The sequence below is a fragment of the Rutidosis leptorrhynchoides genome, chromosome 9 (assembly GCF_046630445.1).
Source record: "Rutidosis leptorrhynchoides isolate AG116_Rl617_1_P2 chromosome 9, CSIRO_AGI_Rlap_v1, whole genome shotgun sequence".
Taxonomy (NCBI): domain Eukaryota; kingdom Viridiplantae; phylum Streptophyta; class Magnoliopsida; order Asterales; family Asteraceae; genus Rutidosis; species Rutidosis leptorrhynchoides.
Genome location: NC_092341.1, coordinates 206,740,936 through 206,813,024, shown reverse-complemented (window position 1 = coordinate 206,813,024; position 72,089 = coordinate 206,740,936). Strand labels below are relative to the sequence as shown.

Sequence of the window (72,089 nt, the reverse complement as noted above, 5' to 3'; positions counted from 1 at the left end):
TTTATAAGTCGGAATTATATTTTTAAACAGTTAAAAACGAAATAAATAAATATATACATATATATACGGTATACATAAATAATTGCAAAAAATAAAAATCATACTAATTAAATCATGTGATTATTTTTACAGTAAAGTAACAAACATATGATAATTATTCTGATCAAAATATTATATATATATATATATATATATATATATATATATATATATATATATATATATATTATTAATTTATATTTATTCTTGTTTACCGAAAAAGAGAAAAATACAAAACTAATTGAATACAACTTTATAATTTCTTGGGATCTGATCTAATATCATATTATTATTCTAAAATATTAACATAATTTATATATTTTTAAAATCTTTAGAATAATTATTAATCATTTATTTATAATTCGGTTTACATAAATAATATGTAAATTAGGTTTTATATTCTATAAATACTTAAAAAATAGTAAAAATAATTTTTACAGAATGTAGTAGACTTATAATACTTACTAAAGTTGAAACCCTAATTTATGTATCATTACATATATTTATTCCTAATTTATATTTGTACCGATTTCATTATATAAACATAAAACGAATTACAAATTATATAAAATACCAAAAATAGTAAAAATTACATAAAAATTATTTATAACTGTGATAGAACATATACAAATGATTATAAGTATTATTGGGGAATTATTTATGATTAATTTTGAATTATATATTAAATAAATGTAAAAATTATGTAAAATTTGTAATTAATAATATATTCAATATAAATTTGATCTATAAATTTTTATATAATCCTTATAATAGATAGAAATTATAAAAATTGAAAACCTAATTAATTGGTTTGAATTAGTATTTTATACGTATTTAAACTCGTATTAATGTAAAGAAAGAATAAATACAAGATAAATATAAAAATGTAATATAAATATTTTTATAAAACTTTTATATGTTTATTATGATTATTGGATACTGTGAAAAATATAAAATATGATTTTAAATTAGTCTACCTATTTTTAAGCATTTTAGGTATTAAACGATTCTTGAAAATAATATTTAATGCATAAAAATTAGTATTATTGTATGGAATATTTTTATAAAATTTTGTACAATATTAATTACTGATATATAGTTAATAAAATTTAGTTAGAATTATTAGATAATTATTTATATTATATATATATATATATATATATATATATATATATATATATATATATATATATATATATATATATATATATATATATATATATATAGATAGATAATTGAAATGTAATAATATTTTATAATATAAGGTCTATAGAAAACTTAATCAAATTTATTAAACTTATAAGTTGATATATATTAATTATTAAACACAAGTAATATTATGGTATAAGTATTAAGATATACATATAATATCAACCCTATAATAATAATAAATTATATATATATATATATATATATATATATATATATATATATATATATATATATATATATATTTATATATTAATATATTCTTATGTTATATAAATATAATATAAGTATTATATAAACGTGTCGTATTCCTATACGCACATAACGAGTGAAGGTTATGATCAAAAGATAACGTATGACTTATACGAACTCACCGCTACTTACGGTCATGTGGATGATGTCTAGGTTGCCATGATGGGAATAAGTTTTGGATTAAACGAAAAGTTGTGGACTTATAGTCCAACTGAAAGTTCCTGACCCCCGGTTACATCTGGTCATCCCCGACTTACTTGATAGCATTGAGGTTTGAGAAAAGTTGTACAACGTCTTAATGAAGGATTATAACCCGAACTATCTAAAACTGAAAACCTACTTTAAATGGAAACTTTCCAAAAGTAGAAACTCTTATCATGAACTGTCACTGTTAATATACTTATTATATTAATAAACATACTCTTTATCTATTAGACAATAACTGACCAAACGTTATATCTTTAGGTTGAGATCTCGGTCACTTACTTCCATTCATTTCATTTCTTTGTGCATTAACTTCAACTACTATTTAAATTGAACTTCATAGCCCTACTTTTTACTATTTCATAATTGTTTACAACTTGGGGAGAGACACGTGCTTGCTTTATAACTATTTTACGCTTAGACACAAGTACTCAACTGTTAACTATGCTATCATACTTTGATTCATGCTAGATCCCTACCGTAATATCGTTAATTGCTACGTATAAATGCAAACTTAATTATTGTGAGTATGCCTATTGAGAGTAACGTCTCTAACCATTCGACCGCTGGTCTTTGGTTACATAGTAATGATTCAACAGCACTGACTGTACAAGCTGTCATGGGGTAAATTTGTTTAGTCGCGATATTACAAACCACAGCAACACTTTTAGATTGATATTTCTATATCGATCAACTTTAAACAAAATCTTGTGGTCTAAAACTTTGATTATTATTTATAAACCTGTGAATTTCACTTAACCTTTTGGTTGACACTTTAAGCATGTTTTGTCTCAGGTGACGAGTAAGATGATTGAGCTAGCTGATTGCAACTATGTGATGATAGATTTGATGCTTACATGGAGTCCACATCGTATATTATATTTTATTTCATAAACATTTATTTTACATTTTAATAATGATGTAAACATTTATTAGTGCTTCCGCCGTTTTATTAATAAAGGTTTTATTTTAAAACATCTCATAGAGAGTCGTTCTCGTTTATACAACTGTGTTATGATATGAATGGTCACATTTACCCCTGGTCCATTTTAGGGGTGTGACAGATTGGTATCAGAGCTAGGTTGTTATAGAGAACTAGGATTTTATTTTATGTGTGCCTTATGTGTTAGTTAGGGTGCCTTAGCGATCTATAGGTCTATAACCTTTCTTGTCTTAGTTTTAGTGCTTTTCCTTTACATTTAATTTTGTGCCTTTACGTCTTCCTTAGAATCATTCTAATCCTCTTTCTTTCTTTTCGTTTAGGATGTCTAGCATGTACCCGATCATCATTACCGACACTGAAGAATCCGACTCCGAGGGATCTGTCTGTACGCCCAACTTCTCACCTACTACTCCACCTGCATCACCTACTTACACCCCTGCCACATCACCTGCTTCTCTGGCTTATACCCCAGCTACCCCACCTCCCTCACCCAAGGTCGAGTCTTCTTTAGAAGATGAGGCTTATGATGGTGACACTGAGAGTGACATTCCGGACTCGGATGATGAGATGATGGTAGAGGAGGTTATTGAGGAGGAGGAAGAACCTTTTGAAGATGAACCCGAAGATGAAGAGGGTAAATCCAAGGGTGATAGTGACTATGATGGCCTTGGGATTATTTGTGGTACCGAGGATGAATCTGACCCTGAAGAGATTGAGGAGGAACCTGAACCTCCTACTGCTAAGGCTCCTTCACCATAGATGAAGGAACCTGAGACATCCGCTGCTGATATTACTAGGTCTTTAAAGAAGCCCAAAGCTTCTGAGTTTTCTTACAGTGAGTACGACCATGCTATTACCCGGTGTGATATTATGAACCTGCAATGCTCACCGACGACATGAACGTGAACAATGGGTAAAGATGGATAAACATCAAGACTATCATAACAATGATGTAAAGAGGGTCTATGATATGTTCTCCCAAATGTTTGCTAAGCAAGAAAAGAGGATTGCGGAGCTCGAAAAGTCTATGATGTATGTCTTGGGCTACTTCAAATAGCAACACAAACCTCCCACTCAAAAAAAGGACTGATGATCTTTAGGATTTTGTTTCTTTTCATTATTTCTATTACATTCATGTAAAGGCTTTGCCTACCGTTCTTTTCATTTTAGTATAATAAGGATGTTTATATCCACTCGTTATTAATAAAAGTCAAGTGTTTTTTTTAATATCTTGTCTTATCTTACCTTATCTGTATGTGTGTGTTGTGTGATTATTATGAATTTTGATCGCAAAATTATAATTATTGCACCAGAACTCTTCAACTAATACTTTATTTATGTACTGAAGAAAATGGCCTGTGGTGCACAAACAAACAACAACAACACTACTCCCAACATCACTCTCTCTGCCGAGCAATTTCAGATGCTCTTGGCTTCCGCTCAAGGAAACCACGGCAATAGCAATCAAAACAACAATAGTCAACAGAATCTCCTCAAACCTTGTTCATACAAGGATTTCTTAAACTGCAAGCCTCCAAGCTATAAGGGAACTGAGGGACCGGTCAAACTAACTCGGTGGTTTAAAAAGCTTGAGTCTATTTTCAGGATGTTTAATTGTGCAGACGCCGACCGCGTCAAGTTTACTACAGGATCTTTATCTGGTGATGCACTGACTTGGTGGACCGCATATTCTCAAATTGTGGAACTTGATGCTGCAAACGCCATCCCATGGGCTGTCCTAAAAAGAATGATGACGAAAAAGTACTGCCTGAGAAATCAGGTCCAGAAAATGGAAAGTGAGTTCTGGGAACTCGAGATGAAGGGTACTGACATTGAGGCTTATACCAACTACTTCTTTAAGTTGGCTACATTGTGCTCCGATATGGTACCTACTGAATACAAGAAGATTGAACGATATGTTGAAGTTCTGCCTGATGAGATTCATGGTAATGTGATAGCTTCCAGTAAGGAGACCATCGATGGTATGTGTCACGACCCGAAAAATTTCGACTAAATTTGAACCAAACTCACGATACGATTTCATATTTTTGACACGATAAGAAAAGTCTGTTAGGTTGAGTCTCAAAAATTTTGAATTGTTTTCATATATGTCAGGACCCTTAGGATGAATATCGTATGAATGTGTGTGAAAGTAGGAAGATTGTAGAGAGAAAACTAGAATTCTATTCCACAACTTTCTTGAACACCTTTACAAAACTTTGGCTATGTGTGTGAATTGCTCACATCTAAGGTTGCCTTGTGGGATATATATAGCCCTCGTCTATATCCTACCATTACAAGGCTTAGCACACAATCTATGCAATTCCCGGGGTCCTAACAATCTCCCCCTTTGCATTGATTGTGTGCAAAAATTTAGCAACCTTACAAATTACATACAAAAAATCTAAAACTACAAGTCTAGTCTTCAATTCATGTATGTAGCCGTTGTTGACGAACTTGAATTTCTTGAATTCTTGGAGCTTCAACGGACTTCTTGATAATCTTCTTTGAATTTGTAAATTGTTGAAGATCTCGTACTTTCCCTTATATCTCCCCCTCAAAATGTGATTAACCCTTAAGTATATTTTGACCTGAGAGGGAAAGGGTATCAGAGCCTACGCAGAGATAATCGGCATTGAATCTTCATGCATAGCTCCCCCTTGACTAATGCGGAAACTTAATCAAGGTATCAGAGTCAGGAATCGTGGTAAGCATGTATTCACTCCCACTGGAAATAATAATCGATGCTCCCCCTGGAAGTAAGAACACTTTCTCCCCCTTGACAAGTTACGTCAGTCAAGGTATGATGTTTAGCATCTCTTTGAAGACCGGGTTCCATACTGAAGTATATGGAAACCGTAATGAAGTTAAATCATCATTATTTGAAATACCACTGGTAGGTATTATCAATTTCATCTATAGATTCTTCACTCCACTTTGTCGGGACACTTGGTTTAGCTTTTGAGAATAGTTCTGGTGGTAGTGAAGGGAATGAAGTTTTAGCCATGTTCACAGATCTTGGCTTAAACTTGATCAACTCTTGAAAAGAGTATTTGGTTTTTGTTGTTGTGGAAATGTGTGTGGTGCAATCTTTGATTGACACTTGTTTCAGAAACTGAATCTTTGAGGTTTTAGAAACTAGGTCAACTTTGGTGCGAGGGTTTTTCTCGGACCTATGGATGACTTCTTGGTTTTGTGTGGAAACCAACCATATTGATCACGATAACCCGTAATCTCTCCATTCTCCCCGCATGTGGTTTTCAGAAATGGACGATTCACGTTGGTTTCATAACTGGAATAAATCTTTTTGCTCGAGGAAAATGTTGTCTTGGGTTTAGAAACCGTAGGAGGAGTGGATTTCGTCTTCATGACCTTCTTCTCAACTGTTTGAGGAGAATCTGGAATCGTTGTCGCTGATTTATCCACTACTGATATCGGATCAGTATTAACTCCCAGTGACACCATATTGGGTTTCAAAATTGGTTTAACATCTAACTCCTTTTGTAACTTGGAAAAGCGTTCCTCAAAATCACGAGTTAATGTTTGATTTTGAATCCGAGCATGATCAAGATCATTACGAAGTTGAGTGATGATCTTTGAATCAAGCTCACGTTCCTTGGAAAGTATTATATATATATATATATATATATATATATATATATATATATATATATATATATATATATATATATATATATATATATAACAACCTGTGAATGAAGATCCTGAATAATGTGAGCGTTACTCTCATCTTTTTCTTTGTAAGTCTTTGCTTGACTCTCTAAGTCAGTTTAAAGAGTAGTCACTTGCTTTTGAATCTTTTCAGATTCTGATTTACTGTAAGCAATAAGAGATTCCAATTCTTTGATTTGAGCTTGCAGCTTGGAAATCTCTGAAGATGTCATTTGATCTTCTTGTTCTCTCATTTGTTGAACTTCTGTTTGAAGTTGTTGATGAAGTTTGTGTTGTATAAAGATACAATTGGAACGTTTGCTTCTGTTGTGGCATGAACAACCATATTCATAATGTTCAGTTACTTCAATAGAGGATGGTTCTGGGGGAGTAATTAATAAAGGAATCGACTCAAGTGGAGTAGCTTTTGTCGCTTCCACAAATCTGATAAAAGCACATTTTTCGGGAGTGTTGTAGTAACAAGAACATCTCTTGTCTCGATGATTAAATCGTTCAATGAAATCGGGTGTCATCATCACGAAACGTTGAATAATATCAAGTATTATCACCTTTTCTCCCCCTCAAAATATGATTCCGGTGAATCAAATTTTGTTTTTGAACGTTTCGTTGACTTTTGTTAAGTCCTCATTAGCCTAGATTCGGAAATGGACTGTTCTGGCAAGGAATCAGATTCTGTAAAGGACTAAAATTGTCAAATAAGTTCCCAGATTCGGTATAGGATCTGTCTTGCACAAGTCTGAAACTATCAGGGACTAAAAGTGACAATTTTGTCTTCTGATTACCAAACTTGGGCTCAAGTTGCTTCTTGGGCCAAAGGCAGATTCGGTAAGCCCACTTAGTAACCAAATGAGATTCGGTAGTCCAACTAGTAGCTTTGTGAAGCCCAATATCAAAGTAACTCTTTAAAGAATAATACAGAATCACTACCGAATATGGAAGCAATACCAAATGCAATAACTAAGCCGGATACCGAAGCTTATAAAAATCAACACCGAAGCGAATATCGAGGCTAATACCGAAACTGATGAATATGAACAATATCGAGTGTCCAACTGCTTCAATTTCAATACTGAATGTGTTCTTCACACATTAAGGTCTCCATCATCATCGAGTATGCATCTGTTACTTCAAATATTTTCAATTTACTCGAATTAGTTCTCAAAACTGATCCTAGAAGCAACCTTATGCAGCGATTAGTGATTTGTTGATGCAAATTGAAGATTAAACAATCTCAGATTCATTTAAATCACGAAGAACAGTGACTTCCTTCAATATACGAAGTTGAAACCGAAAATCGTGAATTAGATGTTTTCACATCTCCATCTCAACATGAAATATGTTGTAAAATCATCAACAAATACTTGACAAGTATCTCCTGGATCTGAAACAACTTATAGAACACGAATTTGAAAGATCCAAATCGGTTTGACTTTTTCTGTCCGTACCTTTGACTTCAAAAATCGAACTCGTTTTAGCAAATTAGGAGCTCAGATTTTAAACGTAGTTTCACGATGTGATTATGATCCGGAGGGTAAAACGTTATGAGTTTATGAAGAACGAAGTGCTCGATTTGATTCGTGATAAATTTGAAACTGTTAATCGAAACAAACTGATATCGAGTGTTTACTTGTAGTTAAGAATCACGAATTTGATTGCAAGATGTGTTGATGAAGATCAATTGATGAAGTTGAATTAGATTCGGTATGTGTGTATGTACAGCACTCAAAATAGAAGTGATAATCTGATGATGATCGGTTTTGAATCTGTTGTTGTGATATGAATTTATGTTGAAGAAGTTGATCGATGAATTTAGGATTTGGTATTGTGTAATTTGATCGATGTTCTGTAAGTATACAGGAGAGAGAGATAGAATGATAATGATGATGTATCTCTGTATTCGGTATAGTAGATGTGTAGGGTTAGGAGAAAAGATTCGGTATTTTTTATTTTTTTTATTTTTGTGAAAATGAAATATGATAAGTATTTTTATAAGATTCAGTAAATTTGGATTCGGTAATTTTTGAGTTGAAGATTCGAAGATTCGGATCGAAGATTGGATGAAGATATGAAGAAGAGTATGAAGATTCAATGAAGATTTGAAATTCGATATGAAGGTGGTTTGAAGATACACACGATATTCGTAAGGATCTTCTTAGATTCGGTAAAGGAACTAGCTCCGATACCAAATGTCAGGACCCTTAGGATGAATATCGTATGGATGTGTGTGAAAGTAGGAAGATTGTAGAGAGAAAACTAGAATTCTATTCCACAACTTCCTTGTGAAGATTGTAGAGAGAAAACTAGAATTCTATTCCACAACTTCCTTGAACACCTTTACAAAACTTTGGCTATGTGTGTGAATCTCACATCTAAGGTTGCCTTGTGGGATATATATAGCCCTCGTCTATATCCTACCATTACAAGGCTTAGCACACAATCTATGCAATTCCCGGGGTCCTAACAATATATGCAATTACCCCTCGACTGTTCTCGATGATTCACGGACGACTATTTGGAAATAGATAACATATATATTTAAATATGTATGTATGTATATATATATATATATATATATATATATATATATATATATATATATATATATATATATATATATATATATATATATATATATGAGTTGTATTCCCTTAAATCCAATAATTTGCTTGAAAGTCAACGGACCAATCAGAGCGTGACATGTGGCGCGACAATCACATGTGATTGAAAAAAAAATTTCAAATTTTTTTTTTAAAATTAAAAAAAAAATTTAATTTTTTTTTAAATTTAGTATTTCAAATCCAATCACATGTGATTGTAAAACCCAATCACATGTGATTGAAAAAAAAATTCAAATTTTTTTTTTAAAAAATTCAAATTTTTTTAAAAAAAAATTTAACCAGAAACAAACTTTAATTCGGTGATTTGATCAAGTTTGTTAGCATTTCATGATCATATCTTCAAAATTTCAGAATTTAATTCGTTGATTTGATCAAGTTTTGATAAAAAACTTGGTGTTTAATGATTTTAGCACAAATTTACTGAAATTTGTCATTTTACTAAAAATAAAAATTTCAATCACATGTGATTGGATTTGACATGCAGAATCACATGTGATTGGGTATTACAATCACATGTGATTAGGTATTACAATCACATGTGATTTACTGCATGTCAAATTCAATTACATGTGATTGAAAAAAAATTTCGTAAAAAAATTTTTCGAAAAAAAAATTCGAACAAAAATTTTTTTTTTTGAAAATTTTTATTTTTTTTTATTTTTTTCAATCACATGTGATTATCGCGTCACGTGTCGCACTCTGATTGGTCCTTTGAATCTCAACTTAAAAGTTGGTTTCATTTGAATATTCCTCATATATATATATATATATATATATATATATATATATATATATATATATATATATATATATATATATATATATATATATATATATATATATATATATATATATATATATATATATATATATATATATATATATATATATATATATATATTATAATTTGAAATATAATTTGAAATATTATACGATTTAATTATTAGAATTTATATTGTAAAATAAAATAAAATATGATATTATAATAATTATTATTTGAAATATATCATTATATATAATTGAAATATATTAAATATATATATGTAATTTCAAATTTATTTAGTAAACGACGGTGACACTCATTTATCATTCGATCGATATTAAATAAGTTAAAAATGAATTTATGTGATTTTAAAATAAACAGTGATCAGAAAATGAGTTATATGAATTATAAGCTTAATAAAAGTATATTTAGGAGTTACTTGTTAAATTTTAACACTTTTTATATTTTACCCGAGATCGAGCGCGGACCGTTGATTTAATTTTTATTTAATAAATTTTAATCAATTAATAACCATTTTTATAAAATAATTACTAAAATAAATAAAAATAGTTAATTTAAAAATTTGGAATTTTTAGGAACACTTTTATATTTTAACTGTTTAGCAATGGACACTTTTATATATATTTTAACTATTCGTGAATAAACTGTCGGTACTAACAAACAAATATCAGGAGGCTATCCTATTGCATTCTTTTTAATTATTCTTTGAACTCACTGTTTTGCTTTTTACTTTTGTTCTTTCACTAAAAATCATATAACATATAATATATATATTCATATGCATGTGTAATGAGAGTCATCACCACCACAAACAATTAACTCACAGGATTCTAAATATTGTTACTGTTTTTATTTTTGATGTCCCACCAATTATACTCTATATATGCATATTTATACAGTTATGCATATGAAGAAAAGCACCAAACCCACTTTTATTTTCAATATTAAGAATCACCATTTTTTTGTATTGTTTCCTGTTTTCGTGGCCGACACCGAACAACACCATCCATCCTCTTCTTCTACTTATACCATCTTCAACCATTTTCTTCAAGCATCCATACACTACCGCTTCTTGCTCGTTGTTACAACTCGTCGAGAACCACCATAATCCGTTATAAAACACAACCACCATTTAAGAGATGAAGTGATGCCACTGTTGTTCGATAACTCACATCACAAAATGTCCAGCTCTTCATTGGTATGTATCGATGTGAATCACCATCTATGTGAATCACCATCTATGTGAATCACCTTCACCCACTTCAAGCTTATCACCACCCAAGAACACCAAACAACCACCTCCTACGACAACCACCACCTCATTCTCTCTCCCTCTCTTCTTTTCAAACAACAAACTCCATTGAAGGCTACAACTACTACTAGAGTGTGCTTCTATTTTGGCCAAAGGAAACCGGCTATCACCATTTAATTGATATCTGCTACCACCATATGACTGCTGCAGTTTTCCACATACTATTTCTGTCAAACGCCATCATCGAAACACAACCCAATTCGACCACAACTGTAAGACCCTAATATTTATTGTACAAAAGTGTAAATAAGGTACATGAAGTGTGGGAAGCAGTGTGTAATTAAACTATGATCAGAGACGGTTCAGACCTTTGTGCGCGCCGCGCACACTTAATGGAGCGCGCCGCGCACTGTTCCTGTTGGCAGATTCTGTTTCTTTTAATTAAATATTTTGGAAGGGATTTTTGGTAAATTCACTTAGGGACGAGTTTAAGACCACTAGATCAGATCTTGGGGTGTCATTTACTCTACTTCCAACAACCTCATCCCTTCTACATCAATTTTAGAGAGAGAGAGAGATTTCTAGTGTGAGAAAGCTCAAGCAAAGAAAGAAGAAGCTAGTTTTGGGTCTTAGCTCGAGTTATAAAGTTGTTCATCTCATCACTAGCTACGTTTTAATTGTGGTGGTAAGTCCTAATCTTGATTTCCTTAGTTTAATTTGTTCAACGGTTAGGGTTTTGGGTTAGAGATAATGATAATGCTAAAAACGAACATATATTTCATAGCATTATTCCTCAAGAAAGACAAGCTTTTAGTTGCAATTGTTCTATTTACAAGTAATATTCGTTTAAAATAATAAAAGGTGAAGACAAAAGATAGATTCGACGAATTGAAGACGCAAACGACCAAAAAGCTCAAAAGTACAAAATACAATCAAAGAGGTTCCAATTATTGATAAGAAACGACTCGAAATTACAAGAGTACAAGATTCAAAACGCAAAGTACAAGATATTAAATTATTCGCAAAGACGTTCGAAAATTCAGAATCGGGACCAGAGTCAACTCTCAACGCTCGACGCAACGGACTAAAAATTACAAGTTAACTATGTATATAAATATAATATAATATATAATTAATTATATAAATTATATATATATTATATTTATATAATAATCCGTCAGCAAGAAAGGCTCCAAAATGGTGTGAGCTGTAAAATCGAACTCCGCGACTTGCGGAGTTCAAAGAGGGAAAAGGCCGCGACTCGCGGAGCTCACCTGGACTCAAATCCCTATAAAAGCAAACGCAGTTTGATCGCAAAAATATTCAAAAAATAAGGGATTTGAATATTTTTGAATTATGCCAATAGAGATAGATTGAATTTTTTTGTAATTATTAAAACCTTGGGTTACATTCAGTCGACATCCTGGTGTAATTATTAAACAGAGTATTAAAATCTTGTTACAGTTTAAGTCCCCAATTAGTTGGAATATTTGACTTCGGGTGACGAGGACACTCGCGCTTTATATTTATGACTGATGGACTGTTATGGACAAAAACCAGACGGACATATTAATTAATCCAGGACAAAGGACAATTAAACCATGGGCATAAAACTAAAATCAACACGTCAAACATCATGATTACGGAAGTTTAAATAAGCATAATTCTTTTATTTCATATTTAATTTCCTTTATTTTATATTTAATTGCACTTCTAATTATAGCACTTTTATTTATTGTTATTGTATTTAATTGCACTTTTAATTATCGTACTTTTTAATTATCGCAAGTTTATTTTATCGCACTTTTATTTATCGCAATTTCATTATCGTTATTTACTTTACGCTTTAAATTAAGTCTTTTATTTATTTTTAATATTTTACATTTGGTTTTAACTGCGACTAAAGTTTTTAAAATCGACAAATCGGTCATTAAATGGTAAAAACCCCCCTTTATAATAATAATATTACTTATATATATATTTGTATTTTTATAAATTTAAACTAATATAGCGTTAAGCTTTGTGAAAAAGATTCCCTGTGGAACGAACCGGACTTACTAAAAACTACACTACTGTACGATTAGGTACACTGCCTATAAGTGTTGTAGCAAGATTTAAGTATATCCATTCTATAAATAAATAAATATCTTGTGTAAAATTGTATTATATTTAATAGTATTTCCATGTAAAATATAAGCTATTTTATATACACCTCGCATAACATCAAGTATTTTTGGCGCCGCTCTCGGGGAACTTAAACGCCGAAAGCGCAACGCTAATATATATAAAAAAAACAAAAAGATTTTTATTTTTTTAGTTTACTTTTATAAAAATACGTTTTTATAAAAACACGTTTTATATATTCGAAAATATAAAAAGAAAACAAAAATATAAATATTTTTAAGAGTTTGTTAAATATTTAAGTTTTATAAAGTTTCTTTATTTTTATTTTATAAAAATATAAGTTTTATTTATTTTGTTTTTATTTTAAACATAAAATCAAAAAGAAAAAAAAACATTTATAAATCTAGTTTTAAGAGTTTTATTTATAAAATTATAAAATATTTCTATTTTTATTTTAGGTTTTAAAATATAAGTTTTATTAAATTTATATAAATATATTTTATTTAAAATAGAAAAATAAATAAATAAAATATAAATAAAACTGACCTGTTGAATTTTGACCTGCATCCCGTCTGAGCCTGAACCATCCACGACTCGCGGAGCTATTGAACCGGACCAACCGCGACTCGCGGAGCCGTCTGACACGGGTTACACAGAACCATAATTTCGCATTAATTACGTAATTATTATTATTATTATTAATTAAAAACTCTAATTAGGTTTTAATTTTTAATTAATTAAGTTTAGTTTATTTATTTAATTTGTATATTTAGTTTAATTAATTTAAATAAATTATAAAATTAACACTCTTAATAAATAAATAATATAAAAATAATATTTTTATAAAAATTGTACTTTTTACAACTTTTAGTATATTTTTATATTTTGTCCCCTTTTAATTGTTTTAACGTAATATTTGTGTTTTTCTCTAGTTTTTAGTTTTAAACATAGTTTTTGCCATAGTTATTTTTACTTCAAGATTTTTAGGCTTTGCCGTAAAATCCCTTAAGTGCCTTTTCTTTAGACTAAGATTTAAGTGCTTTAGAATTTTGCGACGCCCTTTTAAGTTTTAGTTTCTTTTTAAGTTATTTCCATTTGGGATATAGTTTTACTTGTAAGCTTTAATATTTTTAGACGCCTTTTACCTATGTATCAATTATCATTCCAATTAGTAATCTCAATTTGCGATTATAATTTTAAGTTAGTGATAGTAATAAGGTTGGGTTAGTCGAGTGTTTTTAAGTTCTATAAGTCATTTCTTTTTATTTCTTATTTTCTGACGCCTTTTATTTTTCAACCCTTTTCTTTTTCTTTTTCGATGCTCTCTTTTTCTTTCTTATTTCTCGCAATTCTAGTTTTAGGACATAGATTTTTATTCTACTTATCTAAATTTCTTAAAATTACGAAAATTTATTTTAAGTGGTTAAATTGATAGACATCAAAATTTTCTAGTTCGTAGTTATAGTTGGATTTGTACGTGGACCGGGTTATTGGAGCCAAACAGTCCTCATTTATATTGAGACCAAACGAATCCTGCCCCTCTGCTGCATCTTTTGGTTATTCGAAACGTGGGCAAAATCAGAAAAGTCTATTAATTGGATAACTTATATAATTTTTCTTTCCTTTTAAAAACTAATAGGATATTCAGTGAATGCACCGAGCAAGACGTTCACCACCTTTTGTACGTTCACCACCTGTAACTAGATCAAGACATTTAGCAAATATTACCGCCGTTGATTTTCCTTTAGAATCATCATCCAGTCGACCAAGTACTCCAATTCAAATTTTCGATAATCCATTTTTTGAACCCGACCTCACAATTGAGAATTCGGATAATATTCAGGGACAATTCATAGATCCTGAACCATTAAATTTTCCTCCGGAACCACCAATCATTCAAACAGAGATTGTGGAGGAACGGACCATTAAATCAGAATCCTCTAGTGATTCAGATTCAACAAATTCAATCATGGAAAATCTGGAACCTTTAAGTATGGAAGACCGAATGAGAGCTAAACGCACTGGCCAAGGTCACGCAATTACTCATCCATATATTAATGCGCCAGATTATGAAATCAAAGGACAAATTCTACATATGGTGACTAATCAATGCCAATTTAGTGGTGCGCCGAAGGAAGATCCAAATGAACATCTTCGTACCTTTAATAAGATCTGCACTCTATTTAAAATAAGAGAAGTTGAGGATGAACAGATATATCTCATGTTATTTCCCTGGACTTTAAAGGGAGAAGCCAAAGATTGGTTGGAATCGTTACCTGAAGGGGCGATTGATACATGGGACGTTTTAGTTGAAAAATTTCTTAGACAATTCTTTCCGGCATCTAAAGCCGTAAGACTTCAAGCAGAAATTGTTACGTTCACACAGAAACCGAATGAAACTCTATATGAGGCGTGGACAAGATTTGGAAAGTTATTAAGAGGATGTCCGCAACATGGTTTAGATACCTGTCAAATAGTACAAATATTCTACCAAGGATACGACATCACTACAAGGAAAGACATAGATATTGCAGCTGGTGGTTCCATTATGAAGAAAACCGAAACTGATGCTTACAAAATTATTGATAACACTGCTTCCCACTCACATGAGTGGCACCAAGAAAAAGATATCGTTAGATCATCTAAAGCAGCTAGAGCCGATTCTAGCCATGACTTAGATTCCATTTCCGTAAAGATAGATGCTGTCGAGAGACGAATGGAAAAGATGACTAAGGATATTCACTCAATACGAATTAGTTGTGAGCAGTGTGGAGGACCACATTTGACAAAAGATTGTCTCAGTATTGAATTAACAATGGAACAAAGAGAGAATATTTCATACATAAACCAAAGGCCTGAAAATAATTATCAGAATAATTATCAGCCGCCAAGACCGATTTACAATCAAAACCAGAACTATAACTGAAATATTCCATACAACAACCAACAAGGTCCTAGCAATCAACAAGTATCCAATAATACTTACAATCAGCAAAGACCTAATTTTCAAAACAAACCACCAAAAACCGATGATAAAAAGCCGAATTTAGAACATATGATGACGAAGCTAGTTGAAACTCAAACGCAGTTTTTCACATCTCAAAAACAAACCAATGAACAAAATGCTCAAGCATTTAGAAATCAACAAGCTTCTATTCAAAACTTGGAACAAGAAGTAAGTAACCTAGCAAGGTTAATAGGTGAAAGAAAACTGGGAAGTTTACCTAGTGATACAAATGCTAACCCCCGGAATGAAACAGCTAAAGCCATTACCACAAGAAGTGGTACAACACTTAAACCACCTGAAATACCTGTAACTTCTGACGAAGCTATTTCTACTCCACAAGAACCACAACCTGATCAAGATAAGGAAAAAGAACCGGTAGTTGAAAAGGTTAATGAAGATAACACAGCTAAGGATAAACCTTATGTTAAACCATACCAACCACCACTTCCTTACCCGAGTAAAATGAAGAAAGAGAAACTTGAAGCCGAGCAATCCAAATTCTTGTATATGTTTAAACAGATAAATGTAAATCTTCCTTTCATTGATGTGATTTCAGGAATGCCTAGATATGCTAAATTTCTGAAAGATCTAATCTCAAATAGAAACAAAATGGAAGAACTCTCGGCTGTTACTATGAATGCTAATTGTTCAGCAGTGCTGTTGAATAAGATACCAGAAAAATTATCTGATAAAGGAAGTTTCACAATTCCATGTTTTCTGGGTAGTCTTAGTTCAATAGAAGCATTGGCAGACTTAGGTGCTAGTATAAATTTAATACCGTATTTACTATACGCTAAACTAGACCTTGGAGAATTGAAACCAACAAGAATAAGCATACAACTAGCCGATCGATCAATAAAATATCCTAGAGGGATAATGGAGAACATGCTAGTTAAAGTTGATATTTTAGTATTTCCAGTAGATTTTGTTGTTCTGGACATGGAAGAAGATTCTCAAGTTCCTCTCATATTAGGAAGACCATTCTTAAACATGGCTAAAGCAATGATAGACGTGTTTGGTAAGAAACTGACCCTAAGTATAGAGGATGAGAGTGTTACCTTTTCAGTTGATAGAGCAATGCAACAACCACAATCTGCAGATGATACATGTTATTATATTCAAACTATAGATTCACATGCAGAATTGTTAGAAGAATTTTCAGAATTACAAGGAACAGGAGAATGTTCTTTAGGAGAAGGTAATGAACCAATTGATGAAGCTGAAATGTTAGCTACACTAATAGCTAATGGATATGAACCAACAACAGAAGAAATTCAAATGCTAAAAGAAGAAGACAGATATCGATATAAATCATCGATAGAAGAACCACCGACATTAGAATTAAAGCCACTTCCAAACCATTTGGAATACGCTTATTTACATGGTGAATCTGAATTACCTGTAATAATATCGTCTTCTCTTACTGAAAATGAGAAATCACAACTCATTTCTGTGTTGAAAGCTCATAAACCAGCCATTGCATGGAAGATTCATGATATTAAAGGAATAAGTCCTTCGTATTGCACACATAAAATCCTTATGGAAGAAGGTCATAAAACGTATGTGCAACGCCAACGAAGACTAAATCCTAATATGCAAGATGTAGTTAAAAAAGAAATTATTAAACTGCTAGATGCAGGTTTAATTTATCCAATCTCTCATAGTCCATGGGTAAGCCCAGTTCAATGCGTGCCTAAGAAGGGTGGCATGACTGTCATTACAAATGAAAAAAATGAGCTTATTCCTACTAGGACTGTAACAGGATGGCGTGTATGTATTGATTATAGAAAATTAAATGACGCCACCAGAAAAGATCACTTTCCCTTACCTTTTATTGATCAAATGTTGGAAAGATTAGCCGGAAACAGTTACTATTGTTTTCTTGATGGATTTTACGGATATTTTCAAATTCCAATAGCACCCAAAGATCAAGAGAAAACCACGTTCACGTGCCCTTATGGTACTTTTGCTTACAAACGCATGCCATTTGGACTTTGCAACGCCCCTGCAACCTTTCAAAGGTGCATGATGGCGATTTTTCACGACATGATAGAAGAATGCATGGAAGTTTTCATGGATGACTTTTCAGTCTTCGGTGATACATTTGAATCATGTCTAGTTAATCTGGAACGAATGCTTATTAGATGCGAACAATCAAATCTAGTACTTAATTGGGAGAAATGCCATTTCATGGTTAAAGAAGGCATCATTCTTGGACATAAAATTTCAAAAGAAGGAATTGAAGTGGATAGAGCTAAAGTAGATGTAATTGCTAAACTTCCACATCTCACCAATGTTAGAGGAGTTAGGAGTTTTCTAGGGCATGCAGGTTTTTACCGACGTTTTATAAAAGATTTTTCTAAAATTGTCACTCCTATGAATAAACTCCTAGAAAAGGATGCTCCATTCATCTTTTCAGATGAATGTATCAAATCTTTTAATATTCTTAAAGAGAAACTTACTAATGCGCAGATCATGATAACACCAAATTGGAATCTACCGTTTGAACTAATGTGCGATGCAAGTGATTTTGCAATGTGAGCCGTTTTAGGACGAAGGATTTAAAAACGATTTCAACCTATATATTATGCTAGTAAGACGTTACAAGGAGCACAAACGAACTATACAACTACTGAAAAAGAACTCCTTGCTATTGTCTTTGCCTTTGACAAATTTCGTTCATATCTCGTTCTAGCAAAAACGGTGGTCTATACCGACCATTCTGCTCTTAGATACCTATTTTTGAAACAAGATGCCAAACCAAGATTAATCCGTTGGATCTTACTCTTACAAGAGTTCGATATTGAAATCCGAGATAAAAGAGGAGCAGAAAATCTCGCCGCTAATCATCTTTCTCTTCTTGAATATCCCGAATTAGAAGTTCTAAATGAATCGGAAATACAAGACAACTTTCCTGATGAATATCTATTGAAGATAGATTATAATGAAATTCCATGGTTTGCAGACTATGCAAACTACTTAGTATGTGGATTCCTTGAAAAAGGATTATCGTACCAAAAACGAAAGAAATTCTTCAGTGATATAAAACACTATTTCTGGGAAGATCCACATTTGTTTAAAAGTTGTCCCGATGGAATAATACGCCGATGCGTATTTGGAGATGAAGCTAGTAAAATTTTAAACCATTGTCACACAGGACCAACAGGAGGGCACTATGGGCCTCAACTAACAGTAAGAAAAGTTTATGATGCTGGATTCTATTGGCCTACAATTTACAAAGACGCACACCTTCTTTGCAAATCCTGTGATGCATGTCAAAGAGCCGGAAAAATAAGTCAACGTGATGAAATGCCACAAAATATCATTCAAGCATGTGAAGTATTTGACATTTGGGGTATTGACTTTATGGGTCCATTTCCAAAATCTCATAATAATCTCTATATTCTCGTAGCCATTGATTATGTATCTAAATGGGCGGAAGCACAAGCTCTCCCAACTAACGATGCACGAGTTGTAGTCAACTTTTTAAACCGTCTTTTTGCAAGGTTTGGAACACCGAAAGCTTTAATAAGTGATCGGAGTACTCATTTCTGTAATAATCAACTTGAGAAAGTTCTCAAAAGATATGGAGTAACTCATAAAATCTCCACCGCATATCATCCACAAACAAGTGGACAAGTTGAAAATACCAACCGAGCTTTAAAACGTATTCTAGAAAAAAACTGTAGGATCAAATCCGAAGGAATGGTCCATTAAATTGGAGGATGCACTCTGGGCTTTTAGAACAGCCTACAAAACTCCAATTGGAACCACACCTTTTAGACTTGTTTATGGAAAAGCATGTCATCTTCCAGTAAAAATTGAACACAAAGCATTTTGGTCTTTGAAGACATGTAATCTTGATTTACATGAAGCTGGACGTCTACGATTAAGTCAATTAAACGAATTAGAAGAATTAAGACATGAAGCATACAAAAATTCGTTAATCTATAAGGAAAGAACGAAGAAATGGCATGATAAAAGAATCAGAAGTTCAAAAGAATTTAAAGAAGGAGACAAAGTTCTTCTTTTCAATTCACGATTCAAGCTATTTCCTGGAAAATTGAAATCAAGATGGTCTGGACCATTCATAGTCAAAAGAATTTTCCCATATGGAACAGTAGAGTTAATAAATTCAAATGGGATTGAATTTAAGGTTAATGGTCACAGAGTTAAACACTACATAGATAGTCCGATGAAAGTTGACAACGAAGTTAATCACAATTTCGATACCACAGCTAACTAAGTGTGGGGAGAATCAAGTCTTTAAAGGATAATATGTATTTCTGTTAGAGTTAGATTTTTGGTTTTCGTGTAGTTCTCGAAAATGGAACCCGAATGGTCTTTCCCTAGCAGACCCTAAAGAACTAGTCTTCTCCCCCCATTCTGAATTTTTATTTTTTTAGGTTTTTACGAAATGAAGACTGCCTGTGAACTAAACCATGGTCTAATGCTACACGCTTTGATCACTAAACGTAATAATGACACACTTCCGAGTGAAATAGTATCAGTAATCAGAGAAAGATTGGACGGAGTAAGAAAAGAATCCAGATGCGAAGATAATAAGTTACAATTTGGTAAAGGAAAATCAAAATCCGCAGCGAAAAGAAGAGCACGACACCTAGAAAGATGTCACAAATGCGAAAAATGATCACATGGAGGTAAATGTTCAAATAATCAAACCTATTCAAACACCGAATTTGTTACTTTATGCAGAGACGGGCCGTTCATATGTTTAGAAGAAAAAACACTGAATGCTCGAGGTTACGCCTATGTAGCTATGGAAAACCAATTAAACCGACTATCTTATAAATGGGATAGATCATATCACTAAGAATACTATCTCACAGGTAAGTCTGTACAGTTTTTATTTTTATTTTTATTTTTAACCTTTTGATAATAAACGCTAATTTGTTCGCTATAAAGTATTAAATTGGTATTCGATAAAATTAGGTTTGGCGACCGAAATTATTGATATCATACAAAAATTTATTACATCACTGCGAAATTTAACGTTTATTCTTAAGGTATAAATATCTTTAATTAATCAACCCAAAATATTTCAAAAATTCACCATGAGTTAAATTAGGTCATGGAACCGAAATTACTTTACCGAAAAGAGGGGCGCATATTTTTGATAATATTTGATAGATTAAAGTAGGATAAAAGCCAAAAAGATTTTTAATTTTATTTTTACCATGTTTTTAAAATTAATATATAAATCTTAAATTAATATTGTGAACTTTGTGAGATCAATATATTTAAGTTTGTCAATATTTGAAAAATTTTAATATTTTTAATATAAGTTTGTATGTATAACAAAAAAATTAAATATAAGTTTGGTGTGAATTTATAATATGAATTTTTAATTAAGTTTGGTGTGAATTTTTAATTTTATGCATTTTAAATTTAAGTTTGGTGTGAATTTAAAAACCAAAAATTTACTTTATTTCGCTAAGTTAAAAATATGATTTTTAAAATTCGTCGTAAGTTGAAGACTAGGTCTTTAAACCGAAATTGCTTTACCCGAGGGAGAGACGAGAACTTTTATTATCATTATCTTTACTCTTATTAAACTAAAGTATGCCAAAAACATTAAAAAAACCCAAAAATCTTTACTTTTATAACCGCGCTTTGAATTGACAAATTTTAAAATTTTGTCGAGGGACGAACTAGGACATCGATCTGAAACACCCTCGCTCCTAAAGGAAAAACATATTTTTAAAATTTAATTAATTATAAGTTTTATAAAGTATAAGGTTTTATATAAAAAAAAAAAAAAAACCAAACGCCGCGAGTTGCGGAGTTTGTAAGGTCCAAATGCCGCGACTCGCGGAGGAACAAAAACCCAGAAAAAAAAATAAAACGCAAAGAAACAGATCAGTCCACCTACAACCACACTCCAAACTGCGAAAATACACCCGAAAATACCGAAAAACACACACCAAATTCGTAATTTTTGACCGTTTTTCATCAAATCTTTTACTAAAATCATGTTGAGAAGGATGCTATCAAGGAATTACTCAAGAAAAACGGTAAATTTCTACACCTAAACATCATTTAATCCGAAAATTGGCGTTCTTGAGCAATTTTTTCCCCAATTCGATTTTGATACTTTTTAGTGTAATTATGCTTAAATTGCTTATGTATTATGCTTGTATAACCTAGATTGATGTTATTTAACATGATTAGAAGCCTTAAACTTCAAATTTTGAGTAATCTAGGGTTTGTGTTCTTGAGCAATTTGGGGCTTTTTGATATAAACAGGTTATGGCTGATTTTTGTCATGAATTGTTGCTAAATTAAGTAGTGTAACATGTTTAGGTAGTTAAATGATCCAAACTTTGAGCCTAAACATGATTTTGAGAATTAAAGTGGACTTTTTCAAGTCTAAAATTCATGAACTTGATTTTTAAGAGATAATGCCATTTGAAACTTGTTTAATTGCTAGTAATGATTATTTTGACATGTTATTTAAGTTGAATGCTTATGAACTTGGCAAACATTTTCGTATATGCTTATTTGAAAAAGTGTAGATTTGATAAAAATATGAAAATGAGCATAAGTTTGATATAAATTGAACATGTCATTGTAATTATTTTGATTGATGATTTTGCTGACACTAATGCATATTTGGATGCACAAAAATTGTGTTTGATGTGTTTTGCAGACTGAAATGGGTGAATCTTCATCCCAAGCTCGCAATCTCCTCCTGAGAATGCGGAACAACAGGATGTTGATAGCTATTATACAAGATATACCTCATCCAGTCATGACATTTTCAGATATGCACTTGGAAGATTTGCACCCGAACTTGAGATTTGACAGACGTTGGATAGATTATCCAAAATAACAAAGGGGTTTGCATACTCTTCATTCTAAAGCTGTTGAAGTACCTAGGGTAATAGAATGGGCACCGTTAGAAGCTGTAGAATTAGCCGGGCCAATTAGAGAATTACTTACACAGAGGTATGGTAATTCTACTTTTAACGATTGGGTACGTTTATTCAACATGCGTAGACCTGTATATAAAGTATGGTGTGAAGAATTATTGTGTAGTATAGAAATAAATGATCGGGTAGTTAGTTTAACCGATTGATCTTTTATTAGATTTTTGTTAGGAGGTTCGATGCACCACATGTCTCTACTAGACATGGCTCAGGCCTTACGTATATATACGCCTGAGGAGTTAGCATCTGATGATTGTAGAGGGTTGATATTGAACGGTAGTAAAATTGATGAAAATTTTGATACGCATGGTGTATGGAATCAAATGACTAGCCATCACCGATTTAAAGGGGAAAATTACTCTTATTTGGATATAGATAGAGCAGAGTTAAGAGTAATTCATAGGTTTTTAGCTAATTCGATTACACAAAGAGGTAAGAATAAGGAAAAGGTAAATGAACAGGATTTGTTTTACCACATGTGTATTCGAGACCCACAAAGCGCTGTAAGTATACCTTATTGTGTGGGTTATTATTTATCAGCTATGGTTAGGGGGATGAGACCGCATAGCATAATAGGAGGTGGTATATTTATTACTTTGATTGCTGAATATCTCGGTGTGGATATAAGTCAGGGGGGATTATTAGTCGAAGAACCAGAACCCCACGATACAATAGGTTTAAATGTATACCATGGTGCGAAGGTTTTGAAGAGGCGAAATAACGTCGCAGTACAATACCATGGTAGACATCCACAGGTTGAGAGAAACCAACAGCCAGGTAATGTGGGAGGAGGAAATGAAATAACATAAATGCAAAGGTTTATAGCTTCACAAGAGTATGAAAATGCTAGACATCGAGCATTTGAAGATTGGCAAGTTCATCAAAACCAAATCATAGTTCATTGCCAACATGTAGGTAGAAACTATATTCCTACTCCATCGCCCGTATTTCCTCCCTGGTCTATAGAGATCCAACCACCGTATCCTACGTATAACTCAGCCGAAGCATTTTATAACACATATGGTTATGCATGGAACCCCTACTGGTATCAGTATCATCCCTAGTCTACTTAGTTTTATTTATTTTATAATTTGTAATGTTGATACATTTAATACTTATGTTGGAATTGTATTAGTTTTTATAATTTACTAATTTTTATTTTTAGATTTTAATAATGTTTGAATGTGGGGTAATATACCAAACTTCAAAAATATGTATATATGTTTGCAGTTTATCTTATGTACACAACAGGGTAAAACAACGCATTTTCAAAGACTGGCATTAAGTTCAGCAAAAGCAACTAATTTTGACGACAAGATGCAAAATAAATGTGATATAACAACAAGATGGAATGAACAAATGATATGCACCATTTATCATTCAGAAAACAAACACAACTATGTTTGGAAACTTTGGTAATATTTAATCATTTCTACGCTAATCACCGTCAATAATTTAAATTGTTACCGATTTCTTGCAAATGAGGGCATTGCAAGATCTTAAGTGTGGAAATGGGTTAAATTCTTTCGGATTTTTAAAATTTTTACTTTATACACTTGGTTACCATTAAAAATACTAGTAAAGCAGTAGTTGTATTAAAATCTAGTGCTCTCTGATAATAAAGAACAGCCCTAGTCTTATATACTGACTACCCAATTCTAGTAAAATTTTTCAAAATTTTCAATTAAATGAACTCAAAATCATGTTTATACATATTTATGAATGATAAAACTAGGTTTTAACACCGAAATTATTGTTACCTCGGAAAGGACATAAATTGAGAAACAAACTAAAATGTTAGAATTCATTTAAAATGGAATAGAGGACAATAAAAAGGAAAATAAAAGCCAAGTGTGGGAAAATTTACCAAGTTATTTTAAACATATGTCACATATTTCTGTAACAAATAATTGAAGATACTTTTGCTTTGGACTAAACTAAACTATTTTACCCGATGAAAGAAAAGAAGAGATGGATCTACACGATGAATCAATTCCATCGTTAAAAGGAAGTAAAGTCTTCCGAAAAATACACGCGCTTCTTGATTTAGGTTAAGAAGTTGTCGTCCAGACCAGCTGTAGGTTGACAAAAAATCTAGAAAAGTCATCTCTAAAATCAGCAGGAAATCCACGGACCTCAGCATAAAACAGGGTCGCCAAGTGGTCAGATTTATCCTAGCCATGAGAAGGATTTATCTTGTACAATGGGGGGAACACCGTGCAAATTAGCTTGATAAGATTAATGAATCAGATCCCCAGAAAGGATAATCTCCTTAAAGATTAAAAATCAGCTTTTAAGACTGATATTACTCAATCCTTGAGATTGACCTTAAAGATTGAGAATTCAAACTCATGGAATTCAATGATATCTAAACTCGAGCTTGAACGAGAAAATATTTTGATCAAAAATTACAAACCGATTTGTTTTCTGAAAACCCATTTTCAATGCGTTCATTACCATTGAACGTAAAATCCTAGGAATTCATCTGGAATTCATTAGGTCACCTGAACCAAATCGGGTGTCAACCGTAAGAACGGTGGTTGCATAGCATGGTCAAAGACAGGACCTTGTGCCAGACCAAAAAATTATAAGGGTGAGCTTTACTATTGCTCCTACAAAGGATAGTAATTGCGTCCGACACGTTATAGACCATAATTAAAAGCATGTCAGGGGACATTACCTTAACAGTTGCTTGTTCAATGCTTTCCTTTACAACCGGACGGTAGTTTATCGAAAGGTAATATACGGAGCAAGTATACTGGACGTGTTGCTTTCCTAATACAAGGTTAGCAAGTGGGTGACACAAAACCGCAAGTTTTGAGCTAAAATTTTCAAATCTGAAACCCACCAAACCCACAAAAATATTTCACAAACACCGGTGAAGGGTTATTCCGGAAAACTTATCTAGGGTAAAAGCTAGATTAAAATTTTTAAAAGATCAAATGTTTTCATAAAGATCCAATTTCCTTAAAGGATCTAAATTTTATAGTCATGTGAGACTGTAAACCATATCGTTACTACCATTGTTTATACCGCCGTATAGAAATCACTGATGTACAAAGTGTGAAGAATAAAGAAGTGATTCTAGTATTTCAAGACTATATTGCTTGAGGACAAGCAACGCTCAAGTGTGGGAATATTTGATAATGCTAAAAACGAACATATATTTCATAGCATTATTCCTCAAGAAAGACAAGCTTTTAGTTGCAATTGTTCTATTTACAAGTAATATTCGTTTAAAATAATAAAAGGTGAAGACAAAAGACAGATTCCACGAATTGAAGACGCAAACGACCAAAAAGCTCAAAAGTACAAAATACAATCAAAGAGGTTCAAATTATTGATAAGAAACGTCTCGAAATTACAAGAGTACAAGATTCAAAATACAAAGTACAAGATATTAAATTATTCGCAAAGACGTTCGCAAATCCGGAACCGGGACCAGAGTGAACTCTCAACGCTCGACGCAACGGACTAAAAATTACAAGTTAACTATGTATATAAATATAATATAATATATAATTAATTATATAAATTATATATATATTATATTTATATAATAATCCATCGGCAAGAAAGGCTCCAAAATGGTGTGAGCTGTAAAATCGAACTCCGCGACTTGCGGAGTTCAAAGAGGGAAAAGGCCGCGACTCGCGGAGCTCACCTGGACTCAAATCCCTATAAAAGCAAACGCAGTTTGATCGCAAAAATATCCAAAAAAAATCAATCTCTCTCTATATATGTATACGTAAATATATATAATTTATATTTTAATTTTAATTTTAATTTTAAATTCTAATAATAAGGGTATGTTAGCGAATGTTGTAAGGGTGTAAGTCGAAATTCTGTCCGTGTAACGCTACACTATTTTTAATCATTGTAAGTTATGTTCAACCTTTTTAATTTAATGTCTCATAGCTAAGTTATTATTATGCTTATTTAAAACGAAGTAATCATGATGTTGGGCTAATTACTAAAATTAGGTAATTGGGCTTTGTACCATCATTGGGGTTTGAACAAAAGAACGACACTTGTGGAAATTAGACTATGGGCTATTAATGGGCTTTATATTTGTTTAACTAAATGATAGTTTGTTAATTTTAATATAAAGATTTACAATTGAACGTCCCTATAAATAACCATATACACTCAATCGGACACGATGGGCGGGATATTTATATGTACGAATAATCGTTCATTTAACCGGACACAGGAATGGATTAATAGCCACTAGAATTATTAAAACAGGGGTGAAATTATGTACAAGAACACTTGGTATAATTGATAACAAAGTATTAAAACCTTGGGTTACATTCAGTCGACATCCTGGTGTAATTATTAAACAAAGTATTAAAATCTTGTTACAGTTTAAGTCCCCAATTAGTTGGAATATTTGACTTCGGGTGACGAGGACACTCGCGCTTTATATTTATGACTGATGGACTGTTATGGACAAAAACCAGACGGACATATTAATTAATCCAGGACAAAGGACAATTAAACCATGGGCATAAAGCTAAAATCAACACGTCAAACATCATGATTACGGAAGTTTAAATAAGCATAATTCTTTTATTTCATATTTAATTTCCTTTATTTTATATTTAATTGCACTTCTAATTATAGCACTTTTATTTATTGTTATTGTATTTAATTGCACTTTTAATTATCGTACTTTTTAATTATCGCAAGTTTATTTTATCGCACTTTTATTTATCGCAATTTCATTATCGTTATTTACTTTACGCTTTAAATTAATCTTTTATTTATTTTTAATATTTTACATTTGGTTTTAACTGCGACTAAAGTTTTTAAAATCGACAAACCGGTCATTAAACGGTAAAAACCCCTCTTTATAATAATAATATTACTTATATATATATTTGTATTTTTTATAAATTTAAACTAATATAGCGTTAAGCTTTGTGAAAAAGATTCCCTGTGGAACGAACCGGACTTACTAAAAACTACACTACTTTACGATTAGGTACACTGCCTATAAGTGTTGTAGCAAGGTTTAAGTATATCCATTCTATAAATAAATAAATATCTTGTGTAAAATTGTATCATATTTAATAGTATTTTCTTGTAAAATATAAGCTATTTTATATACACCTCGCATAACATCAGATAAGCATAAAACCCACTTGTTGGTAAATTGGGATTTTTGGGTAAGATTGAGTCATGAGGACTCAAGGATGACTAACCTAGGGTTTTAAAGTAATAAATGGTGTTAATGAGTCTTAATTGGTTATCTAATCACTAGCTCACACGTGTTGTCAAGTGAAAAGTGTTTTTGGGGTTCATGGTGGACTTGAAATAGGTCAAATGGGTAAGTTTGACCTAGCGGGATAAATTGAGTATGAAAACACCGTAGATATGTATTGATGGGAGTCTTAGAACCTCAACCACTAACTTTTAGTGATTAATTGTGAGATTGGACCTTGATTGAGTGATTCTAGTGCAATGGGGTCATAAATGCACTAGTGAGTTTAGTGGGTGAATTAATTGGGCATTTAATTGCATTAGGTGACTCGCATTGAAGGTTACAAGTATTGTTGGAAATCTCACCAAGACGATAAGGTGAGTGGAATAATTATACGTGTATGTATATAATGTATTTATTTGTGGGGCGGGGGTAGGGCCGGATATGTGTTGTCTAAACCGCCCAAGAGTTAGTGTTATATGCGTTGTACACTAACGATTGTTTTGAATTTATATGTGTTGTCCACATCACCCAAGAGTTAGTGATATATGTCGTTGTACACTAACGGTTACTATGAATGGATATGTGTTGTCCAAACTACTCGGGGGTTAGTGATATATTTCGTTGTACGCTAACGGTAGTTTTGAACACCGATGGGAAATTCGAGTACCATTTCCTTGTACTATTGGTTAACCATGGTTACGTGTTGTAGTGTAGCATATTATATTGTTCGAGTTATATATGCCATTGTTGTGCTAGCTTGTGGTCTTGAAGATTTTAGCGTTATACTTGCGATGGTATGCTATATAAATTGCTAGCGTGTATGAGGTATTTGTGTAAGAGTTTGCAAGTAGGTATATTATATATGTATATGTATAATTATTACATTCATTAAGCGTTAGCTTACCCTCTCGTTGTTTACCTTTTTATAGGCTCCGGCGTGGACAAGGAAAAGGGTATTTGTTCGGACTAGTGATCCCATTTGTGTTGGTAGGAGACGCTTTTTGGGACGTTTAGCTTTTAAAGTTTGACCAAAATTTGGGTAGTTTAACCCCCAAACACCATGCTCAAAGTGTAGTTTGGAATTTAAACTAATGTGGTCGAAACTTATATTTTGTACTAAACTCGTAATTTGGCATATGTGGGCCCGGTTTCGTAAAACTTTTTTTATTATTGAAACGTGTTAGTTTTACTTATATTGATGCGTTGTGAAAAGCGTTTAGTCTAAAAATGTTTGGAAGTGGGAGATCTTTTCACGTGTAAATGGCAGCTTGATCAGAAACTGTCCGGGCACTTGTGCGCGCCGCACACAGGAAGGTCTGCGCGCCGCGCACCCTCCTGTTTATAAAAAAAAAATTCTTGGTCTTTTTTCGGTTGAATATTGGGTTGGGTTGTTATAAGTGGTATCAGAGCATGGTCTAAGGAATTTAGGTGACTTGAGATAGGCGCCTAGACTTAGACTTTTGTGTTGTTGAGTTATATGCGGGACTTGTAGGACTACGGGTCGGTATGGGTTTTGATTAGTACCTTAGTGCATAGGTGGACTAACTATGCTATGTTATGACGTTACTAATGTGACGACCCGGAAATTTCTGACCAAATTTAAACTTAATCTTTATATGAATTCGACACGATAAGCAAAGTCTGTAATACTGAGTCTTAAAAATTTTGAACTGTTTACATAGAATCCTTTAACCTTTGACTATTTCCGACGATTCACGAACAAATGTTGTAAATAAATATGTATATTGGAATATATATTAAAATGTATAAACACTAAATATTCAATGTATTATTATATAATATATTAATTATTACATGATTAATAATATATATATATATATATATATATATATATATATATATATATATATATATATATATATATATATATATATATATATATATATATATATATATATATATATATTAAATGTAATATCAAGATAAAAGTAGTTGTTATACTAATAATATTATTATAACTTACATTATTATCTTATAAATAATATTATGATTAGTATTATTAATATAATCACTAAAAATCAGAAGTATTATTAATACTTGTACATTTGTTATTTGTTAGTATTAATTATATAAATTATAGATTTACAAATACTGATATATAATACGAATCTGTTACATAAATGATTCTGTAGACAATTCCAAAAAAAAAAAAAAATGTTGTTACACATCTATATCAATCATATTCTTCTTCTTTCATCCTTCTGTGCTTAATTGATTTTTTGTCAGACTTTATAACCCCACAAATCAAGTTAATTGTCCTTCTAATTATTCTATAATCATCTATAAAGCAACTTCAAGCATCGAATATAATTCACTGAGCTGTCTTGTTGAAAACTATAACCACAATTCACCATCATTACCATATTCAAACAAATGACTCACTGTATTGGTTCCCTGCTCAATTTATAATTTCATGTATATACATAAACACTTAGATATAGATACATATGCATTGAGACTATAATAAACGAATACCCAACTTACTCTTCTCATTCCAAGCGACCAACCTTCAACCTCCTTTAGCTCCGGTCACCACCATCTTCATTGATTTTCTTCATGACACCATTGTTCTATCATCTTGAATAACCAGGTAACTCAACACCGAAACACCCACTTGATTGTTTGGTTTTTCTGTTCTCTGAATCATCCAAACACGAAAATCACACATTAGACCAACACCACTCTATAACCCATTTAATTACCATCAATGATAGTCATTACCATCATCAAACCGTCAATATCATCTTGAAGATCATTACCATAGCCACCTTGAATCACCATCCCTACTGTCGTGACCCATAATCACCATGTTCGATATCACCACCTTCGTTATTTTCGCTACCATGATCGTGTCTACTACTGATATTACGGTTTTCTTATAGCGATAGACCACCAAACTCTCAACCCACCATGATAAACCATCGTGAACCACCATTCTCTCATTTATTTTTAAATTCTTCTTCGTGATTTCTTCTGCTATCTCTTGAATCTTTTTTGCTCGACAAGTAAAATAAGAGTGAGGCTTCACTGCTGATTATTCAGTTCATGTATCAATACTATCTTTATATCTATCTTCCTCTGTCAACAAAAACCGAACACCCATACTTTTCTCTGCCTTGCTTTCTGTTCGAACAGACTACCACTTGCGAATCTTTTTCCTTTATAGCCAATCCATTTTATAAATATATAAACCCTACTTGATTAGGTATAATATTACATCATGATGGAATTAGTTGGCAGACCATAGGAATAATTAAAGGGACGTCCAATATATTATTGTTACTAGATGAAATAGGATAATAATAAATGATGATTCGTAAAAGTGAATTGAATGGGATGTGATGTAAGGATGAGGTATAAGATAATGAAGAACCGAACACAACTTGATGACCTGCTGTCGAACTCGTTTCCTCCTGTTTACGTTCTGATTTGGGTCATACATCACACAGTTTGGAGTTTGTCAACTTGAATATTTTGAAGAGCCAATATATTAAAGTATTGCTTGTGGGACGAATTTAAAAGAGTATTAGTCGACAACCTTTACACAAATAAACCTCTTGATAATCTTTAAATATTTCATGCTTTTGGTAAATGGGACCGACATATATAGACTTGTGGGACGTTGGATAATCTTTGTGGAGCATATAATAATTAGGATTATAAGGTGGCAGACAAGAGTGATTTTTTTTTTAAATATGAGATAAAAAATATAGGAATTCGATGCAGTTATGTTATCCTAAAAAGCCAACGAATTCAATTACTTTTGAGCCGTGGGTGTTTGTTTATGCTGTTGGGACGAGTGAGGTTGAGGACAATCACGATGATAAATTAGATTAAGAGTATGATAATGATGAGATTTTGGCGTAATGATGATGATAGTGTGTTTTAAGTTAAGAAGATAAACAAAACGGGTCGATACATGATATATGATTAACTACGAAATAATTCATGAAAGAAAACAATAATGGTTCATTGGTTTAGAAGGTTGCTTGTGAAGTGAGAGATCTCGGGTTCAAACCCGAACTTGGGCATTTTAAGAGCTATTTCTGTGAGGTAGTTATTTGTTTACTTACTTATTATTATTATTATTATTATTATCTTATTACTATTATTATTATTATTATTATTATTATTATTATTATTATTATTATTATTATTATTATTATTATTATTATTATTATTATTATTATTATTATTATTATTATTATTATTATTATTATTATTATTATCATAGAAAGATACAACTTCTTACTTACTATTTATTAATATTATTTTATCAAATAACTACTAGTTATATAAAACTATACTTAACACATAAAACATAACTATATTTTTATTTAAAATACATAAAATGAATATATTTTTGAAACATATAAGTATTAATATAAAATTTACATCATTGATAAATATATATGCATATAAATTTGTCCGATTACAAAATAGGTATTAATATATATAACTAATATAGGTTCGTGAATCCGAGGCCAACTCTGCATTGTTCAATATAGTCATATGTATTTTTACTACAAAATACAGTATGGTGAGTTTCATTTACTCCCTTTTTAAATGCTTTTGCAATATATATTTTTGGGACTGAGAATACATGCGCTGCTTTTATAAATGTTTTACGAAATAGACACAAGTAATTGAAACTACATTATATGGGTGAATGATCGAAGCCGAATATGCCCCTTTTGCTTGGTAACCTAAGAATTAGTAAACCGATCTACTAATTGACGCGAATCCTAAAGATAGATCTATTGGGCCTAACGAACCCCATTCAAAGTACCGAATGCTTTAGTACTTCGATGTTGTTTTTATATCATGTCCGAAGGATTTCCCGGAATGATAGGGGATATTCTTATATGCATCTTGTTAATGTCAGTTACCAGGTGTTCAATCCATATGAATGATATTTTTGTCTCTATGCATGGGACGTATATGTATGAGAAATGAAAATCTTGTGGTCTATTAAAATGATGGAAATGATTATTTATGTTAAACTAATGAACTCACCAACCTTTTGGTTGACACTTTAAAGCATGTTTATTCTCAGGTACGAAAGAAATCTTCCGCTATGCATTTGCTCATTTTAGAGATATTACTTGGAGTCATTCATGACATATTTCAAAAGATGTTGCATTCGAGTCGTTGAGTTCATCAAGATTATTATTAAGTCGTTGATAGTTAGATATATTATGAAATATGATGCATGCCTGTCAACTTTAGATGTAATGAAAGTTTGTCTTTTAAAAATGAATGCAATGTTTGTAAAATGTATCATATAGAGGTCAAGCACCTCGCGATGTAATCAACTATTGTGAATCATTGTAATCGATATGGACTTCATCCAGATGGATTAGGACGGGTCTCTACAGTTGGTATCAGAGCGGTGGTCTTAGCGAACCAGGTCTTGCATTAGTATGTCTAACTGATAGTTGTTTAAATGAATTAGTGAGTCTGTGTAGTGACCCGAACTTTTCCATGTTTATATATATTAATTGAGATTGATGTTTACATGATTAAATGTTTCCAACATGTTAAGCAATCAAACTTGTTAAGACTTGATTAATTGAAATAGGTTTCATATAGACAATTGACCACCCAAGTTGACCGGTGATTCACGAACGTTAAAACTTGTAAAAAAACTATATGATGACATATATATGGTTATATATATAGTTAACATGATATTATGATAAGTAAACATATCATTAATTATATTAACAATGAACTACATATGTAAAAACAAGACTACTAACTTAATGATTTTGAAACGAGACATATATGTAACGTTTATCGTTGTAACGACATTTAATGTATATATATCATATTAAGAGATATTCGTACATCATAATATCATGATAATATAATAATTTAAAATCTCTTTTGATATTATAAACATTAGGTTAACAACATTTAACAAGATCGTTAACCTAAAGGTTTCAAAACAACACTTACATGTAACGACTAACGATGACTTAACGACTCAGTTAAAATGTATATACATGTAGTGTTTTAATATGTATTTATACACTTTTGAAAAACTTCAATACACTTATCAAAATACTTCTACTTAACAAAAATGCTTACAATTACATTCTCGTTCAGTTTCATCAACAATTCTACTCGTATGCACCCGTATTCGTACTCGTACAATACACAGCTTTTAGATGTATGTACTATTGGTATATACACTCCAATGATCAGCTCTTAGCAGCCCATGTGAGTCACCTAACACATGTGGGAACCATCATTTGGCAACTAGCATGAAATATCTCATAAGATTACAAAAATATGAGTAATCATTCATGACTTATTTACATGAAAACAAAATTACATATCCTTTATATCCAATCCATACACCAACGACCAAAAACACCTACAAACACTTTCATTCTTCAATTTTCTTCATCTAATTGAACTCTCTCAAGTTCTATCTTCAAGTTCTAAGTGTTCTTCATAAATTCCAAAAGTTCTAGTTTCATAAAATCAAGAATACTTTCAAGTTTGCTAGCTCACTTCCAATCTTGTAAGGTGATCATCCAACCTTAAGAAATCTTTGTTTCTTACAGTAGGTTATCATTCTAATACAAGGTAATAATCATATTCAAACTTTGGTTCAATTTCTATAACTATAACAATCTTATTTCAAGTGATGATCTTACTTGAACTTGTTTTCGTGTCATGATTTTGCTTCAAGAACATTGAGCCATCCAAGGATCCATTGAAGCTAGATCCATTTCTCTCTTTTCCAGTAGGTTCATCCAAGGAACTTAAGGTAGTAATGATGTTCATAACATCATTCGATTCATACATATAAAGCTATCTTATTCGAAGGTTTAAACTTGTAATCACTAGAACATAGTTTAGTTAATTCTAAACTTGTTCGCAAACAAAAGATAATCCTTCTAAATTGACTTTTAAAATCAACTAAACACATGTTATATATCTATATGATATGCTAACTTAATGATTTAAAACCTGGAAACACGAAAAACACCGTAAAACCGGATTTACGCCGTCGTAGTAACACCGCGGGCTGTTTTGGGTTAGTTAATTAAAAACTATGATAAACTTTGATTTAAAAGTTGTTATTCTGAGAAAATGATTTTTATTATGAACATGAAACTATATCCAAAATTTATAGTTAAACTCAAAGTGGAAGTATGTTTTCTAAAATGGTCATCTAGACGTCGTTCTTTCGACTGAAATGACTACCTTTACAAAAACGACTTGTAACTTATTTTTCCGACTAGAAACCTATACTTTTTTTGTTTATATTCATAAAATAGAGTTCAATATGAAACTATAGCAATTTGATTCACTCAAAACGGATTTAAAATGAAGAAGTTATGGGTAAAACAAGATTGGATAATTTTTCTCATTTTAGCTACGTGAAAATTGGTAACAAATCTATTCCAACCATAACTTAATCAACTTGTATTATATATTATGTAATCTTGAGATACCATAGACACGTATACAATGTTTCGACCTATCATGTCGACACATCTATATATATTTCGGAACAACCATAGACACTCTATATGTGAATGTTGGAGTTAGCTATACAGGGTTGAGGTTGATTCCAAAATATATATAGTTTGAGTTGTGATCAATACTGAGATACGTATACACTGGGTCGTGGATTGATTCAAGATAATATTTATCGATTTATTTCTGTACATCTAACTGTGGACAACTAGTTGTAGGTTACTAACGAGGACAGCTGACTTAATAAACTTAAAACATCAAAATATATTAAAAGTGTTGTAAATATATTTTGAACATACTTTGATATATATGTATATATTGTTATAGGTTTGTGAATCAACCAGTGGCCAAGTCTTACTTCCCGACGAAGTAAAAATCTGTGAAAGTGAGTTATAGTCCCACTTTTAAAAATCTAATATTTTTGGGATGAGAATACATGCAGGTTTTATAAATGATTTACAAAATAGACACAAGTACGTGAAACTACATTCTATGGTTGAATTATCGAAATCGAATATGCCCCTTTTTATTAAGTCTGGTAATCTAAGAATTAGGGAACAGACACCCTAATTGACGCGAATCCTAAAGATAGATCTATTGGGCCTAACAAACCCCATCCAAAGTACCGGATGTTTTAGTACTTCGAAATTTATATCATATCCGAAGGGTGTCCCGGAATGATGGGGATATTCTTATATATGCATCTTGTTATTGTCGGTTACCAGGTGTTCACCATATGAATGATTTTTATCTCTATGTATGGGATGTGTATTGAAATATGAAATCTTGTGGTCTATTATTATGATTTGATATATATAGGCTAAACCTATAACTCACCAACATTTTTGTTGACGTTTTAAGCATGTTTATTCTCAGGTGATTATTAAGAGCTTCCGCTGTCGCATACTTAAATAAGGACGAGATTTGGAGTCCATGCTTGTATGATATTGTGTAAAAACTGCATTCAAGAAACTTATTTTGTTGTAACATATTTGTATTGTAAACCATTATGTAATGGTCGTGTGTAGACATGATATTTTAGATTATCATTATTTGATAATCTACGTAAAGCTTTTTAAACCTTTATTGATGAAATAAAGGTTATGGTTTGTTTTAAAATGAATGCAGTCTTTGAAAAACGTCTCATATAGAGGTCAAAACCTCGCAACGAAATCAATTAATATGGAACGTTTTTAATCAATAAGAACGGGACATTTCAGTTGGTATCCGAGCGTTGGTCTTAGAGAACCAGAAAATTTGCATTAGTGTGTCTTATCGAGTTTGTTAGGATGCATTAGTGAGTCTGGACTTCGACCGTGTTTTCTTTAAAAATGATTGCTTAACATTTTTGTTGGAAACTATATATTTTTAACATATGAATATTATGTGATATATTAATCTCTTAACGTGTTTGATATTATGTGATAGATGTCTACCTCTAGAACAAGTCCCATTGACTCACCTAATAATAATGAAGAGTCAAATGTAAATTGGAATGATTTGTGGACTGATTCACAAGTTCCCGAAGAGGAACCGGAAGAAGAGTCGGAACCGGAAGAAGAATCGGAACCGGAAGAAGAATCGGAACCGGATGAAGAAATAGAACCGGTGGGGGAAATAATAAAACGGTTAAGTAAAAGAAAATCCTCAACCAACCGACCAAAGTTAATTATGGTCAATGGTGTTTCCGCCAAGGAAGCAAAATATTGGGAGGATTACCAATTCTCCGATGAATCGGATTCCGACGAGAATTCCGATGATGTTATAGAAATTACCCCAACTGAATTTAAAAAGGCAAAAGAAAATAATAAGGGAAAGGGCATAAAAATAGAGAAATCTAATTCCAACCCCGATGAACTTTATATGTATCATCAACCCCCGAAGTCCTTAAGTTGTAACAATGACCCGGGAACCTCTAAACCACCAGGTTTTTCTAAACCAATGTGGACAACGACGGCTCGTATTAGGGGAACATCATATATCCCTAGAAACTTGGCAAAACGAACCAAAACCGAAGAAGAAGAAACTAGCGAATCGGAATAAGATAGTTGTATTCGTGTGGTGTAATATATGTAATATAGTGTTCTTATGCTTTATGATATATGTAAAAATTGCTTGTATTAATAAGTATTTTTTTATGAATCTAACTCTTGTCTATTTTACAGTTTAAAAACACAAAATGGATAGACAACCCAATATTTTAAGAGACCTACCCGGAGACATGATTGATGAAATCTTGTCTAGAGTCGGCCAGAATTCTTCGGCACAACTATTTAAGGCGAGATCAGTTTGTAAGACATTCGAAGAACGTTCCAAGAATGTCTTGGTTTATAAGAGACTTTCGTTTGAAAGATGGGGGATATCACATTGGGAAACCCATAAGTTACGATGTGTTTACTTTGACGCATATATTGCGGGGAACCCAAATGCTATTTTACGCAACGGGTTAAGAAATTATTTTGACTCAATATATCCGAATATTGGACTTCGTGATTTAGAAAAAGCGGCTAACATGCAACATAAAGAAGCATGTTATGCTTACGGATTAGTAATGTTCGCTTCTCACCAAAGTGAGAACAAGAACATCGGGCTACAACTATTAAACAAAACGTTTCCACAAGTGACGGAGTCGGTAATTGGAGTAAGAAATGAGGTTTTTAGATTATTACGGGACTGTTGGACATTACGTAACCCTCGTCCCTTTGATGACGTTACAACACGCTGTCTTATCAACGGCCATAACGGTTATGTTGCACAAGACCAAGGATGGGAAGTAGTCCTAGTAAAACCAGAATGCATGACTTGTTTCTGGACGTATGAATTACGTGTCTTTATTGCCTTTGCTGAACGACTTGTGTACTAGCTAGAATTGTCTTCACAACTATCTTGTATCAAAGTTATTGTGTGCTATATTTCATGCTTTATGTAAAATAAGCGGTATTGTAAGTTTGTAAAATATTGTATAACAGTTTGAACGCGAAATATTATTATAATCAGTTTTTCATATAGAATTGTAGTAGTTGAATTGTATATTAGCTACTAAGTATGAACTTAACGGGTAGGTACTACCCGAATTTAAACTTATAAAACGCTAATATGAAGAAAAAGCTTTTATAAATGAGTTCATATTATGCTACGAAATACTATTAACTACTCTTAATATTCTGTATGATTAACTTGTTCTATTTAACTATTTTGAAGGAAATGGCACCGACTACTCGACACACCGTGAATATGAATGAAGAGGAATTCCGTACTTTTCTAGCTTCAAACATAGCCGCAGTACAGGCTGCGCTACATACCAACAATAACCTTGGATCTAGCAGTACAGGAAATCGTGTAGGATGCACCTACAAAGAATTCACTGCCTGCAAACCTTTGGAATTTGATGGAACCGAAGGACCGATCGGATTGAAACGGTGGACCGAGAAGGTTGAATCGGTGTTTGCCATAAGTAAGTGTACTGAAGAGGACAAAGTGAAGTACGCTACGCATACCTTCACAGGTTCTGCGTTAACATGGTGGAATACCTATCTAGAGCAAGTGGGACAAGATGATGCGTACTCACTACCGTGGTCAGCATTCAAGCACTTGATGAACGAGAAGTACCGTCCCAGAACCGAGGTCAATAAGCTCAAGACAGAACTTAGAGGGTTACGAACCCAAGGATTTGATATTACCACGTACGAAAGACGATTCACAGAATTGTGCCTATTGTGTCCGGGAGCATTCGAAGATGAGGAAGAGAAGATCGACGCGTTTGTGAAAGGATTACCGGAAAGAATCCAAGAAGATATAAGTTCACACGAGCCCGCCTCCATACAACAGGCATGTAGAATGGCTCACAAACTAGTGAACCAGATTGAAGAAAGAATTAAAGAACAGACTGCTGAAGAGGCCAATGTGAAGCAAGTCAAAAGAAAGTGGGAGGAAAACGGTGATAAGAATCACCAATACAACAACAACAGCAATTACAACAATAATCGCAACAATTATCCCAACAATCGCAACATCAATCGCAACTACAACAAACGGCCCAACAACAACAACAACAACAACAACAACAACAACAACAGTAACTACAACAATCATCCCAACAACAATAATAACCGCAACAACAACAACAATCAGAAGCAACTATGCCAAAGGTGTGAAAAGAATCACTCGGGGTTCTGCACCAAATTTTGCAACAAGTGTAAAAGAAATGGTCATAGCGCGGCGAAGTGTGAGGTCTACGGACCAGGGGTTAATAGAACGAAAGGAACAAATGGTGTCGGAACGAGTAATGGCGGAGCAAGTAGTGTCGGAGCAAGTTATGCCAATGTAGTTTGTTATAAATGTGGAAAACCAGGCCACATTATTAGAAATTGCCCGAACCAGGAGAACACGAATGGACAAGGCCGTGGAAGAGTTTTCAATATTAATGCGGTAGAGGCACAGGAAGACCCGGAGCTTGTTACGGGTACGTTTCTTATTGACAATAAATCTGCTTACGTTTTATTTGATTCGGGTGCGGATAGAAGCTATATGAGTAGAGATTTTTGTGCTAAATTAAGTTGTCCATTGACGCCTTTGGATAGTAAATTTTTACTCGAATTAGCAAATGGTAAATTAATTTCAGCAGATAATATATGTCGGAATCGAGAAATTAAACTGGTTAGCGAAACATTTAAGATTGATTTGATACCAGTAGAGTTAGGGAGTTTTGATGTGATAATCGGTATGGACTGGTTGAAAGAAGTGAAAGCGGAGATCGTTTGTTACAAAAATGCAATTCGCATTATACGAGAAAAAGGAAAACCCTTAATGGTGTACGGAGAAAAGGGCAACACGAAGCTACATCTTATTAGTAATTTGAAGGCACAAAAACTAATAAGAAAAGGTTGCTATGCTGTTCTAGCACACGTCGAGAAAGTACAAACTGAAGAAAAGAGCATCAATGATGTTCCCATTGCAAAAGAATTTCCCGATGTATTTCCGAAAGAATTACCGGGATTACCCCCACATCGATCCGTTGAATTTCAAATAGATCTTGTACCAGGAGCTGCACCAATAGCTCGTGCTCCTTACAGACTCGCACCCAGCGAGATGAAAGAACTGCAAAGCCAATTACAAGAACTTTTAGAGCGTGGTTTCATTCGACCAAGCACATCACCGTGGGGAGCTCCTGTTTTGTTTGTCAAGAAGAAAGATGGTACATTCAGGTTGTGTATCGACTACCGAGAGTTGAACAAACTTACCATCAAGAACCGCTACCCACTACCGAGAATCGACGACTTATTTGATCAACTACAAGGCTCGTCTGTTTATTCAAAGATTGACTTACGTTCCGGGTATCATCAAATGCGCGTGAAAGAAGATGATATTCCAAAGACTGCTTTCAGAACACGTTACGGTCATTACGAGTTTATGGTCATGCCGTTTGGTTTAACTAATGCACCAGCTGTGTTCATGGACCTTATGAACCGAGTGTGTGGACCATACCTTGACAAGTTTGTCATTGTTTTCATTGATGACATACTTATTTACTCAAAGAATGACCAAGAACACGGTGAACATTTGAGAAAGGTGTTAGAAGTATTGAGGAAGGAAGAATTGTACGCTAAGTTTTCAAAGTGTGCATTTTGGTTGGAAGAAGTTCAATTCCTCGGTCACATAGTGAACAAAGAAGGTATTAAGGTGGATCCGGCAAAGATAGAAACTGTTGAAAAGTGGGAAACCCCGAAAACTCCGAAACACATACGCCAGTTTTTAGGACTAGCTGGTTACTACAGAAGGTTCATCCAAGACTTTTCCAGAATAGCAAAACCCTTGACTGCATTAACGCATAAAGGGAAGAAATTTGAATGGAATGATGAACAAGAGAAAGCATTTCAGTTATTGAAGAAAAAGCTAACTACGGCACCTATATTGTCATTGCCTGAAGGGAATGATGATTTTGTGATTTATTGTGACGCATCAAAGCAAGGTCTCGGTTGTGTATTAATGCAACGAACGAAGGTGATTGCTTATGCGTCTAGACAATTGAAGATTCACGAACAAAATTATACGACGCATGATTTGGAATTAGGCGCGGTTGTGTTTGCATTAAAGACTTGGAGGCACTACTTATATGGGGTCAAAAGTATTATATATACCGACCACAAAAGTCTTCAACACATATTTAATCAGAAACAACTGAATATGAGGCAGCGTAGGTGGATTGAATTATTGAATGATTACGATTTTGAGATTCGTTACCACCCGGGGAAGGCAAATGTGGTAGCCGATGCCTTGAGCAGGAAGGATAGAGAACCCATTCGAGTAAAATCTATGAATATAATGATTCATAATAACATTACTACTCAAATAAAGGAGGCGCAACAAGGAGTTTTAAAAGAGGGAAATTTAAAGGATGAAATACCCAAAGGATCGGAGAAGCATCTTAATATTCGGGAAGACGGAACCCGGTATAGGGCTGAAAGGATTTGGGTACCAAAATTTGGAGATATGAGAGAAATGGTACTTAGAGAAGCTCATAAAACCAGATACTCAATACATCCTGGAACGGGGAAGATGTACAAGGATCTCAAGAAACATTTTTGGTGGCCGGGTATGAAAGCCGATGTTGCTAAATACGTAGGAGAATGTTTGACGTGTTCTAAGGTCAAAGCTGAGCATCAGAAACCATCAGGTCTACTTCAACAACCCGAAATCCCGGAATGGAAATGGGAAAACATTACCATGGATTTCATCACTAAATTGCCAAGGACTGCAAGTGGTTTTGATACTATTTGGGTAATAGTTGATCGTCTCACCAAATCAGCACACTTCCTACCAATAAGAGAAGATGACAAGATGGAGAAGTTAGCACGACTGTATTTGAAGGAAGTCGTCTCCAGACATGGAATACCAATCTCTATTATCTCTGATAGGGATGGCAGATTTATTTCAAGATTCTGGCAGACATTACAGCAAGCATTAGGAACTCGTCTAGACATGAGTACTGCCTATCATCCACAAACTGATGGGCAGAGCGAAAGGACGATACAAACGCTTGAAGACATGCTACGAGCATGTGTTATTGATTTCGAAAACAGTTGGGATCGACATCTACCGTTAGCAGAATTTTCCTACAACAACAGCTACCATTCAAGCATTGAGATGGCGCCGTTTGAAGCACTTTATGGTAGAAAGTGCAGGTCTCCGATTTGTTGGAGTGAGGTGGGGGATAGACAGATTACGGGTCCGGAGATTATACAAGAAACTACCGAGAAGATCATCCAAATTCAACAACGGTTGAAAACCGCCCAAAGTCGACAAAAGAGCTACGCTGACATTAAAAGAAAAGATATAGAATTTGAAATTGGAGAGATGGTCATGCTTAAAGTTTCACCTTGGAAAGGCGTTGTTCGATTTGGTAAACGAGGGAAATTAAATCCAAGGTATATTGGACCATTCAAGATTATTGATCGTGTCGGACCAGTAGCTTACCGACTTGAGTTACCTCAACAACTCGCGGCTGTACATAACACTTTCCACGTCTCGAATTTGAAGAAATGTTTTGCTAAAGAAGATCTCACTATTCCGTTAGATGAAATCCAAATCAACGAAAAACTCCAATTCATCGAAGAACCCGTCGAAATAATGGATCGTGAGGTTAAAAGACTTAAGCAAAACAAGATACCAATTGTTAAGGTTCGATGGAATGCTCGTAGAGGACCCGAGTTCACCTGGGAGCGTGAAGATCAGATGAAGAAGAAATACCCGCATCTATTTCCAGAAGATTCGTCAACACCTTCAACAGCTTAAAATTTCGGGACGAAATTTATTTAACGGGTAGGTACTGTAGTGACCCGAACTTTTCCATGTTTATATATATTAATTGAGATTGATGTTTACATGATTAAATGTTTCCAACATGTTAAGCAATCAAACTTGTTAAGACTTGATTAATTGAAATAGGTTTCATATAGACAATTGACCACCCAAGTTGACCGGTGATTCACGAACGTTAAAACTTGTAAAAAAACTATATGATGACATATATATGGTTATATATATAGTTAACATGATATTATGATAAGTAAACATATCATTAATTATATTAACAATGAACTACATATGTAAAAACAAGACTACTAACTTAATGATTTTGAAACGAGACATATATGTAACGTTTATCGTTGTAACGACATTTAATGTATATATATCATATTAAGAGATATTCGTACATCATAATATCATGATAATATAATAATTTAAAATCTCTTTTGATATTATAAACATTAGGTTAACAACATTTAACAAGATCGTTAACCTAAAGGTTTCAAAACAACACTTACATGTAACGACTAACGATGACTTAACGACTCAGTTAAAATGTATATACATGTAGTGTTTTAATATGTATTTATACACTTTTGAAAAACTTCAATACACTTATCAAAATACTTCTACTTAACAAAAATGCTTACAATTACATTCTCGTTCAGTTTCATCAACAATTCTACTCGTATGCACCCGTATTCGTACTCGTACAATACACAGCTTTTAGATGTATGTACTATTGGTATATACACTCCAATGATCAGCTCTTAGCAGCCCATGTGAGTCACCTAACACATGTGGGAACCATCATTTGGCAACTAGCATGAAATATCTCATAAGATTACAAAAATATGAGTAATCATTCATGACTTATTTACATGAAAACAAAATTACATATCCTTTATATCCAATCCATACACCAACGACCAAAAACACCTACAAACACTTTCATTCTTCAATTTTCTTCATCTAATTGAACTCTCTCAAGTTCTATCTTCAAGTTCTAAGTGTTCTTCATAAATTCCAAAAGTTCTAGTTTCATAAAATCAAGAATACTTTCAAGTTTGCTAGCTCACTTCCAATCTTGTAAGGTGATCATCCAACCTTAAGAAATCTTTGTTTCTTACAGTAGGTTATCATTCTAATACAAGGTAATAATCATATTCAAACTTTGGTTCAATTTCTATAACTATAACAATCTTATTTCAAGTGATGATCTTACTTGAACTTGTTTTCGTGTCATGATTTTGCTTCAAGAACATTGAGCCATCCAAGGATCCATTGAAGCTAGATCCATTTCTCTCTTTTCCAGTAGGTTCATCCAAGGAACTTAAGGTAGTAATGATGTTCATAACATCATTCGATTCATACATATAAAGCTATCTTATTCGAAGGTTTAAACTTGTAATCACTAGAACATAGTTTAGTTAATTCTAAACTTGTTCGCAAACAAAAGATAATCCTTCTAAATTGACTTTTAAAATCAACTAAACACATGTTATATATCTATATGATATGCTAACTTAATGATTTAAAACCTGGAAACACGAAAAACACCGTAAAACCGGATTTACGCCGTCGTAGTAACACCGCGGGCTGTTTTGGGTTAGTTAATTAAAAACTATGATAAACTTTGATTTAAAAGTTGTTATTCTGAGAAAATGATTTTTATTATGAACATGAAACTATATCCAAAATTTATAGTTAAACTCAAAGTGGAAGTATGTTTTCTAAAATGGTCATCTAGACGTCGTTCTTTCGACTGAAATGACTACCTTTACAAAAATGACTTGTAACTTATTTTTCCGACTAGAAACCTATACTTTTTTTGTTTATATTCATAAAATAGAGTTCAATATGAAACTATAGCAATTTGATTCACTCAAAACGGATTTAAAATGAAGAAGTTATGGGTAAAACAAGATTGGATAATTTTTCTCATTTTAGCTACGTGAAAATTGGTAACAAATCTATTCCAACCATAACTTAATCAACTTGTATTATATATTATGTAATCTTGAGATACCATAGACACGTATACAATGTTTCGACCTATCATGTCGACACATCTATATATATTTCGGAACAACCATAGACACTCTATATGTGAATGTTGGAGTTAGCTATACAGGGTTGAGGTTGATTCCAAAATATATATAGTTTGAGTTGTGATCAATACTGAGATACGTATACACTGGGTCGTGGATTGATTCAAGATAATATTTATCGATTTATTTCTGTACATCTAACTGTGGACAACTAGTTGTAGGTTACTAACGAGGACAGCTGACTTAATAAACTTAAAACATCAAAATATATTAAAAGTGTTGTAAATATATTTTGAACATACTTTGATATATATGTATATATTGTTATAGGTTTGTGAATCAACCAGTGGCCAAGTCTTACTTCCCGACGAAGTAAAAATCTGTGAAAGTGAGTTATAGTCCCACTTTTAAAAATCTAATATTTTTGGGATGAGAATACATGCAGGTTTTATAAATGATTTACAAAATAGACACAAGTACGTGAAACTACATTCTATGGTTGAATTATCGAAATCGAATATGCCCCTTTTTATTAAGTCTGGTAATCTAAGAATTAGGGAACAGACACCCTAATTGACGCGAATCCTAAAGATAGATCTATTGGGCCTAACAAACCCCATCCAAAGTACCGGATGTTTTAGTACTTCGAAATTTATATCATATCCGAAGGGTGTCCCGGAATGATGGGGATATTCTTATATATGCATCTTGTTATTGTCGGTTACCAGGTGTTCACCATATGAATGATTTTTATCTCTATGTATGGGATGTGTATTGAAATATGAAATCTTGTGGTCTATTATTTTGATTTGATATATATAGGCTAAACCTATAACTCACCAACATTTTTGTTGACGTTTTAAGCATGTTTATTCTCAGGTGATTATTAAGAGCTTCCGCTGTCGCATACTTAAATAAGGACGAGATTTGGAGTCCATGCTTGTATGATATTGTGTAAAAACTGCATTCAAGAAACTTATTTTGTTGTAACATATTTGTATTGTAAACCATTATGTAATGGTCGTGTGTAGACATGATATTTTAGATTATCATTATTTGATAATCTACGTAAAGCTTTTTAAACCTTTATTGATGAAATAAAGGTTATGGTTTGTTTTAAAATGAATGCAGTCTTTGAAAAACGTCTCATATAGAGGTCAAAACCTCGCAACGAAATCAATTAATATGGAACGTTTTTAATCAATAAGAACGGGACATTTCAGTCTGGATATCGACCGTGTCGGAAATCATCTTCTTATCATCCTTAGAAAATTACCTGCTCATTATTCTTAGTCTAGACATATCATATTGCAATGATTGCATGAATAGTGTATAGACAAAATTCATATCTTAGTGCATCTGCTGATTCATATCTTAGCGTATATGTTACTGTAGACTTTATCTGACACGTTTCCTTAATTTTCTCCATAATTCACGGGATCTTTGGAAGTATGTATAGATATTCTATATATAATTAGAATATCATTCGATATTCGAAAATCATTTCATATCAAAACCCTTTAACTGATCGTGAGAGATGGATCCTACACCTAGCTTGGATTCCATTAGTTCCGGAAGCGATTTCGAGATGTATATTGAAGCAGACTCCGAAGTCAATGAACCGGAAGTGCCTCAACCATTTAGTTATTTTTCTTTCTGAAGGAGATGGGGGTGGGTCCGAGACTTACTCACTCGATGGAGAAATGAAGAAGGCGAGCCCTACTGCGAACCAAACTTACCTCCTAACATCGGAAAAAACGATGTACTCACCGGTGAACCTATGCGCAACACTGTATTCACCCTTCTTGCTAAAGTTTTCCACCTCGAAGGTTTCATTACTGCAATCTCAGAAAATATTCAACCTCTACTTCTGAATACCAATCGAAGGGGAATATTAGAAGAAGTTAGGGAACTTCGAATTGATAATCAAGATCTATCAAATCAGATGACTGGATGGATAGATATGATAGAGGGTAGGATAGAAAACCTGACAAGAATGGTGCGTGAGCTACAAGCTATACTTACTACACCAACATCATCACCAACCTCAGCACCAACAACACTTGTAACACCGACAGCAATAGTACCACCATCAACAGTACCAGCAGCATAACCAGTACCAACAACAACAACATCATCACACGTCTCAACCTCGAAATCTATACCTCAAGCATAATCATCGTCCTACGAATCATTCTACATAAAATATCTTCGTCCTTCATGGCGATTATGTAATCTCTAATGTTTTAGATATTATGTACTCTAGTTCTAGCCGTAAATCTGATGAGTTTAATATCACATTGACTCATTAAATCCATGATTACATCTGAAGAAAATATATATGTCAGTATATTTTCATAAAGATTGTAATTAAAAATTCTTTCGTACAAACTGTTAATGGTAAAAATATTTTAACGGGTAGGTAATACCCGAGGAATATTTAAGATTTCACATTAATAAGTTACACTGCACATTCTTCGAATCTGATTCAACGGTCATTTACTATCCTACTTACATCCACAGATATATGAATCTGTTCACCACAGAATAACCTGTAACACCCTGTTTCCTCTGTATATGATTTATAGGTGTATTGGGTATGTACGATAGGCATATGAAGGGTTCGGGACATTTTCTAGTTTTAAGTCTTGTGTGAGGAGAAAATTACTCAGATCGCGCTTTATGTCGCGATGCAACAAAGGAGGCCGCGGTGCGGCAATGGACTGAAATTGAGATCAGAAGTAGGACAAAGAATGATCCCAGACCTAGTTATAGGTCGCGGCGCGAAGAATTAGGCCGCGGCGCGGCATTCTGGGTAAATTGGTGCCGGGTTTTTGTAATATTAAATGAAGTTCAAGGGCAATTTGGTCATTTCACGATTGAGCCAGATTTGAGGCTTTAACCTCATCCACTCATTCATTTTCTTTATTTTCTTTTTCCTTTTCTTTCCTATTTTCCTCTCAAAACTTAAAATCCTCAAGTGATTCAAGTGGGATTTTGGAAAGGAAGAAGCGGGTTTTGATCTTTGGCGTAGTTGACAAGTTTGTTCTCCTCGTTCTTAGCTACATGGTGATACTAGTGGTAAGCTCTAACTCCGAATTTAATTCTTGTGTTCATCATTCAATTTTGGGGCTTTGATTGTATGATTCATAGATGGAACCCATTTAGTTGTTAATTGGAGATTAACACCAAGATTCGGGTTTGTAAGTGTTAGAGGCGGATTTTGGGTTGGTTAATGATTTAACCATGTTTAAGACTTGAGGATGGTGTATAATCACTAGTATTAGCGATTATTGATGTTTTGGAGACTTTTAGGGTTCTTGTGGTTGACTAATTTTGACTAGAGTCGAAATTAGGGTTTGTTGAGGATTATAACCCGAATGTCAATTCAATGAGGGTTGTAAACTTAAAATGGATTAAGTTGAAGTATAAAACCGAGTTAAACATGTTTTGGTGTCAAAACTTGTAAATGGTGAGATTTTGACCTTATGGGTCAAAATTAGGGTTTATGGGCAATTTTAAGAACGATAAGTGTTTAACACTTGTGTTCAGGTTTAATTGGCGTATTAGGACCATTCTTACTTGTGTTAGTGATTATTGGTTAGTTTGGGCGCGGTTGGTGCTTGGAAGTGCATTTAGGTCGAAATTGCACTAGTTGTCAATTTGGGTTGATTTGTATATCCACCCTAATTGTGTTACTTGTTATGTGATAAATGGAATAGGTACATTCCATCGGCGATTGCGGATTATTCGGTGGCATTCTTCAAGGCGACAAGGTGAATGTTAATATCCTATGTGCATATGTATGTGTAGGATGGGTGCGGGTCGGGTGAAGTGGTTCTCGGTTATAGAGCTCACTTCACATATAGGTGGATTTGATGGATTTGTGTATAGGTCCAATTAGCATGGATGTGCATTTTGGTTGACCACCTTTGGCGAGGTACACGTTTTGTGTGTACATTATCACACGTGATTGTGAATTGGATAACCCCAATGGCGAAGGGTTGATACTGAATTGTGATGTGTTTATTCTTATGAATGGATATGTGTTGTACAAGTTGGTGATATATGTGTTGTACGCTAACGGCTTTACGAATGGATATTTTTTGTCCAAGTTAGTGATATATGTGTTGTACGCTAACGACTTTATGAATGGATATGTGTTGTCCAAGTTAGTGATATATGTGTTATACGCCAACAGTTTTATGAATGGATATATGTTGTCTAAGTTAGTGATATATGCATTGTACGCTAACGGTTTCATGAACAGATATGTGTTGTCCAAGGGTTAGTGATATATGTGTTGTACATTAACGGTTGTTACGAACACCGATGGAAAATTCGAGTACCATTCCTTTGTACGATTGGTTAACCTTGGGCGGTTTTACGCTCTGTTATATATACACACACACACACACACACACACACATATATATATATATATATATATATATATATATATATATATATATATATATATATATATATATATATATACATATATATATATATATATATATATATATATATATTAATGTATTGTTGTGATGTAGCTAACCCTCCGGGTGTAGCTTATTGGCGTTGTTCACATCGTCGTTGGTGACTTACTTTATTTGTTGATATCTTTAGCTTGTTTCTTAGAGATAGTATGGTATGCTTAGTGTAGTTGCCTTATACATGGATGCATCGGTATGCGGTATTTGATATTTGTGTGGCGTGTCCATTTTATACATATATATGTATGTAGTATATTATCATTCAATAAGCGTTAGCTTACCCTCTCGTTGTTGCTATTTTTATAGGATCGCATGCTTGGCGGCTTGGGTAAGCTTGGGGATTAGAGATCTTGGCTAGGTTGCTAAGAAGATCTTGCTTTTGTATTCGATTAGGATTTGGGTAGCGTAGTCCCAAATCACCATGCTCGGTTTTGGTTGGAAACTAAACTAGTCGGGTCGTGTATGTCCGTTTGGACAATTAATCAATGTATTAAATGTTTTAAGGTTTATTAAACCTTCTATTCTATTAAAGATGTTTATGGAAACACAATTGGGACCTAAAGTATTATTTAACGCGTATTAAAAGGAAAAAATTTTATGGGCCGATTTTAATACGGGTTGGGTTGTTTCAAGTGGTATCAGAGCATGGTCTAAGGGATTTAGGCGACTTGAGATAGGTGCCTAGACTTAGAATTTTGTGTGTGCTTATTTGTTGCGGGACTTGTAGGTGTACGGTTCGGAATGGAAACTTGGTTAGTGCCTTAGCGTGTAGGTGAACTAACTAGGATTTTGGCTTGTGTTGTGATGTAATTCTTGCGTGTGTTTTTATTGCGTAGAATTTTCGTTGTGTTGGTTATATCATCGAGCGAGGCGGTCGTTGTACTAACGAGTTGAGACAACGTGTGTGCGTAATAAGGACTTGCAAACCTTATTACGGGTGCAAATTGTGTCTAACAAGTGATGTACGACGGGTGTTGAGCAAGATGGGGCGGTGTTGTGCGTATGGTTTTATACGTTCGTGGACTAACTGTTTTGCATTCTTTATAATGAGACGCGAAACGAGATCGAGACGAATGCCGAGGAGTTTAATACTAGAGTTGCGGCCGTCGTTGTGGAGCAAATGAGTGCGTTGGACGAAAGAATGGATAGGAGGTATTCCGAATTTTGGGATAGTAGTGAAATGGAGCATTGTCTTAAGAGCTTCATGAGGACTAAACCTCCGATGTATGACGGGAAACCGGATCCTTTGATAAGCACAACTTGGATTTCGGATGTCGAAGGGTGTTTTCGTACTATTGAATGCCCTCCCGAGAAGAGGACAAGACTCGCTACTAGTTTGTTGCGGGGTAGGGCAAGGGATTGGTTGGATGGTAAGATTGATCTTGTCGGTGGCGAAACGTTTATGACCTTATCGTGGGACGAATTTAAGGAGGAATTCTTCGAGGACTTCCGGACTTCAGCCGATTTATGGGAGTTGCGTAATGAGTTGTGAAATTTGCGACAAGGATCAATGGATTTGAATACTCTCAAGACGACCTTTATGGCGAAGGCTCGTTTTTGCCCGGAGTATTTGGGGAATGATCGTTTATTGATGGGGGATTTCTATCGGACCTTGAATGATGACTTGAAGAATAAGATTAGCCGGGGTCAAGCGAAATCATTTGCGGAGTTATTCGCCTTGACTAGAGGTTTCGAGTCTTATTCGCGATCGAAGGTTGGTGAACCTTCAAGTGAGAGAAGGATTGATTCTTATGGTGCTCCAAGTAAGAAAACTAACGGCGCGAGTGCGAGTATGGGTAACGTGGAGAAAGGTTCGACGAGTTCTCATGCGCCTAGATGTTTCAATTGTGGTGTTAGGGGCCACAAGTTATGGGAATGCACAATGCCGAGAAGTAATGACGGAATGTGCTATTATTGTCATAAAGAGGGACATCGCAAGCTGGATTATCCCGAGTTGGCGGCGGCGAATACCGCAAGGAGACGTTAAGGTACGTTTCATTTTAATAGATACGTCCTTTGATTATTTATTTTGTGCCGATGAGTTTGAGTTGCTAAATGCCTTGTGTTGTGCATATTGTTGTTATGGGTGACGTTCCTAATGGAAGTACCCTATGGTGACATTTGATTGTCGGGCAAAGGGCATAAGACTTGGTGCAACCAAGCCTTCCTTAGTATTTGGGAAATGTTTCTACCAAACCATGGAAATGGGTTTTGGTGTTCGGTCGTTAAGCGCGTGTTCGCTTTTAGGTTGAAGTTGATGAACCATGAGGTTCGACGAGTGTGATGAAACCCGAGAGATCGAGTGTTGGATCTCGATGTATGTTGGTAAAGGAGTCTACGTGACGCGACATTAGGTGCCTCTTTTATACCTACTAGCGTGGTGTTCGACTCCGATTGTGTTGCGGTTACATTGTACTTAGGGTACCGAAGTGAAACCCTTAGGTACATGAGTGACCGGGTGAAATTTGACAAACTAAAGCAATTGGATGATTACGAGGGTATGGTTTGTGTAATTGTGGTACACTTTTCGTTCGAAGTGTTTAAGGATTGATTGAAATCCTTCGTGTGCTCAAGGTTGGAGCAAGATGTGGTGATGGGTCGTGTGAACCCAATTGTTGGTAAAGTCTACCTTTGGTAGCAATGTACGGTTGTACAAAATGCGGTTATGGAACGTAGTTCCAAGTGGGGGAGTTACACTCCCGCACGAGGAAGTTTTAGTGTGAGAATTCGGATAATGCTTATGGTAGATCAGAAATTTGTGTTGGGACTTAGTGTTGGTCGATTTGTGGTAGAGTACAATTTCGGTGAATTGTACTTCTGATTTTAGATTTGAAATTATCACCGAGGTGATAATGTGGAAATCTCGTTGAGATATAATAGACGTGTTTGGCGAGCAAGGTGAATTCCCTCGGTTAGGGGATGTGCGTGGTGGATTCTCTTTTAGAGAATTATTATTTCGTACCTATGTTTGATATAGGTGGTTCTTGCTCGATTGTGTGAATGGTTAGTGGTATCCGTTAGGATTCACTATGGTGTAGCAGAGCGCGATGTTACGCTACTCGTTGTTCAAGGCCAAAAGAGCGTTGATTGATGAAGCATGACCTTTAGGGTCCGCTAACTTCATCATGGGAGTATGTGATTGGTGGAGCATGACCTTCGGGGTCCACTGACTTCATCATGAGCGATGTGTTATATCGGTGAAGCATGACCGTTGACGGGGTCCGCTGACTTCATCCGGTGTTGAGATTGGTGAAGCATGATCTTCGGGTCCGCTGACTTCATCATGGTAGTGGATCGCGTGTGGTTTCGGATTCACGATGACGTGTGTGGTTTCGGTCATCTTATTGTGGAAGTGAGTCGCGTGTAGTTCGGATTCACAAATGACTCGTGTTGTTTCGGTCATTGTATTGAGGAGTGAGTCTCTTGTAGTTCGGATTCACAAATGACTCATGTAGTTCGGTCATTCCTCCGGGATAGTGACTCTCGTGTAGTTCAGATTCACTAAGGCGCGTGTAGTTCGGCCAATCCCGATTGTTGTTGTGGTGAAGGTAGTGAGTCGCGTGCAGTTCGGATTCACTAAGGCGCGTGTGTTTTCGGCCAGCCTTCGTGTCGTGTGATCTATTGGTTGTTTAATACACCAATGGTGGGGTCGTAAGGACCATGTTGTGTGAACTATCAGTTGTTTTATACGCTGATGCTGGGGTCGTGAGGACCGTGTGAAATGACCCGTTCATATACATTATAAACGATTCATAATAGTTGATTACATCGCGAGGTATTTGACCTCTATATGATACATTTTACAAACATTACATTCGTTTTTAAAAGACAAACTTTCTTTACAACGAAAGTTGACGGCATGCATACCATTTTATAATACATCCAACTATAATTGACTTAAAAATAATCTTAATGAACTCAATGACTCGAATGCAACGTCTTTCAAAATATGCCATGAATGACTCCAAGTAATATCCTTAAAATGAGCTAATGCACAGCGGAAGATTTCTTTAATACCTGAGAATAAACATGCTTTAAAGTGTTAACCAAAAGGTTGGTGAGTTCATAGGTTTATCATAACAATCATTTCAATATATTAATAGACCACAAGATTTCCGTTTATAAATATATGTACACTCGCAAGTGTATAAAACCGTTCTGCTTATGTTGAGGCCTCAGTAACCAACCTTAACAATAATATAATAAGTCATCTTCGCAAAGATGGATACGTACACTCGCAAGTGTATAAATAATCCTCGAAGTACTAAACATCCGCCCACTAGCTCTTATGTCTAGTGCAGCCTACAGGATGGGGGTGTTAAGCCCGATAGATCTATCTTTAGGATTCGCGCTCACATGCTCTTATAACATGTAACTAAATTACCTAGCACATCAATCCGCAGAATTATCATTTTTGATCACTTGTCTCTATTTCGTAAAGCATTTATAAAAGCAGCGCATGTATTCTCAGCCCAAAAATATATATTGCAAAAGCAATTAAAAAGGGAGCAAATGAAACTCACCATACTGTATTTCGTAGTAAAAATACATGACTTTTTTGCTCAGTTGGTCCCTCTATTATACCCCAAATCGCTGGTTTGGTCCCTCAGTTTTTAATTTGGCAATCAGAGTCCCTTTATTATTTTAATTTTGCAATTGGAGTCTTCCGTCTAACGGACATCCAAATCGAACGTTAACTCCCATCACGTGAGTTACACGTGATGGGTAATATCGGAATTAATTTTAATTCTTGGTACTGAATAAACCCAAACGGGTATGGTCCCCCACTTTTATCCACCGATTTTCACACTCATCCCTCCAAATAGTGTTAACCACGAAGTAAAACCTAAAAGCAAAATTGATTATCAATGGATGATTCAATGGATGATTCATGGACTATTCGTACATCAGAAACTGATCAAAAGGCTATCGACCAATTATACGGTATGTTTTATGCACCCAAAGCTCATAATTCTGTGGAACCCTAAATATTATTAGGTAATTGTTTTGTTAACTTTAATTTTTTACACATTTTTCAGATGTATACCCTGATTTGTTCACGATTGTGTTACATCATGGTGGATATTTTAGAATGGGTAGTGAAGTTGTGTACACAGAAGGTAAAATTGATTACATTGATTGTTTTGACATTGAAAAGTTTTGTTTAGGACAACTGGATTCAGTCATGCAAGAATTAGGTTATGATCCCACCAGGTCTGTGGTATATCGTTTTCTTAAACCCAATACAAACATGGATACTGGGTTAAATCTTTTAAATGATAATGAACATAGGGACTATTTGCTTAGTTGTCTAGAAGATGGTGATGTGATTTATAGGCAAATTGATGTGTATGCTGAACATGAGGATATGAAAGGGAAGAGGTTATGGTCAGAACAAATTAATAATGATAACTTAGTAGTTGGTGGTGTTCACAGTGATGGGAGCTTAGTAGAGGGTGATAACAGTGAAGGTAGTGACTCTGAGGATAGTGATTACATTGTTGATGATGAAAATGAGATTTTGGATGTTCATGTAGAGATGAAAGATTTTAATTTTAACATTGATAAGAATGTAGAGTTTATGGGAAATGGCTGTAACTCATTTGAAGATGATGAGGTCAATATTGAGGGTACAGAATTGGAAGTGTTGAACAATGATGGTTTTGAAAGCTATGATTCTCAAAGTGATGAAGAAGGGGTAAGGAAGAAGAGAATTCGTAATCATAAAAAGGAGGTTGAAGGTAGTGTTCAAGTGGGAAAAACTATCTTCTATCTTGGACAAAAGTTTGAAAGTAAATCAGAGGTTAGGCAAGCTGTGAGAATGCATGCTATTGAAACTAGGAGAAAGCTAGTTATTGTTAAGAATGACAAAAGAAGAATTAGGGTTAAATGTGAAGGGTTGTGTATAAATTCAAAAGGTGGTGAGATAGTTAGTCAAAGTGATTTGTCAAAGAAGACAAAATGTGATGTGGGGCCCAGTAACTTAAGAGTTAAAGGTGGTGTAGTTGGGAAGAGTAAAGAGAAAGTGACTAGTCAAATTAAAAAAGCAGGGGAATCTTGTAGTGGGAAGACTAACAAATGGGCAAAAAGGGAATTACACATTGTTTGTGAGTGGGTGTTGTTGGTATCCAAAGAAAAAGATAGTGAAGAATGGGAGGTTAGAACCTACAGACACCAACATGAATGTCAACCTGCAAGAATACTAAAATTCTGCACTTACCAATTTTTATCAAATCGGTTGGTACCTCAAATTCAAAAGAATCCAAAGATACCAATTAAAGCTGTCAGATCATATTTGGAAACAGAAACTGAATTAATCATCAGTGAGCATAAAGCATATCGTGCTGTGAGAAAGGCAACAAAGATGATTCAAGGGGATTATAAATCTCAGTATGCTGAGCTCAGAGATTATGTTTGTGAATTAAAGAGAGGTAATGTTGATACTACTGTTAAGTTTGAGGTTGAGCCAGGAACCCTAAAGTCTGAAACTAGGGTTTTCAAGAGAATTTACATTTGTTTGGGACCATTGAAGAAGGGTTTTAAAGCAATAGGTAGAGATCTACTTGGGTTGGATGGTGCTTTTATGAAACAACCTGCAACTGGTTGTATTTTGAGTGCTGTAGGGGTTGATTCAAACAATGGCATATATCCTGTAGCATATGCCATTGTTGAACAAGAGTGTGGTTCATCCTGGACTTGGTTCTTAGAGTGCTTGGGTCAAGATCTTGACTTGTCTACCAATTCTAACTTTACTTTTATCAGTGACAGGCAAAAGGTAAAAATTACTTGTTTAATTCATATTTAATTTAATTACATTACATTTGTTAATGGTTAGTTATTTTAACTTTTATTGTTTTATGCTGTTAGGGTTTAATACAAGCTGTTACAAATGTGTTTCCTTGTGCTGAGCATAGACATTGCCTTAGACATATTCATGGGAATATGAAAGGGGATTTCAGGGGTGTTGCTTATAAGAATCACTTGTGGAGATGTGCTAGTGTAACAACAGTTCCTGAGTTTGAGCAGGCTATGCAACAATTGAAGGAGTTTGATAATGAAGCTTTTGTTTGGTTAGCTAAAATTCCTGCCCATCAGTGGGCAAGGAGTCATTTTACAGGAAGGGCTGTATCAGATGTGTTGCTCAGTAACATGTGTGAGTGTTTCAACAGATGGTTAGTTGATGCACGTGACAAACCCATAGTTACAGCTTTAGAATACATCCGAGAGTATTGCATGAAGAGAATTGTTAATGTAAAGAAAAACATTTCCAAGACTAATGGCCCTTTAACACCTGCAGCCACCAAATTGTTTGAGAAAATCAAATCTGAGGCTCACCAGTGTACTGTCTTATGGGGTGGAGATCAAAGGTACCAAGTGAGTGGAAAAGTTAATCAATATGTTGTGGATATGGAGACTAGATCATGTGCTTGTAGAAAGTGGGAACTAACAGGGATACCTTGTAAGCATGCAATTGCAGTGTTTTATAACATGAGTGAAAATGGTTTGGAAACTGGTGAACCAGAAACATGGGTTCATCCAGTGTATTTGTTAGATACATGGATCAAAACTTACCAATACACCATTGAGCCATTGAATGGGAGAAGCTTATGGCCAAAGGCAGAAGGCATGTTCACTCTGGTATCACCAAAGACTATTTCCACACCTGGTCGTCCAAAAAAGAAAAGAAGGTTGTCCAAAAATGAAGTTGATGTCATTGGTGATAGTGGTAAACTTAGCTCAAAAGGTATGCTCATTTTATTTATTAATTACATCTAGTACCATTTCAATTAATATGGTATTTATTTTGTTAATATTTATAGGCAAGCTAAAGAAGTGTGGCACATGTGGTACTTATGGACACAATAAGAGTACTTGTACAGGTGAGAAGAAAAGAAGTGGGAATGTGGATAACAAGTGGACAAAAAAGACAGTGAAAGTTAAGCTATCTTCAAAGAAGACAATGGTAGTTGGAAAAGGGAAGAAGAAGAAGTGAATGTTGGTGGTGGTTTGTGTTTTAATCATGTGTTTTATGTCTACTTAAAACTTGTTATGTGACTTGGTACAATGTTTGTATTTTATTAAGGTGTGTTGTTGTCTTTTGGTAAGTTTAAGCACATTTGGTAACTGGTACTACGTACTTATGTTGACTTTTGGAATCTATGACATTTGGTAATGCTTGTATGTTTGTCATTTCACTTTAGTTACAATGTATTGTCTGTATGTTTGTCATTTCACTTTAGTTACAATGTATTGTCTTGTGTTTTTGGTTACACTGTATGACTTTGGTTACAATTTATTGTCTACACTTGGAGTCATTGTCTTGTGTTGTAAGGTTACTGATACACATATAAAACAGATGCAAAATTTAACAAAACAACCTTCATTCCATTACCATTACCATTTTACAAAGTACATCATACATACACCACAATTTCAATGACTAAAAAAATAAATACCAAACACAATCCAGCTAAATATACACATCATCTTCCAATTCGTCTCTCTTTTTTCTGCATCTTTGAGCTTTTCATCCACTTCCATTTTGGCATTCATAAGTGTAGCTAGGGCATTGATTGTATTTGGAGGATCATACCAAGCAAAGAAGTCGCACCTAGTGATCTGAGCAACAACATAAACAGGAAATGCTAACATCTTGTTAATTATTTCATAAAATTCGAAACAACATAAACAATCTTACCTTTTTTTCACATGTATAGAATCGACGTCCAGGGTTAGATTCAGTGCCAGATATTCGAATTACACAAGGTCGACCACACCAGCATTCCATTGTTATCGATTTGTAGCTCCAATTTCTGATTAATACGTTATGTAAATGAATTAGGGTTTCAAGTGAGAAGAGAGTGAAAAGCGGAGGATGAAAGTGGGGACCTTACCCGTTGGCGTTATTAAATACCAAAAAAAAAAAATTTAATTCCGATAATACCCATCACGTGTAACTCACATGATGAGAGTTAACGTTCGATTTGGATGTCCAGTTGACGGAGGGACTCCAATTGCAAAATTAAAATAATAAAGGGACTCTGATTGCCAAATTAAAAACTGAGGGACCAAACCAGCGATTTGGGGTATAATAGAGGGACCAACTGAGCAAAAAAGTCAAAATACATATAACGTCATTTAACAAGTGCAAGGTTGGCCTCGGATTCACGAACGTATCAATATTGAGATTTAATATTGCAGGAAAGTACGTAGACGCAGCGGAGATGATAAACACTAGATTGACCTCACGAGCATACCCATGAACCATACCCATCACCTCCATAGCTATAACCCGTAATTTCCTTAGCTTCGACTCATTCAAAAAACTATTTTGAAATCACTCGGACATCACTCCGTCGTAATATTTTATGTATACTAATAATATCTTGAAATAATACAGAGCAAATATATATATATATATATATATATATATATATATATATATATATATATATATATATATGTAAATCGATTGAGAGAGTTTAGAGAAATATATTTTCAAGTTTCTATGAAATAATGAAACCTATTGAATTCTATTTATAATAGATTTTTGAATTATTAAAGTGAATTATTAAAGTATGAATTATTAAAGTGAATTATTAAAGTATAAATTATTAAAGTGAATTATTAAAGTATGAATTATTAAAGTGAATTATTAAAGTATGAATTATTAAAGTGAATTATTAAAGTATGAATTATTAAAGTGAATTATTAAAGTTAAAGTAAAGTAAAAGTAAAGTAAAGGTAAAGTTAAAGTATAGTAAAAGTATAAAAACTATGTATGTATAATACGCGTATAAATATATATAATATTAATTTAAATCATTATATATATTTAATGAAATAAAATATAAATATCATTATATTTATTATACTGGTTAAGTAATGAGTTGTCAAAAGTGATTCTAGATATTTATAAAAGTTATATATATTTTAATAATAAAGTTCTTTTTAAACTGAAAACGTTTTTGTACGTTTGAAAATAGATTAATAGAATATTATGAAAACCAATTCTCCACTAACTTTTGTCTAACTTTCGTAAATGACACTTTTTGTTTTTATTTATAAATAGCTTTACAAATTATTCCGAATATTGTTAAAAGGAATAGATTTTCTCAATCATAGTGGACCTCTCAACAGAGACTTGTAATCATAATTCAATGTTTCTGATAATTCAAGCATTTAATATATTTTTTTTTAATTTCGTCGATAATCATATTGAAACAAATACGTTCATGTAAAGCATTATACGTTTAAATACTTTTTTGACATTTTCAATTTATAATATATACACATATACATACATATTCATATATGTTCATTTAATGGTTCGTGAATCATTGAAATTTGGTCGAGGTTTAAATGAATGTATAAACAAAGTTTAAAATCCTTGAGATTTAACTTAACAAACATTGCTTATCGTGTCAGAATAATATAAAGATAAAGTTTAAATTTAGTCGGAAATTTCTGGGTCGTCACAGTACCTACCCGTTAAAGAAATTTCGTCCCCGAAATTTGATAGAGGTCGTCATGACTAACAATGAGAATGTTATTATGACGATTATAAAGTTTTATCATGTCTAAGAAGTATGGATAAAATAATTCGATTACTCGAAGCGTATGAGGGAAGTTATCATAAATGAAGGAAATAAGATTATAGTGATTCGTCATATCTTTTGACGTCATCACAATTGATCTCTGAATTTAAAGAAAATCTTTGTAATCTATGTTGGATTTGATGCTTCGGTGACTAAGGAGATTATGATTCTCTTCGAATTAATATGATAATCCATCTTGATTTCTCTGTCGGGTATTTCACTATAAATCCACCTCCTTCGTTTCCTTACAACTCACACCTTCTATTCTTTCTCCCTCAACTCATATTTTAAAGTATTTGTCAATATGCTTCATCCAGTACTGATTCTCGATATACTCCTCACTTTCATATCTGTCATTCTTCTTTTTCATCTGCCTCCGGAAGAATCTATTTACTTCTACTATACTCTTGGTTTTATAGTGTTTTTAGTTCTCCCATGTCTTTATATTGCTATATGCATTGATATATACGGTTTGTGATTTCTGGGTTGTTGTTGGGTTTTATATCTTCCCTTATATTTCAAACTCCTTGCTTCTTCTATAATCATTGTCATCCACAGTTAATGCTCTCTTCTATTTGCTATGATTTATACTCCCATTTCTACTTCGGAGCTTTGTCCTTTCGTTTCTTCTTCTTACGATTAAGCACCGCTTGTAATGGTCCAGAATTCGCAGATATAAATTTCGGAATGAACATTGTTAATGTTCTAGGAAGGAAATTGTAATGACACGATCTTGATTTGTTAATTTACCAAAATACCCTGAAAAGACCGAATCATCAAGAAAATATATTCTTGATATTTTTAGAGATTAAATAGAATACAAGAGTCGTGTAACATAGCACATGATGACGTTATGATCTGTGAATCATCATGTTCCATTTAGAAACTCAGCATGAATTACTGTAATATAATCACGTTGATCAAGTGTCATTATATTATACTAACTCATGCTTCAGCTCCCAACACTTCTTCAAGAATATTCCTATTTTAAACTCGAATGTTTCAGAATTTAGAAACTAAAATAGTTTCCTTTATGATATAATACAGATAGCGCGAAGAGGTAAATGATTTCAGATAAGAATAATTATAAAAATATCTTCAGAAGTATGGATGATATTTATAATGAAAGATACGATGATATCTTAGAATGTCTAATATCAGAGGATGATGAAGGATATTGTCCGCAGGGGTTTAGAGTTAGGAGCAAGGTATTCGTTAATGACTTCAGCAAGTAATGAATCATTTGGATCCTTTGAAGGCAGGTTCAGCCTTTATGATTTGTCCACAGCCTCCTTCATACTTTGCTCAATCCGTTTTCCAGTTCTAAAGCTTCTCTTTTTCTGAGCTTTGCCAATATACTATCCTTTATAATCCAACTTTTTACTGTTAAGGTCGTTTACAGTTTTTGTTGCTTCATCAGCATTTTTCAAAATTTCGAGAACTGGTTCGCAGTTTAGGGTGTCTTTCAGAAATTTCTCATTCAAAGAATGTAAGTCTTGGAGGTAGACGTTGTGTGTATATGTAATTGTTGATGTAGACATGATGCGAGGTTTTAAAATACTGATTGCTGATTCTCAAAAATTGGTATGGCAATTCTTATTATAAGGTACGAATAAATATATGATAGGGTTTCGAAAATTATAATGATTTTTTTTTTTTTTGGAAAGTCAAAGATCAGTGAAGTTGTTGGTAAGTTTATTGCTAATGTGGTGAATATAAACGATTCCCCGGTAACGTTGACGAAAGGGCAACGTATCTATCGAGGTTATAATAAGACTAGTCCGACTGAAAAGTCGAAGTTGACTTGCTGGAGCTGTGACAAAACTGTCTACTTTGAAAAAGAATTGAAAAGTCATTTTAGCTAATAAATGTCAAAGGGTCTGACACGGATACGCGTTGAACTATAACTTTGGCTTCGAGAGCTTTTTTGGTACATAAATGTGGGTAATATGTGGTTGGATCATCATCTCGATTGTTCATTGTTTGAAGTGTCTTCGAAAACTTCGGAGAGTTTGAACACAGTTTGTAATCGTTAATATACATATGATGTTCTAACACAGTTTTGAAGTCAAAGTATAGCTTTGAAAGATGTAGGAATCTAAGAGTGATGTCTTCTGTTAAATCATGACTTGGATTTTGATTTGTCAAAATCAGAATGCGTAATCAAATTTGGGTGAGAATGGTTGTTTTGATTACTATACAAGAATGTATATTGTTGTGAGATTTTGGGAGTATAGTTGATGATTTGCTTAATCAGATTCGAAAAATGTAACATATTAATTGTGAATTTATATATCTCTCGGGTATTACCTACCCGTTAAATTTTTTTTTTTTTCACAATTAATATTTTGTACAACAGAATTTTATTACAGTCTTTATGAAAATATATATGTGCATATTTTCTTCAGATGTAACATAGATTTAATGAGTTAATATTAAATTAAACTCATTTGATTTACGGTTGAAACTAGAACTGAATAATCCCTAAAGACTTTAGAAATTACATAACTTCTACGGAGTATTTATTCAATAAAATTGAAATTATGAATTAATACTTCGTTATTTGTTGGTGTTTGTAACCCTTGCACCATATTCTCTAAAGCCACTACTCGAGCGCGAAGCGCGTTGACTTCTTCTGTTACACCGGGGTGATTGTCGGTTCGGACGAGCGGATAAATAAAATCTAGAATTTGATGTAGTATATAATCATGACGAGATACTCTGAAAATGAGAGAGCAAATGGTGTTTCAGACCGGTTCGCCGGTAAGTGCTTCAGGTTCATCGCCAAGAGGGCAATGTGGTGGATGGAAGGGATCATCTTCTTCTTGTCTCCAATTATTGAGGAGGCTACGAACCTATCCCCAATTCATCCAGAATAGATGATGGCTAATTGGTTGATCCATTCCGGTCACACTGCTTTCGGAGCTTGAGTGGGATTCCATATCGGAATTCGAGGGACTTGAACTAATGACGAATTCCATTTCGTTCGATTGAATAAAGGATTTTTCGATATGAAATGATTTTTCGGCTATCGGGTGGTATTCTAATTACATAGAATATCTATATATATAGCGCAAAAGATTTCGTAGATTACGGAGGAATTTACGGAATATGTCAGGCAAAATTTACAGTAACAGATACGTTAAGATATGAATTAGCAGATACGCTAAGATATGAATTTTGTCTATACACTATTCATGCAATCAATGCAATAAGATGTGTCTAGACTAAGAATGATAAGCAAGTAATTTCTGACAAGAATGATGAGCAAAATTTTTGACATGCAGACACGGTCGAAGTCCAGACTCACTAATGCATCCTAATTACTATCAGTTAGACACACTAATGCAGACCTGGTTCGCTAAGACCACCGCTCTGATACCAACTGAAATGACCCGTTCATATACATTATAAACGATTCATAATAGTTGATTACATCGCGAGGTATTTGACCTCTATATGATACATTTTACAAACATTACATTCGTTTTTAAAAGACAAACTTTCTTTACAACGAAAGTTGACGGTATGCATACCATTTTATAATACATCCAACTATAATTGACTTAAAAATAATCTTGATGAACTCAATGACTCGAATGCAACGTCTTTCAAAATATGCCATGAATGACTCCAAGTAATATCCTTAAAATGAGCTAATGCACAGCGGAAGATTTCTTTAATACCTGAGAATAAACATGCTTTAAAGTGTTAACCAAAAGGTTGGTGAGTTCATAGGTTTATCATAACAATCATTTCAATATATTAATAGACCACAAGATTTCCGTTTATAAATATATGTACACTCGCAAGTGTATAAAACCGTTCTGCTTATGTTGAGGCCTCAGTAACCAACCTTAACAATAATATAATAAGTCATCTTCGCAAAGATGGATACGTACACTCGCAAGTGTATAAATAATCCTCGAAGTACTAAACATCCGCCCACTAGCTCTTATGTCTAGTGCAGCCTACAGGATGGGGGTGTTAAGCCCGATAGATCTATCTTTAGGATTCGCGCTCACATGCTCTTATAACATGTAACTAAATTACCTAGCACATCAATCCGCAGAATTATCATTTTTGATCACTTGTCTCTATTTCGTAAAGCATTTATAAAAGCAGCGCATGTATTCTCAGCCCAAAAATATATATTGCAAAAGCAATTAAAAAGGGAGCAAATGAAACTCACCATACTGTATTTCGTAGTAAAAATACATATAACGTCATTTAACAAGTGCAAGGTTGGCCTCGGATTCACGAACGTATCAATATTGAGATTTAATATTGCAGGAAAGTACGTAGACGCAGCGGAGATGATAAACACTAGATTGACCTCACGAGCATACCCATGAACCATACCCATCACCTCCATAGCTATAACCCGTAATTTCCTTAGCTTCGACTCATTCAAAAAACTATTTTGAAATCACTCGGACTTCACTCCGTCGTAATATTTTATGTATACTAATAATATCTTGAAATAATACAGAGAAAATATATATATATATATATATATATATATATATATATATATATATATATATATATATATATATATATATATATATATATATATATATATATATATATATATATAAATCGATTGAGAGAGTTTAGAGAAATATATTTTCAAGTTTCTATGAAATAATGAAACCTATTGAATTCTATTTATAATAGATTTTTGAATTATTAAAGTGAATTATTAAAGTATGAATTATTAAAGTGAATTATTAAAGTATGAATTATTAAAGTGAATTATTAAAGTATGAATTATTAAAGTGAATTATTAAAGTATGAATTATTAAAGTGAATTATTAAAGTATGAATTATTAAAGTGAATTATTAAAGTTAAAGTAAAGTAAAAGTAAAGTAAAGGTAAAGTTAAAGTATAGTAAAAGTATAAAAACTATGTATGTATAATACGCGTATAAATATATATAATATTAATTTAAATCATTATATATATTTAATGAAATAAAATATAAATATCATTATATTTATTATACTGGTTAAGTAATGAGTTGTCAAAAGTGATTCTAGATATTTATAAAAGTTATATATATTTTAATAATAAAGTTCTTTTTAAACTGAAAACGTTTTTGTACGTTTGAAAATAGATTAATAGAATATTATGAAAACCAATTCTCCACTAACTTTTGTCTAACTTTCGTAAATGACACTTTTTGTTTTTATTTATAAATAGCTTTACAAATTATTCCGAATATCGTTAAAAGGAATAGATTTTCTCAATCATAGTGGACCTCTCAACAGAGACTTGTAATCATAATTCAATGTTTCTGATAATTCAAGCATTTAATATATTTTTTTTTAATTTCGTCGATAATCATATTGAAACAAATACGTTCATGTAAAGCATTATACGTTTAAATACTTTTTTGACATTTTCAATTTATAATATATACACATATACATACATATTCATATATGTTCATTTAATGGTTCGTGAATCATTGAAATTTGGTCGAGGTTTAAATGAATGTATAAACAAAGTTTAAAATCCTTGAGATTTAACTTAACAAACATTGCTTATCGTGTCAGAATAATATAAAGATAAAGTTTAAATTTAGTCGGAAATTTCTGGGTCGTCACACCGTGTTATCTGATTAGTGATGCGATAGCCGTGTTTCGCTCACATGTTATTACGGGTGACACAATAGTCGATTTGGTACACCATGGGATTTGCATTTCCATAGTCGTTTGGGGCGCTATCAGTTTTAGCCATTGGATTATGATGTTACGGTAGTTGCGTATTGGTCGTATTGCGCACTACAAGTGTAGTGACCCAAACTTTTCCATGTTTATATATATTAACTGAGATTGATATTTACATGATTAAATGTTTCCAACATGTTAAGCAATCAAACTTGTTAAGACTTGATTAATTGAAATATGTTTCATATAGACAATTGACCACCCAAGTTGACCGGTGATTCACGAACATTAAAACTTGTAAAAACTATATGATGACATATATATGGATATATATATATATATATAGTTAACATGATACTATGATAAGTAAACATATCATTAAGTATATTAACAATGAACTACATATGTAAAAACAAGACTACTAACTTAATGATTTTTAAACGAGACATATATGTAACGATTATCGTTGTAAAGACATTTAATGTATATATATCATATTAAGAGATATTCATACATGATAATATCATGATAATATAATAATTTAAAATCTCATTTGATATTATAAACATTGGGTTAACAATATTTAACAAGATCGTTAACCTAAAGGTTTCAAAACAACACTTACATGTAACGACTAACGATGACTTAACGACTCAGTTAAAATGTATATACATGTAGTGTTTTAATATGTATTTATACACTTTTGAAAGACTTCAATACACTTATCAAAATACTTCTACTTAACAAAAATGTTTACAATTACATCCTCGTTCAGTTTCATCAACAATTCTACTCGTATGCACCCGTATTCGTACTCGTACAATACACAGCTTTTAGATGTATGTACTATTGGTATATACACTCTAATGATCAGCTCTTAGCAGCCCATGTGAGTCACCTAACACATGTGGGAACCATCATTTGGCAACTAGCATGAAATATCTCATAAAATTACAAAAATATGAGTAATCATTCATGACTTATTTACATGAAAACAAAATTACATATCCTTTATATCTAATCCATACACCAACGACCAAAAACACCTAAAAACACTTTCATTCTTCAATTTTCTTCATCTAATTGATCTCTCTCAAGTTCTATCTTCAAGTTCTAAGTGTTCTTCATATATTCTACAAGTTCTAGTTACATAAAATCAAGAATACTTTCAAGTTTGCTAGCTCACTTCCAATCTTGTAAGGTGATCATCCAACCTCAAGAAATCTTTGTTTCTTACAGTAGGTTATCATTCTAATACAAGGTAATAATCATATTCAAACTTTGGTTCAATTTCTATAACTATAACAATCTTATTTCAAGTGATGATCTTACTTGAACTTGTTTTCGTGTCATGATTCTGCTTCAAGAACTTCGAGCCATCCAAGGATCCGTTGAAGCTAGATTCATTTTTCTCTTTTCCAGTAGGTTTATCCAAGGAACTTAAGGAAGTAATGATGTTCATAACATCATTCGATTCATACATATAAAGCTATCTTATTCGAAGGTTTAAACTTGTAATCACTAGAACATAGTTTAGTTAATTCTAAACTTGTTCGCAAAAAAAAGTTAATCCTTCTAACTTGACTTTTAAAATCAACTAAACACATGTTCTATATCTATATGATATGCTAACTTAATGATTTAAAACCTGGAAACACGAAAAACACCGTAAAACCGGATTTATGCCGTCGTAGTAACACCGCGGGCTGTTTTGGGTTAGTTAATTAAAAACTATGATAAACTTTGATTTAAAAGTTGTTATTCTGAGAAAATTATTGTTATTATGAACATGAAACTATATCCAAAAATTATGGTTAAACTCAAAGTGGAAGTATGTTTTCTAAAATGGTCATCTAGACGTCGTTCTTTCGAATGAAATGACTACCTTTACAAAAACGACTTGTAACTTATTTTTCTGACTATAAACCTATACTTTTTCTGTTTAGATTCATAAAATAGAGTTCAATATGAAACCATAGCAATTTGATTCACTCAAAACGGATTTAAAATGAAGAAGTTATGGGTAAAACAAGATTGGATAATTTTTCTCATTTTAGCTACGTGAAAATTGGTAACAAATCTATTCCAACCATAACTTAATCAACTTGTATTGTATATTATGTAATCTTGAGATACCATAGACACGTATACAATGTTTTGACCTATCATGTCGACACATCTATATATATTTTGGAATAACCATAGACACTCTATATGTGAATGTTGGAGTTAGCTATACAGGGTTGAGGTTGATTCCAAAATATATATAGTTTGAGTTGTGATCAATACTGAGATACGTATACACTGGGTCATGGATTGATTCAAGATAATATTTATCGATTTATTTCTGTACATCTAACTGTGGACAACTAGTTGTAGGTTACTAACGAGGACAGCTGACTTAATAAACTTAAAACATCAAAATATATTAAAAGTGTTGTAAATATATTTTGAACATACTTTGATATATATGTATATATTGTTATAGGTTCGTAAATCAACCAGTGGCCAAGTCTTACTTCCCGACGAAGTAAAAATCTGTGAAAGTGAGTTATAGTCCCACTTTTAAAATCTAATATTTTTTGGGATGAGAATACATGCAGGCTTTATAAATGATTTACAAAATAGACACAAGTACGTGAAACTACATTCTATGGTTGAATTATCGAAATTGAATATGCCCCGTTTTATTAAGTCTGGTAATCTAAGAATTAGGGAACAGACACCCTAATTGACGTGAATCCTAAAGATAGATCTATTGGGCCTAACAAACCCCATCCAAAGTACCGGATGCTTTAGTACTTCGAAATTTATATCATATCCGAAGGGTGTCCCGGAATGATGGGGATATTCTTATATATGCATCTTGTTAATGTCAGTTACCAGGTGTTCACCATATGAATGATTTTTATCTCTATGTATGGGATGTGTATTGAAATATGAAATCTTGTGGTCTATTACTATGATTTGATATATATAGGTTAAACCTATAACTCACCAACATTTTTGTTGACGTTTTAAGCATGTTTATTCTCAGGTGATTATTAAGAGCTTTCGCTGTCGCATACTTAAATAAGGACGAGATTTGAAGTCCATGCTTGTATGATATTGTGTAAAAACTGCATTCAAGAAACTTATTTTGTTGTAACATATTTGTATTGTAAACCATTATGTAATGGTCGTGTGTAAACAGGATATTTTAGATTTATTTGATAATCTACGTAAAGCTTTTTAAACCTTTATTGATGAAATAAAGGTTATGGTTTGTTTTAAAATGAATGCAGTCTTTGAAAAACGTCTCATATAGAGATCAAAACCTCGCAACGAAATCAATTAATATAGAACGTTTTTAATCAATAAGAACAGGACATTTCATTTGGTATCCGAGCGTTGGTCTTAGAGAACCAGAATTTTGCATTAGTGTGTCTTATCGAGTTTGTTAGGATGCATTAGTGAGTCTGGACTTCGACCGTGTTTACTTGAAAAATGATTGCTTAACAAATTTTGTTGGAAACTATATATTTTTAACATGTGAATATTATGTGATATATTAATCTCTTAACGCGTTTGATATTATGTGATAGATGTCTACCTCTAGAAAAAGTCCCATTGACTCACCTAATAATAATGAAGAGTTAAATGTAAATTGGAATGATTCGTGGACTGATTCACAAGTTCCCGAAGAGGAACCGGAAGAAGAGTCGGAACTGGAAGAAGAATCGGAACCGGAAGAAGAATCGGAAACGGATGAAGAAATAGAACCGGTGGGGGAAATAATAAAACGGTTAAGTAAAAGAAAATCCTCAACCAACCGACCAAGGTTAATTATGGTCAATGGTGTTTCCGCCAAGGAAGCAAAATATTGAGAGGATTACCAATTCTCTGATGAATCGGATTTCGACGAGAATTCCGATGATGTTATAGAAATTACCCCAACTGAATTTAAAAAGGCAAAAGAAAATAATAAGGGAAAGGGCATAAAAATAGAGAAATCTAATTCCAACCCCGATGAACTTTATATGTATCGTCAACCCCCGAAGTCCTTAAGTTGTAACAATGACTCGGGAACCTCTAAACCACCAGGTTTTTCTAAACCAATGTGGAAAACGACGGCTCGTATTAGGGGAACATTATATATCCCTAGAAACTTGGCAAAACGAACCAAAACCGAAGAAGAAGAAACAAGTGAGTCGGAATAAGATAGTTGTATTCGTGTGGTGTAATATATGTAATATAGTGTGCTTATGCTTTATGATATATGTAAAAATTGCTTGTATTAATAAGTATTTTTTTTATGAATCTAACTCTTGTCTATTTTACAGTATAAAAACACAAAATGGATAGACAACCCAATATTTTAAGAGACCTACCCGGAGACATGATTGATGAAATCTTGTCTAGAGTCGGTCAGAATTCTTCGGCACAACTATTTAAGGCGAGATCAGTTTGTAAGACATTCGAAGAACGTTCCAAGAATGCCTTGGTTTATAAAAGGCTTTCGTTCGAAAGATGGGGGATATCACATTGGGAAATCTATAAGTTACGATGTGTTTACTTTGACGCATATATTGCGGGGAACCCAAATGCTATTTTACGCAATGGGTTAAGAAATTATTTTGACTCAATATATCCGAATATTGGACTTCGTGATTTAGAAAAAGCGGCTAACATGCAACATAAAGAAGCATGTTATGCTTACGGATTAGTAATGTTCGCTTCTCACCAAAGTGAGAACAAGAACATCGGGCTACAACTTTTAAACAAAACGTTCCTACAAGTGACGGAGTCGGTAATTGGGGTAAGAAATGAGGTTTTTAGATTGTTACGGGACTGTTGGACATTACGTAACCCTCGTCCCTTTGACAACGTTACAACACGCTGTCTTATCAACGGCCATAACGGTTATGTTCCACAAGACCAAGGATGGGAAGTAATCCTAGTAAAACCAGAATGCATGACTTGTTTCTGGACGTATGAATTACGTGTCTTTATTGCATTTGCTGAACGACTTGTGTACTAGCTAGAATTATCTTCACAACCATCTTGTATCAAATTTATTGTGTGCTATATTTCATGCTATATGTAAAATAAGCGGTATTGTAAGTTTGTAAAATATTGTGTAAAAGTTTGAACGCGAAATATTATTATAATCAGTTTTTCATATAGAATTGTAGTAGTTGAATTGTATATTAGCTACTAAGTATGAACTTAACGGGTAGGTTGTCATAACCCGACCTTAACCATAAGGACGAATACAATAACATATGATTTCATCGCGAGGTATTGACCTCTATATGCGACATTTTTCAAAAACTGCATTCGTTTTTACAATACAAACCATAGCTTTTATTACAAATACAAGGTTTAAACAACTTAATAATGATTATCATTTAGCGATAATCTTAGACTTACAAACTTTACATGTGATAATAACAATACGACCTCCAACATATTTTACATTACAAATCCTCCGATATGCAGTTTTATTTTTGACACAAATATGCATACTCAAGATCTTGCTTAAATTCAACATGTTGCAGCGGAAGCTTTTAGTTATCACCTGAGAATAAACATGCTTAAAACGTCAACATAAAGTTGGTGAGATATAGGTTTAATGCCGGCAGCGTTATAAATATAGACCACAAGATTTCATATATAAA

The 72,089-nt window shown here is 33.3% G+C and overlaps 1 protein-coding gene across 1 annotated transcript; it reads left to right on the top strand.

Annotated features, from left to right (window-relative positions):
* Positions 1-54,720: 54,720 nt before the first annotated feature.
* On the top strand, positions 54,721-58,339 carry LOC139866525 (uncharacterized). The gene is made up of 4 exons (XM_071854777.1): positions 54,721-55,099; positions 55,195-56,930; positions 57,023-57,899; positions 57,976-58,339. Exons 1-4 carry the CDS (start codon positions 55,024-55,026, stop codon positions 58,146-58,148), a joined length of 2,862 nt encoding a protein of 953 aa, XP_071710878.1. The 5' UTR covers positions 54,721-55,023; the 3' UTR covers positions 58,149-58,339.
* Positions 58,340-72,089: the final 13,750 nt, after the last annotated feature.

Bases quoted from the DNA above. Each gene is read 5' to 3' on its own strand.
- LOC139866525 (XM_071854777.1), top strand. From the start codon at position 55,024: ATGGATGATTCAATGGATGATTCATGGACTATTCGTACATCAGAAACT. The intron at 56,931-57,022 runs GTAAAAATTACT...TTATGCTGTTAG, and splicing joins TTATCAGTGACAGGCAAAAG to GGTTTAATACAAGCTGTTAC. The intron at 57,900-57,975 runs GTATGCTCATTT...TAATATTTATAG, and splicing joins TGGTAAACTTAGCTCAAAAG to GCAAGCTAAAGAAGTGTGGC.